A 72,089-nucleotide genomic window follows, 5' to 3' on the forward strand; every position below is an offset into this window, starting at 1 on the left:
AGAGGGGAAGCTAGCTCTCTCTCCACCATGGGAGGGTGTAAGGAGGAGTCAGCAACCAGCCCAGAGGAGGGCCCTCCCCCAACCTTGCCGGCAGCCTGATCTCAGGCCTCCAGCCTCCAGAGAGAGGTTTCTGTTACTTAACAGCCACCTAGCCTCCGGTACTGTGTTCTAACAGCCCAAACTGACTAAGATAAAGTCCAGAGTGCCAGCAAATTTGATTCCTGGTAAGAGCTCCCTTTCTGGCTTGCAGATAGATGCCTTCTTGCTGTGCGCTCTTCACATGGCCCATCCTCTGTGCATTCAGGCAGGGAAGGGCAGAAAGAAGGGGAAAAGGGAGAGAGTCCACAAGGACTCTGGTGTCTCTTTCTCTTTTTATAAGGACGGTGGTTTTATTGGATCAGGGCTCCACCCGTATGGCCTCATTTAACCTTAATCACGTCCCTATAAAAGTCCTATCTCCAAATACCATCACGCTGGGGGTTAGGGCCTCACCATATGAATTTTAGGGATCCACACCGCAGTCCCTAAGAGGACCCACGTCGAGGGTCCAAATGAACTGAGTCCCTTGTGGGCTCCAGCATTGATGTCTTCATGTCTCACCTGACTTAATCCACTCTGAGATTCATCTCCTGGACTTCTACAGTCGGTTCTAGCCACAAATCCACTTCAGCCCCTTACCTCTCTCCATCTTACACGCATTCTTCAGTAACCCCTCTTGGTTCCTGCCTCTGTGTCAGAGTTTCCTGCCATGGGCGTCTTGCTGCAGAGGAGGGTGCACTCATCCATATCAGTCATTTCTTCTTCTATCATATATGAGACACATCATCGGGATCTACATCAGACTCAACCTTGGAAGAAAACTCCATACAGAAATCCCCAGGGCCTGGAAATTAGCTTTGCCATTCGATAGCTATTACTGTGTGAGGTGCTCTGCTAGGACTGAGGAAGATGCAGTCTCTTTCTCATGATGGTTGGGATCCCTTTAAATACAGGATGACCTGTCAATCTAACAAGAAACCCCCAGACATAGGGATGCCTGGGTGGCTCAAAGGTTGAACATTTGCCTTTGGCTCAGGTTGTGATTCTGGGTCCTGGGATCGAGTCCCACATACTCTCTGCAGGGAGCCTGCTTCTCCCTCTGCCTGTGTCTCCATGTCTCTTGTGAATGAGTGAATAAAATCTTAAAAAAGAAAGAAAGAAAGAAAGAAAGAAAGAAAGAAAGAAAGAAACCTCTAGAGTGATTTAGTAAAAGGTAGACCTTGACAGCAAAATATTTGTGAACAAGCGTCACCCCTTTTGGAAACTACATACCGGCTCCTGCTTGTGATGATGTGTTTATCCATCCCTGTGTTCAAATTCAGCAGTCACATCTATTCATCACAGAGGGAGTGTGAGGTGCCAGTGGAGGACAGGGTAGGAGGACAGGACCAGAGCGGTAGACAGGATTTAGGTTATGAAGGCTTCGTGTCCCACACTAAAGACTGCTCTGCAGGTAATAGGAGAGGCAGAGGCTGAGAGGTTGGGTTCCTGTGACTCTGAAATTGTTGAGCCCACAGGACATGGACCATGGGGCAAGGGAGTGGTCCCTGGCTTCTGCTGGTGAGCTCGGGGGGCTTTTTTTGAGAAAGGGAATGCAGAAGTCAGGGTGGGCTTCTGATAGGGGTGATGGTTTTGCTCGTGGAGCAGGAAAGTTGGAGATGCCAAGGGGGCATCTAGGTGGGGGCTCTGAGAGTCTGTGTCTCCACTGAGCCAGGGTGCTCTGGAAAGAGACTTTTCTTCTCACTCTCTGCTTCTTTGGTACCAACTTCTTTGTTTAAAAGATTTTATTTATTCATGACACACACACACACACACACACACACACACACACACACAGAGGCAGAGAGGAGAAGCAGGCTCCATGCAGGGAACCCGACATAGGATTCGATTCCAGGACTCCAGGATCAAGCCCTGGGCTGAAGGCGGCGCTAAACCGCTGAGCCACCCAGGCTGCCCTGGTACCAACTTCTGTCTGAAAGCCATGCTTCCGACTGGCTCTTTCTCAGGACATCTCTGAACTCCTTCCACTGAGTGTGTTGGACGGCTCGCCCCCTGGAATATCACTTTATCCACCAGGTCCACGTCTGGCTTTAGCCGCTGTGATTATTTTGTCACATCTATTGTCCTGCCCAAACCCGGCCTTGGCCTTCCCTTTCTGTATGGTCTGGCAAGACTCAGCTTGCCCGTCCCCAGCTGGTTCTGCTTCAGGTTGGACAGCCAGCTGCACCTCATCACTCCCTAATTACCCCTTTACTAAACCGCTGTGGAGTCCTTAGCTCTTCCAGGGACAGACCCTTCGTGGGGACATTTAGAACTTGAGGAAGCAGAGGAAAACATCAGGACATTGCCGTCACAGAGCCTTTTTGGAAAGTAGACCCAATAATATAAATACATGCATGATAAAAAAAATATCAAAACATAAGAGCTCCAGGGACACCTGGGTGGCTCAGTGGTTAAAGTGCCTGCTTTTAGCTTGGGGTGTCCCAGGATCGAGTCCCGCATCGGGCTCCCTGCATTGAACCTGCTTCTCCCTCTGCCTGTGTCTCTGCCTCTCTCTGTCTCTGTCTCTCATGAATAAATAAATAAAATCTTAAAAAAAAAAAAAAAGGAAAAAAAAAAAAAACATAAGAGCTCCAGGGTCCTTCCCTGGAGGGGAGACAGTATAGAAACAAGGTTGGGTCTTGCGGGAAATGCATTTCATCCCTTCCTCATTTTGTCAAACTCAGACCCAAGAACCTCTTATTTGATGTTCTGATGGAAATACGTTCCTGAACTGCAGGAATAACCACGGTAGTCACAGCTCGTGTTTGTGCCGGGCACGGAGGGCCTCACATGTGTTATTACCTCATTCAGTCCTCACCATAATGCTATGAAGCTCTTCTCCTCCTCCTCCTCCTCCTCCTCCTCCTTCTTCTTCTTCTTCTTCTTCTTCTTCTTCTTCTTCTTCTTCCTCTTTACAAGATGAAGACATGGAGCTCAAGCAGGTTGCATGACTTGTGCATGGATCTCACAGCTTGGCAGTGGTGAACCTGGCTCAAACCCGGCTACCCATCATTGGTGTTGCCGTGTGTACCCTGGACTCAATAGCGTCTCCCCAAAACTCAGGTCTGCTGTGCGCCTCGGCACGTTGACCTTCTTAGGAAATAATGTTGCGGGTATGATTAGTTAAGATGAGGCCCGTACTGGGCCAGGGTGAGCTCTTGACTCCGTGACTGGTGTCCTAAGGGAAGGCCGTGTGAGGAAAGACACGCAGAGGAGAAGGCCAGGGGAAGAAGGCTGAGACCAGGACGGGAGGGATGTGTCCTCCAGCCGAGGAAGGCCAGGGACTGCTAGGAAAGGATCTGGGGACGGAATCTCCCTCGGAGCCCCGAGAAGGAACCAGCCCTGCTGCCTGTTGCTCTCGGCCATCTGGCCTCCACAGCGTGAACTGTGGTTCTGTGGTTTTAGGTCACTCGCCTGTGGAACGTTGTTGCAACACCTCCAGGGAACTGATAGACTCCCCTGTGGCTGAACCCATGTTTCAGATCACGTCCTAATAGTCAAATTGACAATGGTTTCCCAGGTCCTCTCTATTGGTCTCCATTTCATTTTTTTTTCAGATAAATTAGATTTTATTTTTATTCCATTTTTTAAATTGGAGTTCAATTTGCCAACATATAGCATGACACCCAGTGCTCATCCCATCAAGTGCCCCTCTCAGTGCCCGTCACCCAGTCACCCCCACCCCCTGCCCACTTCCCTTTCCACCACTCCTAGTTCGTTTTCCAGAGTTAGGAGTCTTTCATGTTCTGTCTCCCTTTCTGATATTTCCCACTCATTTTTTTTCTCCTTTCCCCTTTATTCCCTTTCACTATTTTTTATATTCTCCAAATGAATGAGACCATATAATGTTTATCCTTCTCTGATTGACTTATTTCACTCAGCATCATACCCTCCAGTTCCATCCACGTCGAAGCAAATGGTGGGTATTGGTCTCCATTTCAAATGTCATAGATGTGTTCATTCTCCACAAAGCGTCTTGTAACCCAGATTCTTATCCTCTTTTAAACCAATTTCCTGGTTTGGTTGGGTATCGTGTGCCATCTGGTGGCGTGGGGTGAGCAAGTGCATGTTGTTTTTAGAAACCGGCTCACTCTGATCTTCCTGTCTGGCCTGCTTGCTCCCTGAAGAATGTCAGAAAGAAAATCCTGCAGTAAATATGTGTCTGAGGGGCATGAGATCATTCAGATAATTTTACAAAATCATATCTAAGTTGTAAAAGACGGGTAACGTTAAAACATTCATTTTTAAGCCCGACTTAAGGCAAAACTGAACTTTTCCTTGGCAGTATCGTTACATGTCAGAGATTATGAGGAAGTTTGTGTTAAAAATATATGAATCCTTACAGAGGATCATAGGGGAAGAGAGGAAAAAAAAAATCAGATGAAATCAGAGAGGGAGACAAACCCCAAAGAAACTCTTCATCCTAAGGAACACACTGAGGGTCGCTGGAGGGGAGTGCGGTGGGGGGACGGGGTCACTGGGTGATGGACATTAAGGAGGGCACGTGGTGTATGAGCACTGGGTGTCAGGTAAGACTGATGACTCACTGACTTCTACCTCTGAAGTTAATAATATGTTAATTAATTGAATTTAAATGAAAAAAGTCTCTTAAAATATATGAATCTTGTGGGAATACTTCTAGTCTGATTGTGAATTAAACTAATTTTAGCAATTGAATCAGCTTTGTCTCTATCCACAGATCTATCCATCTACTCTCTCTCTATATGCCTGTTTTCTAAGATTTGATGTTCTTATAGGGTGGTCATGGCACGCACAGGATTAACAGGTTTGGCTGCAACCTAAGCAAATAGGATAATTTTGCCAACCAGAGACAGAATGACAGCAGATAGCGCTACCTTCAACGCTGCCTTTTTGTAATGATGCATGGAGTAGTTGTCAAAATGATCTGTGGGCCAGTCCTCCTGCCAGCTCCCCCGTCACCTCACACCCGAACCCCCCAATTCTCACCGTGCTCTCCTCCACCTCGCAGAGCGCTGCTCTCCTAAGCCTTGCAAGACTCCGCCTGCTTTCTCCCGCTGTGCTACTGGATCTGTTTTTTCTATTTCCTTTCCAAGTGTTCTCCAATAGGGCCCTGGACTAAGGGGATGATGGTGCCACCAGCCCTCATCTCTCATCTTAGATCGTTCAAAATAAGGCATCCCTTCTCCCTAAAAAGACATAGATTACATCTCCATAGAAATGCAAATAGCCCCTTCTTAGGATTTCGGTTTGCAAAATTCTCGATCCGCTTGGCAGAGTTCAAGAGGTCTCTGTAGTGGGGCCTCTGCTTTTGCTCAAGCCCTAGGCAAATAATTTGCTTCTTAGATCATGCACCCTCGCTGCCAAGTCGATTTTCTTCAGTACCTCATTCACAACCCTCTTCCTCCCTGCTCTCCTCCCCACTCAGCCTCATCCCACCCTGACCAGTATTCCTTCTGGTCTCCATGACAAACTTGTGTTTGACTCTCGCCTGACCTGGTACCACTTCTCTCCCATGAACTGAAAACCAGCAGTTTTCTAAAGCCCACACCAAATCATGCCTCCTCCGAGGGCAGGACCGTTGTTTTACCCCCTGCCAGGATCTACCTGTGCTCTCTTCTTCTTCATCAATAGCTGAAACTTTGGAAAACCTAGGTGGCTTTGCGTTACATCAAGATCTCTTTCTAGATAGTTCCTTTTAGACATCTTGTGATCTGAAAGTCATAATCATTGGAAACATTGCTTGGCAGAAACCCAATACAAAAATCCAGAAAGATTTTCTTTTACAATTCTCCCTAGACGGTGAACGGCTTGATTGAGCAATATTTTTTAGGTTGCTAGCACTTGGCAGAGCTTTCTGTGAGGAGTATTGTTGACTCATGTAACAATGAATAATTTTTATATTGAAATTCACTTCTAACTTACCTGATGTTTCTATTTGCCTCGAGACGTTAGCAAACATAAAAATGAAAAAAAATATTGGCATATAACAAGGGAATATTTTTAATCTAGCGTTTTTACTAGAAACACGTTATTGCTTTTTTTTAAAATGGAAACACCAATTATTTTATGTTCGCAACAGAATCATTCAAATCATAAAGCATCAAGAAAAAAAAAAGCATTTAAGAGAATAAGAATGATTGACTCATAGGACTCTGACTGCCCTGACACTATACATTCCAGCTTGGGAATTTTCTGATTTTGTAGAAAAGCCATTTTTTTATTTCATTACTTCTTTCCACAGACCTAGGACATTTTTGGTGGGGAGAGGACGGTTACTGATGCTTAGGAAATTTTGATGTGATATTCCTGCCCTTCTAGTAATGACTGGATTTTCAGTTTCTGCCATGGGCATGTTACGGGATGCCAGGAATTCATCATTAGTTGTTGCCGTGAAAAGGGAGAGAAAGGAAACAATAATAAATATATAACCTATCTATGTATTACATTTAATAAATAATAAATATTTAGTACATAAAAAATACAATGAGCTCTTGTTGTTGGTGCTTGTTATAGTGAAAATGGTAGGCCCTGAACCATTTGACACTGGACGTGCCAGTTAACTCATTGCCGTGTGCTACAAAAATCTCTAGTCTAATGTAGCTTCTGCAGACAATGTGAAAACAGCATGTCCTATTACCTCCAGCTTTAAATCTATGGACAGAGATGTGTCCACAGCACGGGGTAATCAGCCACTAGAAAGGGAAGCCGCGTACCCAACATGACCACCGTAAGCTTTATCATTTGTGTCTTGATCAAATCCAGGCGATGGTAATTAGACATTCAATTGGAATTAAAGGTCAGGGCTGTGTTATGGCCAAACGAGGGAGCTGTTGGGTACCTAATGCATGTGAGAACCGGGCTCTCCCTTGTAAGCAATGGGAGGCAGTCGGCGGCGTTTAAGGATCGGCTGAACCTGTTGCATGAGCAAGATTTAAAAACCGGAGGACGCCTGCAGTCTCTGTCCTTAGAGACAGAGTCCTAAGAGTCCTTAGAGGTGGCAACTGCTCAATCCCTAAGGGTCCTGCATCCCACTGGGGAGAGAGGATTCAGCTTACTTGGTGATGCCTAAAAATCTAACATAATGTTGCCTCTTTTGTGCTCGTGTGTCTGCCTCAAGTGACCTTGTCAGGAAACCTTAAAGGGATCCAGGGAGCTGGACCTCTCTGAGCTTACACATAGTTTATAAGGGCTGTCTTTGCTGCTTGCTAATGAATGTTTGGTCAACACCTACCTGCATGCATGTTACCCTGGCTTTTGTTATAACCTCATAGCAAGAGTGTGGGGCTGCAGCTCATGCTCCTCTAGAGGGTGCTCTATAGGCTACCGCTATGATCACGCCAGCTGAGGTTAGTGAGCCACAGTACGTAGACTTGTCCTTGTCAAATGCCTTCGCTGAGGGAACGCATGCCAACATCTCATCCGTCAGCACTGCTGGTTTGTTAGACTGGATTGCACTTTGGCAGAACCAAACCATATAGCATGCTAGAGGATGCAAGTCTTACGGGGGCAAAAAAAAAAAAAAAAAAAAAAAAGGAAAAGAAAAGAAAAAATAGAGCAAGATAAGAAGAAGCAGTGTGGGGGCAGGCAGTTGGGTCCTCTGGGGTCTTGGCCATTTTAAGCACCTTGAGTTTTCCTCTGAGAGAACTAGGGAGTCGTTGGAGGGTTCTGAGCAGGGGACTGACATAATTCTGACTGTTGGACTGAGAGTGGCGTTGGGGAGCTGGGTTGGAAGCTGGTTTTACTACTTAGGATGCTTCTCCGGGGAATCCAGGAGATGACAGGTCCTCGGGCGTCAAATACTGGAACCCCCTCCCCCCACAAAATGTAAAATTCACCATATCCAGCATCTAATCCAGATCACCAGGGGTATCTGTTTCCTGGGGCTGCTATAGCCACGGCGCGCCAACTGGGTGGCTCGAAACAACAGAAATGGGCCCCGTGACCATTCTGGGGGGCAGAGCAATGAAGGCGAGGTGTCCTTTCCCTCGGAGACTCTGGGTGGCCGCCTCCCTGCCTCACCTTGGCTTCCAGGGGCGACTGTCGGTCCCGGGGCCCCTGGGCCGTAGCCGAGTCACGCTAGCTTCTGCTCCTGTCATTGCGTGGCTTTCCCCCGTGTGCCTCTGTCCTTCCCTCTTCGTGTGACACCGGTCGTCCTGGGCGGAGGGTCTACCGCTCCGGGGCGACCTTATGCACGGCAACAACCCTGATCACGCCCGCCTGTCCCTGCAACACCAGCATCTCTCACTGAGGCAGCAGGGGAAGGACGTGGACCGGACTTGGCGGGTGTGGGCCGGGCGAGGGCACTCAGCCCCGGAGACCCGGCATGCGGGAGGCAAGAGACGGCGTCTGTAACCCGGCGACCAGTTCAGCGGTAGAAGCCGAGGACAATCTAGTGACACATGGAAGTCACTGCCACGGATGCTGCTGCCACTACGGTCAGGATTCTCCATAGGCTCCACTTTGGATAGTTTTCTTTTTCATTTTCTTTTTTAATCACTATGTGTTCTTCTGGATTAGTTATCTTTACATAATTCCACTTCATCCCACAGTAGCCGAGGGGACACAGGTAAGAACTGGAGCTCATAACGTGTCCCCTAAAAAATCCTTGGTGAGTGGGAGTCGTGGGGATTTTCAGAACTCCTTCCTCACCCCTCGACTTGGAATAATAATACGTCACACACAAGTTGTGATGAGCAAATGACATTTTTATAAACCACCTGGCATAGCACGGACCCTTAAGAAAGGGTAGCAAGGGGGATCCCTGGGGGGGGAGGGCTCAGCGGCGGAGCCCCTGCCTTCGGCCCAGGGTGTGACCCTGGGGTCCCAGGATCGAGTCCCACGTCGGGCTCCCTGCATGGAGCCTGCTTCTCCCTTGGCCTATGTCTCTGCCTCTCTCTCTCTCTCTCTCTCTCCTGAATAAATAAATAACATCTTAAAAAAAAAAAAAAAAGAGTAGCAAGGATTCCTGTGGATCACGGAGGAGGCGAGGAGCGAGGGCCTCACCGGTGGGTGACGAGGGAGCTGGCCGCACTCAGGGGATCCGATGGTTGGGACCTACTGCCCTTGGTGCGAACTCCCCGACGGCAGACACGTGGGGGGGCCCAAGTCAGGCTTGAGTGAGCAGTTCTCATCACAGGAGGTCTTTGAAGAAACGGTTTTTGATGACCGTCCGCTCCCTGCAGTAATTAGACCCGGGTCAGCCCCGCGTGTGTCCTCGGGGCCTGGCGTCAGCGGTCGCGTACCGTGCCCTCCCGGCAGCATGACAAGGCTCTCCGTTGTCCTAGACACTGTCTTTGCACAGGCCTTTGTTTCCTTCAGCAACAGCGGAAGTCCCACTGGGGTGACGTGACCCGCAGCGACCGCCCAACGGTTTCTTCTAGAGCCAGGCACCTGCCACAGGGCACCTGCTGGGGTTAGGGCGCCGGCCAGCACCTGCCCTCTGGGGAGCCCTCCCGGGAGCTCGCCTCTGGGCACCGTCCTTCCCGTTGTCCCTCCACCTGTGTTGGTGGCTGCTTCCTGCCATTAGAAACTTCCAGATAATTTCAGCCTGCAATTTTTTTTCCTCTTTCAGTGCTTCAACAGCCATATAAGTAAGTCCTGAATTAAATCCCTTCTGTTTTGGGGGCACCCAGAGGGGTTTAGTGAGCCCAGGGCGTGACCCTGGGGTCCCGGGATCGAGTCCCACATCGGGCTCCCTGCAGGGAGCCTGCTTCTCCCTCTGCCTGTGTCTCTGCCTCTCTCTCTCTCTCTGTCTCTCCCATGAATAAATAAATAAAATCTTAAAAAAAAATCCCTCTGTTTTAAATACCCAGGGTAACTATTGTCTTGACTAGACCCCAGCGGAGAGCATGTACCAGGGCAAACAGCTGGAGCCAACCAGAGAGATGACAACAGTGGAGCGGAGGGTGGGTAACAGGAAAAGTGCAGAGCTAAAAAAATAAATAAATAAAAAGATTAAAAAAAAAAAAAAAAAAAAAAGAGCAGGGCCGGGGGTGCCGGGGGCGCAGTATCCAGGAGGAGGACTTCTGGGGCAATCCCGCCCTACCAGCCACCGAGGGGACTCCAGGCAGGCGTGCTGTCCTAGCCACCCGCCCCTTCAGGCCCGGCGGCCTTGCCCAGGTGGCACCCCTGCTCCCCGCCCGGCTCCCAGTTTGCAGGCCGTGAGGACGAGCGCAGGGGGCCCCTGAGCCTCTCTCCATGTGTGGCTTCCCCTTGAGCGGTTCACAGGTTTGCCCAGGGCCAGCTTGGGGGGACTGACCACGCAGAGGAGGAAGGTGGGGGGGCCGGGAAGATTCTGTGCACCTGCTCAGGTGGGCCCGGTGGCCAGCAGGGGTCAGCCCAGGAGGGTGGCAGCCACATGACGTGGCGAGCAGAGCCGAGCGCGGCCGGGCCGGGGTGTAGGTGTCACGGGGGTCACCCAGCCAGGGTGCGGTGTCACAGGGGTCACCCAGCCACCGCACCAGCCCTGGGGGGAAGGGCCCCGTCTTTCCCGAGTGAGCTTTACCAGAACGGGTCCAGTCTGTTTACCACGTTTTAAAGAACCGGACCTCTTTTCATGTGTCGCCTACTGTCGCGAGGTCGCCTGGATCTGCACACGGTCAGCGTGGGCCCGTGAAGCTCCCAGGGAAGTGCACGTGCATCCTCGGCTTTCGGGCAAAACCTGCTTCGTATCGTGATGCCAAGTGAGTGGATGGCAGCGCCTTGTACCCTGGGCAGGTGGCCACGACCACCACGACACGGGAAACTGAAGAGACCTTTCGCAAGTAGTTTGAGGGTGATTCGGCTGCCTGGCCTTCGGGTTCAGCCAACATGAGAAAGTACCAGCTGGGCACGGAACACCTGGACAGGGATAGGATCCTGGGGACTGATCATCGGATAAATCAATCATTTCAGTGTGGCTCAGAGGCCGCCGGTGTCTGTCGTCCTTGGGCCGCACCGTGCATGGTCCCCACGTAAGCGCAGGCAGGCCTGGAACCCTTCTGTGTGGCCGCAGGAGGGCGGGGGCAACAGGCGCCGTCCGCTTTCAGCTGTGGTGTGGCCTGTGCAGCTGACCCTCCCCAGACCACAATTGGCCGCCCGGAAAAGGGTCCCCCGCACCCGGCTGGGACTCTGAGCTGAAGGAATGAGCTTGCTCCTGCTCGACCCCGGACACACTCTTTCCATCTTGTGATGAATTGCTGCGGGGCCCACGGACACTGGGACCGGGCGGGTCCGACGGGCCCAAGCTCATGCTGAACAGTCGTGGACGCTGGACAGCTGGGTGGCCCCATGACCAAGCCCTCGGTCTCACACGGAGCTCAGGAGCAATTGGGAAGGTGTTTTGCAAAAGGTGTGTAATTCCTTCCTGCGCAGGGCATGGCCTCGTCCCGACCCCAGGGCCCGCGTGGCCGTCCTCCACGGCGCTCACACTGCCCGCAGCGTCTCTTCCCCGCACCAGGATCTCTAACACTGCGGGGTCCGCGGGCCCAGAGACCCAGGCGGCCGGGCCCCGCGAGCTGCTGTGGTCAGACCTGCTGCAGACCTCTCCTTCCCCGGGCCCCTGTCAAGCCTGGTGGTCCTTGTGTCACCTGTACGGACACTGAGGGGCACGCCCAGGTGTGACGTAAGCTGCCTTTAGAACCTCGATGCATTGAGCAAACTTTTTCAAGGGAGAAGGTGTGAGATACAATAATTTGTCTTTATCTTTGGACGGGATCTACCGACAAGCCTCTTGCCATTGGACCCTAGAATTTTTTTTTTTTTTTTTTTTTTTATGTTTTAACGTAGTCCCTTGAATCTTTGTAAGGCTCATCTTCCACGTTCCAGAGAACATGGGTCTCCCCAGGCCTTCAGCACGCCAGACCTCTCCCTTCTCCAGCCCAGGCAGCGTAATGCCACACAAGGAACGAATCCGTGTGATTCTCTGTGGGCCTATCCAGATGGTCCACATGTCGGATTAGCAGGGGGAGGAGAGTTGACCTGGCTCTGGGGCAAATGATGACCGTGTAGTCCGGCCTGTTCCACACGAATGCAAACTGTTTTGGATCTTCTTTTCTGGCCACCTCCCCCATGGCCTCTGAGCCCCCAGCCCCCAGCCGGGACTTAGCTCTGACAGGCAGTAGCAGAAAATTAGCAAACGCTCAGAAGAGGAGCGATTGGTGTGGAGGAGAGCGGGGTGGGAATGGGCAGGAAGATTCTGAGTGGGTCATGGTTTCAGCTCAAGTGCCGCCTCCCCCCTGAAGTCCTCCGTGATGACAGCGCCACTCCCTCCTCACAACCCTCCCTCATTTGCACCTTTCACAGGAGCCACTTGTCACGTCCTGCTCCCTTGTCACATCCTGCCCACACGCAGATGACGAGGACTCCTCTAACAATCTAGGCGCAGCGAGGGGGCTGGGTGGTGGATTTCCAATTTTCAAAAAAAAAAAAAAGAATTCATCTTTGTTTCCCACCCCTCACAAAGGGCACCGTGGGACCTGCTTCTAGTAGGGTCACAGCAGATGCGAGCCCAGCCAACAGAAGCAGGAGGTGAGAGCTGGGTTTCAGCCTGGGGCTTGTAGCTCACAAAGATCAAATCCCAGTTTTCAGGAAATGAGAGTGTGTAGACGCGCTGGTTGGGACCTTCCTGGGTGGTGAAGGGACTTATCCTGTGGATGTGCCCAGAAAGGTCTCCATCAGCAGTAAAGCCCCCGTCGGAGAGCAGTGGGTTAAACATTTAGGAAGCGAGTGGGGTGCAAATTACCAATCAGGGCACACATTTAGACGCTCATTGATCTATCTGATGCATCCGATGAGGGTTTTCACAATAAACCGAAAGCCTTGGTGTCGGTGCAACAGGAGGCAGCCCGAAATGGCATAAAAGACCGACATCATCCAGTTTCTGAATAAATACCAGCTCTCGGGAGCTGGTCATGGGCCTTGCCGAGCCCCCAGCCTCCGGAACCGGCTGCAAGCGAGCTCTTGCTGCGGACCCAGGGGCAGGAGGTGCCCGAGGCAGGTGGGCCCCGCAGCCACCGCAGCCACCCCGCTGTCCCTGGGGCTGTGATGAGTCTGCAACTCCCGCCCAGTTGCCCGTGAGAGCGGGGCCGGGGAAGCCACGGATACACGTGGCCTGGCTTGGCCTGGACGGAAAGCGGCGGCGGGGCTCGGTCAGGGCCGCTGCTGGGCCCGGGGGACCCTCTGCCTGTAGGTGCAGCTGCACGCGGGAGCCACGCTTTGCCGGCTGCTCACTAGAGGGTGGTAGACGCTCAGAGCTGCCTGCGTGAGGCCCGAGCTCCGTGCAAGCTCCGTGCAAGCTCCATGCAAGCTGCGTGCAAACTCCGTGCAAGCTCTGTGCAAGCTCTGTGCAAGCTCAAGTGTGTCCCCGGACTGGGAGGCTGGAGGCCAGGCGTCCTGGGGCAGAACATCTCACCGGTTTTAAGGAAGAATTCTTTACCCGTGTAGTGAATGGATCAGAATAGCCTTCCGACTGGTTTTCTGATGTTACCACACGTGTCCACCGGCGGACGACGGAAGAGTGAGGGAGACACCCGAAGAGAGGAGGACGTTTTAATTACAAGGTCCACGTGGAGAACCAAACCCGGCGAACAACAGGTTCAAGGCACAGGCTTGCTGGGAGCTAAAGGTTCTTAAGCAACACAAGCCGCAGTTTCATATGGTTTAACTCCGTGTTTTGGGGTCGCCTTTGTGCGTGTGTGTGTGTGTGTGTGTGTGTGTGTGTGTGTTTCCCTGGGGACATAAGGTGTTACTAATTTGTTTTGTCACTTGATATTATGCAGAGACAGTTAACGTTCACGTGTGAATAGAGATTCCGTACAGCTTGAGCGCAGGCTTCGCATCCTGTGCGGATCAGAGACGGTTTGCTAAGTTTTGAAAGAGAATTTTTAAGGAACTGAATTATCGGTCCGAATTTTATCTGAAATCACTGTTTCCCTTAACTGTGTTTTTTTTTTTTTTTTTTTTTTAGCTACTCAAGAGCAATAAGAAAGGCAAGAGGGAGGGGCAGCCCAGGTGGCTCAGCGGTTTAGCGCCTGCCTTCAGCCCAGGTCGTGACCCCGGGTCCCGGGATCGAGTCCCACCCACATCGGGCTCCCTGCGTGGGGCCTGCTTTCCCTCTGAGGCCTGTGTCTCTGCCCCCCCCCCCCCCCCCGTGTCTCTCGTGAATAAATAAATAAAATCCTTAAAAAAGAAGAAAGGCAACAGGGAATCGGTGTCAACAGCACTGGTGCTTGATTGATGCCAAGGACGTGTAATCTAGTTGTGGAAATGACACTGATGGTGGCGCAGGGATGGAAGACAATGGGACAAGCATGCCGGCGCCAGTCCAATATTCCTATAGCGCTGAGGTATAGACCCTAACTGCTAAAGAAGCTCAGAGAAGGAATCAGGCTTAGGTGAAGGTTTCTAAGAGGCCTAAAGAGGGAGCATAATTTGGAATACAGGGGGTTTGTTTGTTTAGTTTTCTTTTTTTTTTTTAATGTCTCTTCCTTTTCTTCTTATTTATTTATTTATTTATTTATTTTTTAATTTTTTAATTTTTTTCTTTTCTTCTTATTTAAATTCGATTTGCCAGCATAGAACACCCAGTGCTCATCCCATCATGTCCCCTCCTCAGAGCTTGTCACCCAGTACCCCCGTCCCCCCACCCACCTCCCCTTCAGCGACCTTCCGACCTTCCGTATGTTTCCCAGGGTCAAGAGCCTCCCATGGTTTGTTTTCCTCTCTAATTTGTCCCCATTCATTTTCCCCTCCTTCCTGGAATAGTTTTGAGAAGGTAGGGACTGTGCCTAACTTCTCAGGACTGCATCCCCAGGGCCCTGGGGTGAGGCCTGGAATGCAGTTTTTTTTTTTTTAAATGTCAACACCTCTGCTCTTTTTATGTAAAAATGGTGATATTGGCCTCCAGGGGAGGATGTATCATTGACGATATTTTCCAGGAGTGTGAGGAGGCCATCCACGCATGCATGGATCGGGTTTTCCTAATATCTTTTATTAGAGAAGTAGGTAGGTTCTGGAATCCTGTCTAGGTCCACAAGTCAGAGAGCAGGTCATTAGCTCTTGTTGCAAGGGAACTTTCAACCTTGGCTTCATAGGCCTGGAATGAGCTAATTAATCTGCCACAGGGGATATGTAAAATACGCTCAGCAAAAATACATCATTTTTCTTTTCTTGAACGATCCAGAATAAAAGTGAAAAGCAGTAAGAGAAGTTTTAGGGTTTGGGAAGATATGTGGTTATGAGGTTTTTTTTTTTCTTCCCTTTTTCTCCCCCCTCTAGTCTCTTTAAAAATTCTAACACGAAATCCTGTTCTGAATAAATACGCAGGCTAGGACGAAAATGGCAATGCGGGGTTAGCCAGACGTGCAAAATGCCTTACAGATTTTGAGACTATATTCTGGTTTTAATTTTTTCATGCTATATGATCCATGCTGGCTTCAGGCCATGCGTCCGTCCTCTTAGGTTGGAAACCTCTTGCCAGGCGGAATGTGGCTGGAAGTTATTAGAGACGCCAGTTCCATCGACTCTGCTACTTTGCACGGGCCTAGGGCCTCGGTTAAAGAACTTAGAGTAGATGCATTTGAATTTTGTGAGTCACTAAACGCATTTCCCCCCTTTAAGGGCCATACAACAGCCATAACCAGGTTTATTCAAGGTACAAAATGTGGCTGCAGTTTCCTGTATTGTGCACAAAATGCTAACATAGCTTAAACATTTAAACATTGGGGTTACCTACAGGATAGGGAACCACAATCTCCTCACTAGATTAAATGTTAATGAATTGCAGTGAAGGTAGAAAATGAGAACACGCGGAAACTTCCTGAAATGTTAGTGGAGCTATTCCTGCAGGAGGGACACTGCTCTGAGACTGGGGTTCCCTGGCGTCGCTGGCTACTAATTAGCCGTGTGTCCTTTGGGGAGTGTCTTCCCAATTCTGGCCTCACTGTCCATATCTGTAAAGTGGCTAGCCGGAACCAGACAACCTAAGGTCCCTCCTTGCTCTGCGGCTGTACGCTTCACGTATAATAAATAGCTCACTCGATGTATTTTAGGTGTCGAACTGATTCCAGAACGATTTGCATGTATTCACCTTGAAAAAGGGATGGGCTTCTGGGTGAGAAAAAATGCAAGACAGACTTCATCAGTACTTCCATCCCCAAATTGTGCCACTAACACCAGGGCCAATTTTTGATATGCTGTACCTTCAGCTTAAAAATAATTAAAAATCGTCAACGATTTCCTGCTTTTCAGGGTGGTTTTCGTGTTTGTAACGGAGAGCCTCGCGTGTACTTGCCTGAATTATACTCTGTTATAAATGGAAAAGAATTACAGTGAATTTGGTGGGGAGGTTCGTATGAGCCTTTTAATTTTGAGATGCGGTGAAGACAGAGAAATAGAAAATCGGGGGTTGACATTTTGCGTTTTATTGGGATTAGATGTCTGGAACCAGAACTGGGTCCGCAGCCAAAGCCCTGCCACGGGGGAAGTAAGTGTCCCTGCTAAGTCAGTGTCCCCGTGCGCTCGTAGGCCTATGTGCGAGCACCTGCTTGAGCTCTGGTGTGCGTTTGCCGGGTGCTCCCCTCTACGGCCGCTCATCAGGGTGATGTCAGGCGGCTCTGACCAGGGGCTATCGCTAGACGGAAGGTTCCTGACTCCAGGATCGTGGTGCATCTGGCACATGCATGTGCGTGAGGGGGAGAGGATCGAAATACCCAGGATCCAACTTCAGCCGATGTCCCTCATCTCAGAAATCTCAGAAGTGCATCTTTTTTTTTTTTTTTTAAGATTTTATTTATTTATTCATGAGAAACACAGAAAGAAAGAGAGAGGCAGAGACAGGCAGAGGGAGAAACAGGCCCCATGCAGGGAGACTGATGGGGGACTCGATCCCAGGACCCCGGGGGTCACAACCTGAGCCGAAGGCGGCACTAAACTGCTGAGCCACCCAGGCTGCCCTCAGAAGTGCATCTTATCTATTTCTGTTCTTACCAAACTTACACTCTAGCTTTTATTATTTTATTTTATTTTATTATTTTATTTTTTATTTTATTTCATTTATTTTATTTTATTTTATTTCATTTCATTTCATTTCATTTTTATTTTATTTTATTTTATTTTATTATTTTTTATTTATTTTATTTCATTTATTTTATTTTATTTCATTTCATTTATTTCATTTAATTTTTATTTTATTTTATTTTATTTTATTTTATTTTATTTTATTTTATTTTATTTTATTTTATTTTATTTTTTGTCCCGGTGCCTTTTCTTCTTTGGATTTTCCCTGAGTAGACAAGCATGAAATGAATTTCTCATTGCATTTTACTAATGTCAGGAATTCCTGGAGCTCAATATGCCCCATTGGTAATGGTCGGCAGCCCGGGGATGGGGAGTGGCTGCTTTGTGTGATGCCTGGGACCCCCTCATCCCACCAGCTGCCCCCAGTGTTGCAGCCAGGCCCCTCCCCAGGCATTGCTCTTGGCCGAAGGAGGTGACCTTGCCCTGCTGCCATCTCGTCCCTGGGGTGCCCACATCCCCAAACTGGCCCGTGTGGAGGTCCTGAGGGAGTCCCCATGCTCAATCCTAGGAAGATAAACCCTTCTGGAAAAGTTAATAGGGCCTGTCTGGAATCTTAACACGTTGAAGTCAGTGCTTGTGTTGTTCACTTTAGTGTCCAGCATAAAATTTAAATTAAGTAAAATAAATGGATGCAATTTTATGATTCGGGAGTAAAAAAGACTCCTTTTTTTTACTGCAAATATTCTTAAAACTTCATTCCCTCTTTGGATATATTGGAGCATTTTTTTAAAAAATTGCCAGATACTGCTCAGTATGGTAATCATTATGTCTCTTACTGGTGTCTTTATAAGATTTATCCGCTAGCCTTTTTCATCTTCATTAGAATGAAAAATTAAAATGCTTCATGTTATTCATGAGAAATACTTAGTGGAGCTGAACACATATATAACTGGATTTTTTTTTCTTACGATTAATTATTTATTTCTTCACTGTTATGACTCAAATCACAAACATAAATGACAATGAAAATCTCAAAGAAACAGCCTAATCTGTTTTGCACCAGTTTATAGGTCCATGCCCTGTACTTTGTATGCAACATCTATTTTAATTTAATTTTAATTTTTAATTTTTAAAAAGATTTTATTTATTTATTTAGGAGACACACACACACACAGAGAGAGAGAGAGAGAGGGAGGGAGAGACACAGGCAGAGGGAGAAGCAGGCTCCCTGCAGGGAGCCTGATGTGGGATTTGATCCCAGAACCCTGGGATCGCAACCTGAGCCAAAGGCAGATGCTTGACCACCGAGCCACCCAGCTGCTCCTATTTTTATAAATATATAGGTTTTTTGGGAGGGGGAGTCATGACTGAACTTTGTAACTTTTGTCCACCTTTTAACCATGCCATATGAGATATTTAACGGAAATTGTTGGTATTTGCCTGTTAAAGAAAATGTTGGGCTTTTATTATGATGATCTCTTGCTAGATTTAGAAATGAACAGATGAAACAAAGTGCACTCTATATCAAAATGGCACGTAGAAATTTCAGTTGCTCTGTGTATCAAGAATATGGATAAACAGCATATAGAAATTTTATTTTTCTAGTAAATGGAGGAATTTATAACTTTGTAGTATCTTTTGTGAAACAAAATCAGGCCCTTCGGTAGTAAAATCAAGGTGCATTTAAAAATTTATCCTAGGCTGAAGCTCCCAAATATTTTGTGCGTGGAATGCAATATTGGGCATTTTTCAGCTTTGTTTAGTCCAAGCCCAAGGTGTTCATAGCCCAATACGGTTTACCTAATGGATGCTTTCCCTTATCAAATGACAGCTGTATGTATGGTTTGATATTATGAAAGTCATGGAGTTGTTCAGGCTGGGGCAGGGAATCTTGTATCGTTAGCATTCACTATGCAGGTTACATAAAGCATTTCCAGTTAAAGCCTGAAGCTGCCATCATGGAGCTAGCAGAGGCGTCAAGGCCATGGGCGTGGGGAACACGGCCTAATGTTCAAATAGCCTGTGAAAACACATGCTATTTACGGCGTTGAGAGAACAGTCTGGTAAAAGAATCACACTGGGCTTCCATAGCCTGGCTTGGAAGCCTGTTCTAATCCATCCATGTCTCTTCTTGGGTGTCAAAGAGAACTCTGGGTAGAAGTTTCAGAAAATAATTTCTATTTCTTATTTTAACTGGGTTGTTCAACCCTTTTCTCAGGGGCTATTTTTGGCTCTTCCAAATTTCACTTGTGTCTCCCAAAGCCAGTGTGTGTGTGGGGGGGGAAACAAATATAAAAACAAATTGCACAGATGCTGATATTTGAGGGAATAAAATGCCCTTTGAAAGATCTGGATAGGAATTAAATATGTAAATGGAGACTCATGTGTTTGTCAGACTTATGAGGCATAACAAATTCATTATTAGTATTTGGGGCAAGGGATGTGGCCTATGTCTCCCGTCCTGATAAAATCTGCTGTTTCCAAATTGTGTTGGTCATCGTTGTTTTGGCATCTTTTACCTTCTTTGCTTTGGGAAAGGCCACAAAAAAGGTGGTGATTGCTTACAGCTAAATTAATTTGGGAAATTCTTGGTTAAATCGATTTTTTCATTTCTTGGAGGCTTTTACATGAAAACATACTGAGTCTTTAGGAAAGGGTTATCATAGTGGCATTTAGCTACTTATTTGATGGCAAAATCTTTTTTTTATGTGTGCATCATTCATTAATAGAGTATGTGTTAGAAATTCTGGGATTTCTGGATCAGTTTTGGAAATGCTGACCTTGCTTATAATATTGTAGGAAGTTTTTTTTCTTAGCTTTGAAAGCTTTAGGTTTTCTCTCCCAACGCTTTCAAAGTCACTACAAAAATGCAATGATTTGTTCGTCTTTTAATTTCTTCTTGTGTAAGATGGGCCAGACAACAGAAGTCATCCCACATTTGAGGATCCATGAGAATTATTTTTTGAGCAGGACAACTTTATTTTTCTCTTTTTTGTTAAAACATAACTTTCTTAAGCAACATAACTTTTTTCTGTGTTGGACTTCTTAACCAGCAAATGAGCAACTGAAGGAATGAGAAGAGATGAAGATTAATGATGGTGTGAATAACTTGGACTTTTTGGACCCTCCCTTGTTCCTCATGAAGGCATGCTGAACTTTAGCGGTCTGAGCAGTGCATGTGAGGACGGGCATCTGTGAGGTTGGATTCTTCAGCTGACTGCCTGATATCACCTCTTCTGCTGGGGAAGTGTGGGTGTGTGTCTATCAGTTCTCAGGGACTTGTATTAAAAACATGCATTTCTATTTCATTTAAAGCATGTTACTCAGACCCATCTTCTGGATCCCAGATTAAAAAAGTAATTTAGTACCACTTTGCACCACCGAGGAATCTAACATTTACAAAATATTTTATAGATAACCTAGTTTTTAATTTTTTTTTTTTTTTTTTACTGTGCTGTTGTACCTACTCAAGTTTTAATAAAACAGGCTTGGCTGTGGTTTTACTACAATGTGGTTATTGATCTATGTTTTTTCCTACTTTGGGGTAAGTTTTGAAAACCCAATGCAGTTGAAATACATTTAGTCAAAATACGCCTGCTCAGAGTGCTACATCAGCAAACCCATTTTTCATGTTTCTGTAAATGTGCTACTTGACCAGAAACACAGTGTATCCCATCAGCCAATTCCCAAATACCGATTTCCTCATTCCTTGATCTTTCTAAATGAGGTCAGATACGCAGCGCCAGCCAGTCGTGCCCCGCTGCCCCGTTGCCATTTCTCATGATCTACAGCATTCCCTCTTGCCCAAAATCCCTCAGAAAGACTGTTCCGTTGCGTGTGAGACATTGTACTCCCCCAATCCGTGGATTGTTTTCCCTTGAAAAAAGAACATCAAGCTTGTTACTAACTTGTTTTGGTTTTGTCACTTGACCTTGCTTTGCAAAAAGTATGTATTTCACCATTTTTAAAAAATCCTACTTCTCAGCAGATCATGAGCAACAGATGTCATGTGTTTTCCATCTCTATCAACCCCGTGTCACTAGCACAGCGTTACGCAAGGTAGATATTCACAAAATGTGGTGAGATCATGTCTGCAGATCAGTGTTGTCATTCTTTATAGTAGTATCCTACACGTGTTTGTGTGAGATCCCCGTGTAATGAGAAATGTATATTTGGTCTTCACTGGTTCCTGGCACAGAGCTCCTAAAAATCCTTGGAATTTCCTGAATGATAGGGATGAAGGGAGCATCTTTTGTTACTCATAACAAGCCTCTTTTGACTAAACCAGAGTTGGTGCTAATGAGGTGACCATCGGAGGAAGGGGGCTGGTTGCCAGAGGAACCAACCGTGTGATTAGAGGTTTGGAACTTTCAGCTCTACCCTCTGATCTCCAGGAGGGGAGAGGGGCTGAAGATGGAGTTAGTCACCAACGGCCAATGCTTTAATCCATCATTCCTGCATAATGAAGTAATAAAGGCTCCATAAGAATCCTAAACAACCGAGTTCAGAGAGCTTCTGGGTTGGTGAATTCATGAATATGCTGAGAGAATGGCACATCCAGAGAGGCTTGGAAGCCCTCCGCGTTTCCTACATTTGGCTGTTCCTGGATTATATGCTTTAGAATAAACCAGTCATAGTAAGTAAACTATTTTCCTGAATTTTGTGAGCCATTCTAGAAAATGATTAAACCTGAGGAGGGGGTCATGCGAACCCTCCATTTATAGCCAGCAGGTCAGAAGTACAGGAAGGAAGCCTGGACCTGAAACTGATGTGTGAAAAGTGGGGCCAGTTTTGTGAGACTAAAACTCTTAACTCCGGGTGGACACTAATTTCGAGTAGTGTCAGACATGAATTGTAGGACATGAGGGTTGGAGAATGGGTTGGTGGTGTGGGATATCACCCCCCCCCCCCCACATAGTTAGTGTCAAAGGTATTCTGTGAGTTGAAACAGATCAGAGTGTTAGCTACTAATATCATTTATGGACTGTCAGATATTTTGCTAATGCTCACCATATATTTTTTCTGATTCAAACGATCTTTTAAGATAATATTCTTGGCACCATTTTGCCAGTGAGAAAACCAAGAGAATTACTCAGCCAAGTTTATATTTTGAATAAACTGAGTTTTCAGTTTTTCTCAACTGCCAACCCCCACCTACCCCCACCCCATACATGCCTCTATAACCATATAAAATTGACCAAACCCAATTTATTCAATGAATATATACTGAGTGCCTCCTGTGGGCCCAATATTCTGCAGGATGCTTTGTGTGAGAACATACAGAAGGAAAATAATAATAGGAGGAGAAAACACGTATTTAATTCTCAAAAAATAGATATTTTTCTTGTCTTCCTCTGTGAGAGGCAGTGAGGCACAGGATTGCTACGTAATTTGTCCAAGGTCACACAGCTAAGTATCAGAGCCATTACTGAAACACAGGACATCTGACCCCAAAGCCTAAATGCCTCTTCTAAATATACCAACCCTTATATCAATATGTTTTTAGCCTAATTTGAAAACAAAACAGATATACATGGTACAGCTATAGAACTATGATTTCATAGTGTCCATACAAATTTGTTTAGTACATGCGCTGCCGAAGCGAGCACGTGTCCGTACAAATTTGAAAGAACATGCTATAACCTTCAGTTCAAGATAGAAAAATACTTTCATGGATCTCACATGCAATTTTCATGAGCTGCTATATGATTCAATAATAGAGATCAGTTCAATTACTTGGTTTAATTACGAATTTTTGTTCGGTAAACTTTTTATGTAATCTTTTGACTGAAATTCTCTAAAAGAATCTCCCACCATGACTATTTCTGCCATTACTATTCTCAAAAAGACAAAGACCAAGAAGATCACATTTAAGCCTCTGAATAGAATATAATATCTTTGGTGAAATGCAGTTGGCTCATTTAGACATAGTTCTGCTCAAAATAACCTAGATGGGCTGGATGGAATTTATTGCATTACTAATGTTCTAAAGGCAGATTTCCCAGCAATAACTCACCCATAAAACTCCACTTTAACAAAAGGCTACTTGATAGCATAGAATAAACTGGAATGCTTTTTATAGCCAGGGATTTCCAAACCATAAATATTCCCAACCCTGTAAGCAAATGGGTCAGAAATATTTATGAGGCACCTTGCATTTTTATCACCCCTGCAATGGAATACAGCGAAATTTCATCATGACCACATTCTATCTTACTCTAGTCTGGTGATGGACTCCTTGGCATATCATAAGCAATCCATTAGTGAGAGGAACTTTGGCATTCAGAAAGGAATGAAGGGAAAAATAGAGAAGTTGTTGAAACTGGTTATTTTCGAGCAATATGCTATCAATTGCTAAACTAAGTCTAATAGTTAATTTCAGAACAATGTCAATGTAATTAAGCACACATGAACCAAGTATTTTGTTAGGCACAAAGATAAATAAGACAGGATGGTAGAGACTAGGTAGGTACTTGGACACACAACTAGACCACAGTTCTTAGCCTGCTTTCGTATTAGACTGTGACTGAATTCTGGCCAGTGGAACGTGGGTAGGTTGACACACACCTTCAAGGAGAGCTTAAAAGATCTCCCATGCATTTCTATAAAGGCCTTTAGTTTTTTGCCTCTCATAAAGATCTAGTGGAAGATTTTGAAGCCATAGGGGCTAATGGGTCCACTAGTTCCCTGAAAACCTAGAAGGAGCAGAGCCCTCTACCTCCAACCCACACTGGATTATGACAGGGGCCAGTAAACCTTTGGTGTGTTAAATCACACAGACGGTAGAGTTGTTGGTGTTTTACAGCTCTTTTCCTACCCTAATCCAAGGTTTCTTAATCTTGCACTATAGATTTATTGGGCTAGATAAACCTTTGTTGTGGAGGCTGTGCATTGTATTATATTTAGCAGCACACCTGGTCTCTACTCACTGCATGCCAGTGGCACCCCTCCTCCCCCAATCATGACAATCAAAAATGTCTTCAGACCTAACAAATGTCCCCTTGGAGGCAAAACTGCTCCTGATTGACGGCCACTGGCCTCATATAGTAATATTTCTTGTTTTTTAAAAGTTTTACAGAGTCCCCTCCTTTTTTATATGTTTCTGAACAATTTGTTTGAAGTCAAATGTCTGAAAGGTGAACAACACCTTTACAGGTTACGAAGAGCTTTGTTATACAAGATAACTAAAAAGAAGATTAGAATCGTAAATGACCATTGCATTTAGGAGCACGTTATAAAGATGTTGCAGCAATTTTTACATGTTTTTCAACTATGTAGTTTTCCTTCACAATCGAACCCACCCTCGCCCGGCTTAAATCCAGTGAACCGTAGATGGACACTAAAGCGTTATCACTTGAGGCCCATAGGATGTCTTTCATCTGTGTAACAATTTTATAAGATCTGGGCTTTTTGTTTCTATAAATAAGGTACAGGGCAGTTTTCTACTTTCCTCTCATTTTTATGAAATAGGAAAAATTGTTCAAATCGTTGAAAAATACCTCTGTCTGTATAGACAAAGATGGCAACATAGTCAAAATGGAACTGGTGACATCGAAGAGGCTTCACCATGGGAATTGAATGAGATCTATGGTTGTGTGGGAATGTACAAAAGTCTGATTTTACTTTGACACTTTTCAGTCTTAACCCACTTTCCCTATGCCTAATTTCTCCCCTGCCCTGTCCATTCCCACTTTCCCATCTCTACCTCTGGACTGGGCATAATGGGGTTTGGACTATTTATCTGGCTTCAACCTTGCTATCTTCAGGGCTCTGTACCCAGCCTCTGATCTTTCACACCAGCCAGCCCAGATGTGTAGGGCAGTTTGGTCTCACTCTCCGTCCCAGGAGAACATTTGCCTGGTACCCCTCCCTTGGCCCCTGCTTGTTACAGAGGAACATTACAGACAGCTGGATGCTTGGTAATAAAAAGGATAAAGAAGATAGAGTCCTTGCTCTCTTAGGAGCTTATAATCCAGCAGCAGAGGCAGAGGTAGACGCAAACAATACTTAGAAGGATTCCGTGGAAAGAAGGAGACACTGGAGTGACCCTAAGTTCAAAGTCAAAATACTGGGGTTGGAATGTTCTAATCCTAGTGCATTCCGGTGAGGATGGTTAAAAGAATATTTTGACCTGAGCCAGCAGCGTGTACCTGATGGAAGTCGTCTTTTAAAATCCAACTGTAGGGACGCCTGGGTGGCTCAGCAGTTTAGTGCCTGCCTTCAGCTCAGGGCGTGATGCTGGAGTCCCGGGATCGAGTCCCACATCGGGCTCCCTGCATGGAGCCTGCTTCTCCCCTGCCTGCGTCTCTGCCTCTCTCTCTTTCTGTGTCTCTCATGAATAAATGAATAAAATCTTTAAAAAAAATCCAACTGTAGGCATGGTCCCCCTTCATCATTCCTGCAACTGGGGCACAGGAGAATGTTGCAATTAAAATCTATTTGTCCTAACTGGTGGGAATGGTTAGTTTGCTGAATTGGTGGATGCAATAGCTTGTCTGTTAAATCATCTTCTGGTGTTAGTAGAGCAGAGTGATTAAAAACCAAAGACTATTGGGTCAGAACACCTGTGTTAGGATTCCAGCTGTACCACATACCCCATTGTGACTTTCACCATCTAACTTAACCTCCTTTGTGTCAGTTTTTTTATCTGTAAAACTGGAGTAAGAAACTGTTTGATAGTGTGTTGTGAGAATTAAATGAGTTAATACATATATCTATACCAATATCCGGCACCTAGTAAAGTTCTCTATAATTGTTATTTTTATTAATATTTATTTGTTATACCTTATAGAATTAATTTATTCAAGTAATGTACTATAGGCTTCAATGATTTTATCTTTATAAAAATTACTTTTTTAAAAAATATTTTATTTATTTATTCATGAGGAGGGGTGGGCAGAAGGAGAAGCAGGCTCCATGCAGGGAGCCTGATGTGGGACTCAATTCCGGGACTCCAGGATCACGCCCCAGGTCTAAGGCAGGTACTAAACCACTGAGCCACCCAGGTATCCCCCAAATTACTTTTCTAATTACAGTATTTTCTTTTGCACAGTAACTTGATCCCAACGAATCCCTCCATTTTTTTGTTCTGTAGTAAACATGTGACTAGATTTCTGCCATTATTCTATGATTTCTAGAGATGCCTGATATCATTCTGGAGCTCTGAAAAGGGAAGAGATTTGGTTGGATTATCTTTCTTTCCTTTACTAAAACGAAATTTACTCTGTTATTATAGACTCTAAGGGTTTATTTTATTTCCTTTCCATGCTATTAAATACATTTTCCTGATTTCTAAAAATAAAAATAAGTGCACTTCACACAAATCACTATAAAACTCAAATTTTTCTGCTGCTTACATACGTTTTTCATATTTTCCTTAGTCATTTGCAATTTTGATTTTCCTCAGCACCTCTGACGTGTGGGAGATAAGATGGCAAATGTCTTGCATTTTAGGACCTGGATTACAAAGCCTCAGGAGGCGTGAACAGACTTGTCGACACCATAAAACAACTGTATTGCAAAACAACTGTATTGACCCTCACCACCTCACTATGCAGTAGCTCCTGAGTGGTCAACACAACTTAACAACTTTATATGGGCCACACAAACATCGTCCTTCTCTGGCAAAAAAAATAACCGCTTTTTTAGAAAAATATTTTTGCAAAAAAAGTAGGATTTAGAGATTAGGATTATTAGTAATCATCTGGAGGATGATTACTATGGAAGGCCTCAAGTTCATGAGGAGTTACTATGTAGAGAAAAGGGACCAGGTGTTCTCTATCTCTAAAGAATCCTAAAGAAATAGCTAACCCTCAGCATGAAGTAGTTAGGTCGGGAATGAGAAAGGGTTGCCCATGGTAAGGGTGAAACATTGAAAGGCACCTCTTTGAGGAACACCTTAAAATCGGAAAGAACTCCAAAAGCAGAATAATTATCCTGGAGCACTCTCAACATTTGAAATCTAGAAAAGCTTTATACTTTCACAAAATGTGCAATTATTTATCTACGTTCCTCAATAGGCATCCCTAACATCCTCAGTGATTGCATGTTTATGGTCATGTGTTTGGTATATATTTCCTATAGATGGTAAATAATTTGTATTTTGTTTCCTCACATGGTCCTAGTGTGCAGTCCAGAGAGGTAGACTTAGGTCAGCTGTGGAATCAGCCAGACCTGGGCAGGTGTCCTGCTCTATTTTTTGGATTCCAAGATCTACTGGTGTTTGACAAATTGCTTAATCTCCCTGAGACTTCGTTTTCTATAGTAAAAGCAGAAAATTAAGGCATAAATCAATGTATTTGGGTCACAAATACAATGCTAACAGTTAAATATGCAGAGTAGTTAAAGATGTATTTAAGGACACATACTGTATATACATATGCGTACCTTAAATATGAGTATTTTGTAGAAAAATGTCCAACCTATAGGAAACAAAACTCTCTGAACAGATGCATAAATACCTAATATCTTATATTAAAATCTTTGTCCTACAAAAAGTGTCACTCAAATGATTCATTTCAAAAGCAAAATATTGCTTGGAAATTTAAAAATTCAATTCCTCGGTCAAAGAGAAAAAGTAAAACGTCAGAATATCTAGAAAATATTACTGGTTAAAACATGACACATTTGAACCCATGGGATACAGCTAAAATTATGCTCAGAGGAAAAATACACAACCTTACGTGTTTTTGCAGATGAGCAACAATCAATGATTTCAGCCTCATATTTTAAAAATTCAAGAGAAAAATTAAATCTCCTGGAATAATAAAAATAATTCTGAAAATAAGAACAATGAAGGGGGACAAGACATGCAGATTTTATTTTTTTTAATTTTTAAATTAAAAAAAAATTTTTTTTGACATGTAGATTTTAAAACATACTTTCAAGCTAGGATATTTAAAACTGATTGTTACTCGTATGTGAGTACACAGGTCATTGATAAAGCAGGTCAAGAACCAGACTCAGATCGGCATCTTGATAAGAGTCTGGGTTGCAGACGTGTATGCATTTGTCAAATACTGAATGTACAGTTAAGATCTGTACATTTCACTGTATGTAAAGTTTATTTATTTATTTTTTTGTAGATTTTTTGTTTTTTTTTTATATAAATTTATTTTTTATTGGTGTTCAATTTGCCAACATATAGAATAACACCCAGTGCTCATCCCATCAAGTGCCCCCCTCAGTGCCCGTCACCCAGTCACCCCCACCCCCTGCCCACCTCCCTTTCCCCCACCCTTAGTTCGTTTCCCAGAGTTAGGAGTCTCTCATGTGCTATCTCCCTCCCTGATACTTCCCACTCATTATGTAAAGTTTATTTTGAAAGAAAACTCTGCAAACATATATTGGACTCTTGTTCAATGACTTGCATACTAAAACATTCGGAGGGAAGTGAGCTGCTATCTGCCATTTATTTTGAAAAAAAAATCAGAAAATCAGATGGACTGCTGACAGAGGGTTGCATATTTGAGAAATTTGGTAATTACGTGAAACTGTCTCAAACAATTGCCATACGCTTTAAAATGTCATAAGAAAGTGTTGGAGCATAGATTTAAATGTTTAGAGATTTAGAATACAATACAGATGGAAGTGCGAATCTTCCGGTGATGACTTTAATTATAGAACGAAAGTCACAATTAAAGAAAGTTATGGAACGAAAGTTCTATAATTCAAGTCTCCTGCTGTAATAGTTTTAGGAACTGGACTGCTGGCTGGTGAGGAGGGCTGGGTCTGGGGAACAGTTGCTCCTGGGGTGACTCTCCCAGATCCTGTAGAGTTCCCTGGTGTCCTGGCGGGGGAGGCTGTGTGGAAGCTGGCACCACTTCCCACGAGGGGGGTCTGTGGGGCACAGGCTTTCCTGCTGGGAGCCCCGAGGCTAGTGAGGGGGACACCGGGTCCTTGGGGCCAGCAGCAGTCTTGCAAAGAGCTTGGAGGAAAATGCAGTCACTGCTCCAGAGCCAATGTGCAGGCCAAGGGCGGCTCTTTTCTTCAAGCTTGAGGATCATTCACTCCTTTGAGTTTTGTGCTAAGTTGCTCTTTGAGAGCTAAAAAAGCCTCAGGATTTAGAACAATTCATTCAGGAGTTCAGGGCAGTTCATAAAGTGCGGTTATCTGTCTCCTGTGGTTTTGTGCAGCTCAACCCTGTATTTACGGTTCTCAAGCCCGTGCAGGATGGGTGTTGGGAGACGAGCCCCCAGCACGGGTAACGTTGCCACCGCGTGGAGACAACCAGCCAGGCCTCTTCACCCTTAAAGATGCCCTTTGACTCTGATGGGTCCTTTCACTTGAGGCGTGGGTGTGGGAGAGGGTGTACACGTTTTGGTGGTAAAAGGGAACTATCAGAAAGTTGATTCCATAGTTTTCGGAGTCCTCAGGGAGGGGAGAGTGTTAAGGAAACAGTTTACAGAACATGTTTGCAACCGAATAGGCTTCCTCAGCAGATCCTTCACTGACCATGCCATCCTGATGCCACCCTTTTTTGGCCTTGAAGAATTTCCATTTGAAATATGGAAGGGCCAGTGCATAGTTTCTGAGAAAAACCTTCTTTGTCTTTTGGTTTAAATCGACTTGGTTGACACTATCTGGGCTTTGAAAACCCCACACCTGCCCGGGCGCTGTTGGAAACGAGCACTGGAAAGCTTTCAGTGATGAAGGTCACCCAGCTCTCACACAGAGTTCCCACTGGACAGTGTTTCCATGAGGTATGAAGTATATAATTAGCAAAGGGACAGCAAATAAGATTTTCAGGAATGTGATTATAGAAGCAGAAAATCATTTCAGGCAAGAATGTAAAATGTTTAGGAAAGGACCAGAAGCTGACCAGTGATGACCTGGTCCGCTTCCCCAGTTGCAGCTGCTTTATGTTCTCTTCACAAACTCACGTGCAACGCTCCAGTCGGTGCTAAGTGCCTCGTGTACCTTGCAACTTAGTTCTCATGATAACAAGAGGCATAAAGCAGGTCTGATTATCTCTGTTTTACAGATAACGAAACTGAGGCCAAGAGAGTAAAGTCAGGGTAAAGCACACTTTTCAAAAAGATACAATCAGAACTCTCAGACAAATACAGAAAGGACCTGTATATCAAATATTTCATTGAATTTATTCACTAAGGACGGGAAGAGCTGTTTTGATCATTTCAAGGAGCATTAAGAGTGTCTTTATCGGCAACCTAACAAAGAAATGCTAGGATGAGATTGCCGAGCTAGATAGAGAACCAGTGAAGGTCCAGCAGCCCGCCGAGATTTGGGGTTATCTGCTCCACTGGACAGAAATCATTTGCATCTCTCTGCTGGACAAAAATTTATACGTTAGCAAGTAAATTCCCTAAGGGTGGGAGCTTTAATCAATGGTAAAAATGAGACGAACAATGCACAGGTCTCGGCCTTTGTCCCTGAGTGATACTGAAAGGATCTACCCCCACCTGTCTTCCTCACTTCCAGGCCCGGAGAATATTTCGGACAGTCACCTGCTCCCAGGTCCCACAGACTATTCGTGGAGCAGAGAGTCAAAGCCCTAGCACCGTGACGGCACCGTCTGTGTATTCAACCCTTTGGCATGACCCAGCAATGAGGTTTTTTATTTTTATTTATTTTTATTTTTTAAGAATGTTGGACCCCATCGCATCTGTGCAGATAATTCCCTCTTACAGCCAATACATCTTTGAAACACGAAGATCCCTTGGGTGGTGACACTCTCCAACGTGGCCAAGGATAGCACCTTTTGTTCCTGTGTTAGTAGATATTGCTGAGGCCACAGACCCCAGGAACAGGAGTACGATTGTAAGAAGGACTCTGAAACAGCATTTTATTTTTACCTCTGTCTTTATCTATATCAAAACGTTCAAGAAATAGAAAGATCCAGGCTGAAAGCCTATTCCATACACTGCGTTGCAAGATGGAGGTACTGGTGGCAATGGCTTGAAGTTCAGGGAATATGTCTTGGAATAAGAAATGTACTCACATTTGGGTCTCCTTCGATCCCCCTTTTCCTTTAACTTCTTTTCCACTTTAAAGTAGGCCGATCGGGGGCTCTCATCTATGATCACTGAACACTCCATGTCAAGAATCATATAAAATCGCCAAACAGGTCATATCACCATGATGAGGCCATGGATACCGGGAAAGCAGCAGAGAGGTAAGAGGTTGGGAGTCAGAAGGCTGCCTCTATAGTTAGAAAAGTCTCTCCACCTTTCCATGCATGTCTGCAGCCCTCACGACCTCCATCCTGCGCAGCTCTCAGCCTGGCAGGAGACCTGGACCATTACGATGCGCACACACTGTCTCCAGTATCGCCTCTGCTCTTGTGCACACTCCATTGTCCTATCAACTCTGGTGAAACCCAAGTTCAAAGATAAAACCAGGCTTACTCGGTGGGGCGGGGGGCGGGTATGGGGATCATGATTCAAGGGTTCTGGGATAGAGCCCCATATCCCGCTCCCTGCTCAGCGGGGAGCCAGCTTCTCCCTCTCCTCCCTGCTGGTGCTTATTTCTCTCTCTCTCTCTCTCTCTCTCTCCCAAATAATTTAATGAAATAAATCTTTAAAAATGATAAAATGATTAAGAATTTCAAGACACCGACATCAGAGCATTAAATCAAGCATGGGGGCCTTCTTAGCAAGGAGTCCTCAATGACTGTGCAGGTTGCGTGCCAAGAAGCTGACCCTGGAAAGAAATCTCAGGGCTCTGGAAATGCACATGACTTAGTGATTTCACTTACTTGCTCTCTCCAAATCGTCTTCTCATATCGTGAAAGTTCTGTTCTGATATATTTACCGAGGAACAAATATTTAATGTTTAGGTAGATGAGGGTAAACCTACGAGACTAAGAATAAACCATTAAAAATGGGAAAAGTCAGGGGTGCCTGGATGACTTAGTGGGTTAAGTGACCCACTTTTGATTTCGGCTGATCTCAGGGTGGAGAGTTCAAGCTCTGGGCTGGCCATGGAGCCTACTTTAAAAATAAAAAATAAATTTTTTTTTTTTTTTTACATGGGAAAAGTCAAAAGACTCTGATGCCTTGGAAGGCAAGAGAAGAGAGACTTTCAAGAAGGATAAAGTCACCAATTGGAGTCAAGTGACACCAAGAGATCATCAGCAAGTAAGATTAGGACTGAAAAATTTCTATTGACTTCAGCAACATGGGATTCACATGACATTAGATCGTAGGAACAAGTTGTTTTAATGGAAAAATGCAGGCAGAAATGAAGTCAGAAGTGCACTGCAGAATGAACGGGGGCTGACAAATGGTGTCCTGCAACCCCACTTACATCGTGGCCCGAGGATTAGGATTGTGGCTGTATGTGGGCACACGTACCAGGGCACATCTAGTCCTTTCTCTCCCTGTCTCTCTCTCTCTCTCTCTTTTTTAAAGCTTTATTTATTTATTTGGGAGAGAGAGTACGAGATTGGGGAGGGTGAGAGGGAGAAGCAGACTTCCCACTGAGCGGGGAGACCGATGCGGGACTTGATCTGGGGACTCCGGGATCATGACCTGAGCCACCCAGGCTCCCGGACGTCTAGTTCTTTGTACATGTTGCTTCTCCTTCCGCTTTATCTCTGCTTATTGGGGTTTAATGATAGCAAATACCAGGTACTGGGGACCTACTATGTGTTAGGCTGATGCTAAGCATACGTACCTCTAAGTCTGCAATAGCCTCGCATTTTCCAAATGAAGAAATAGCCTCAGAGTACATGTGACTTGTTGGAGTTGACACAGCGATGACCAGGGCCGGCGCTCACACCGGATCCCAAGCCCCTCCGTCTCCACTCTCGTGGTGACCTTTCTGTGACATGCAAGGAGGCTCAGGGGAGAAGGTGATCTGTAATCCTTTGTTGCCTCTTAGTCATTAATCTCCATAGATTTTCCTATTTTGGAGGCCTCCGCTTGGATAAATCTTGCTCACTACATTCTATTGCAATTTGCTGAGCCTTTTGATTGGACTTTGAACACACACAATTGGGTGGGCCCAAGTATGGGGAAGTCCCGGCCAACCTCTCGAAGCCACATTAGACCTGCTGTAAATGCACCACCTCGAGGAGTTCTTCACACCACTCTGGTCTGAGGCTCTGTCATTTCTTGTCTTCTCTGCGGCTACCCTTGCTCCCATCCCAGCAGCCAGAATGATCCTTCAAAAAATATACATCGGATCATGTAGTTTTTCTCTTTAAAACCTTCCATGGGTTCCCTCTTTCACTCAGGGGGAGAAAACAGCATTCTAGCATAGCTGGTGAGGCCTCCTTCCCACCTGGCTGAACTCTCCCCTTCCTGCTGTCCCCTTGCTCCCTGTGCTGAAGCCACACTACCTCCCCCCGGTTCCTTCAGTCCCGTCAGGAAAAGCCAGGCTCACGATCAGCCTAATTATTGAGCTTAGTCAGCCTTACGTTTTCTTTTTTCACAGCGCTTACTGCCTTTCTGAATGTAACCCCCGTAGGGCAGGGACTTTGTTCCTTGGTGTATCCCATGTGCCTAGAAGGTTGTCCGGTACATAGCAGGTGTTCAGCAAATACTTCTTTTAAAAATGAAAAATTTCCACTTTGTTACTATTTTGCCACGTGTTTCTCCCAACCCTATTTCACTTCTCTCCTTCTCCTTCTTCTTCTTCTTCTTCTTCTTCTTCTTCTTCTTCTTCTTCTTCTTCTTCTTCTTCTTCTTCTTCTTCTTCTTCTTCTTCTTCTTCCCCTTCTCCTTCTTTCCTTCTTCCTTCTTCTTCCTTCTTCTTCCTTCTTCTCCTTCTTCTCCTTCTTCTCCTTCTTCTCCTTCTTCTTCTCCTTCTCCTCCTTCTCCTTCTCCTCCTTCTCCTTCTTCTCCTTCTCCTTCTCCTTCTCCTCCTTCTCCTTCTCCTCCTTCTCTTTCTTCTTCTCCTTCTCCTCCTTTCTCCTTCTCCTTTTTCGTCTTCATCTCCTCCTCCTTCTTTTTTTTTTTTTTTTTTTTTTTTGTGTTGGGGAGGTCTGAGGTTCTTGTCTAAAACTTTCTTGTTTTAAGAACTAATTTGAACTTTGAAAAAACTGAAGTATATTAATTCATGTGCCATAAAATTCCCTCTTTGAAAGTGTGCGATTCAGTGGTTTGAACATATTCACAAAGTTGTGCAACCAGTACGACTATGTAATTCCAGGACAAGAAAGTCCATGCCCTTTAGCAGTCACTCCCCATTCGATCTTCCCCCCAGGCCCGAGCAACCACTAATCTACTTTCTGTCTCTATGGTCTTGCCTGTGGTGGACACTTCATACAATTGAATCATACAATACAGTACGACTTCTTTTACACAGCATGATATTTTCAAGGTTCAACCATGTTGTAGGATGTGCCAAAACATTTTTTTAAATGGTTGAATAATATTACACTGTGTGGCTGTATCACATTTAGTTGATCTATTTATCAGTTTATGGGCATTTGGTTTGTTTCTACTTTTTGACTCTCATGAATTACTAATGCTGCTGTGAACAGCATTGTTTTAAAACCTGTTTTCAATTCTGTTCAGCGTATACCAAGGAATGGAATTGCTAGATCATAAGGGAGTTCTGTATTTAACATTTTGAGGAATTACAAAGCTATTTTTCAAAGCGGCCAAAACACTTTACATTTCCACCAACACTGTACAAGGATTCTAATTTCTCCACATCTTTGTCAACACTTGTTATTGTCTAGCTTTTTTATTTTAGTCATCTTAGTCAGGGTGAAGTGTTTTTTTTTTTTTAAAGATTTTATTTATTCATGAGAGACACACACACAAACAGAGGCAGAGACACAGGCAGAGGGAGAAGTAGGCTCCCTGCAGAGAGCCCAATGGGGGACTTGATCCCAGGACCCCGGATCACCACCTGAGCCGAAGGCAGATGCTCAACTGCTGAGTCACCCAGGCGTTCCTGTCATTGTGGTTTTGATTTGCATTTCTCTAATAATTAATGATTGAGTATATTTTCATGTGCTTATTGGCTATTTGTTTATTTCCTTTGGATAAAAATTTATTCAAAGCCATTGCCCATTTTTTAAAAATTGAGTTGTCTTTTTATTGTTGATTTGTAAAGTTTTTTTTTTAAAATATATTTTGGATAACCAACCATTTTCAGATATATCATTTGCAAATATTTTTCCATTCCACAGATTATCTTTCCCTTTCTTTTTTTTTTTATTTTATTATTTTTTTTTTATCTTTCCCTTTCTTTTTTTTTTTATTTTTTATTTTTTATTTTTTATTTTTTTTTTTATCTTTCCCTTTCTTGATGGTATTCTTTGATGTACAAAAGTTTTAAATTTTGAAGAAGAACACATCATCTATATTTTTGAATGCTTGTACTTAATGTGTTATATCTGTGAAAGTTGCCTGGTTTACCTCTATGATTTCTTCTGATTTATAGTTTTAACTCTTACATTTAACCTTTGATTCATTTTGACTTAATTTCATATATGGTATGAGGTAGGGGTTCACTTTCATTCTTTTGCAGGTGGAAAGCTAATTGTCCCAGAACCATTTGTTGAAAAGACTCTTCTTTGGCACTCCTATTGCAAATCAATTGACCATTAGTGTGTGGATTTATTTCTGGATGCTCAATTCTATTCCATTCATCTGTATGTTTGTCTTTATGCCTGTACCATATATTCTTGATTACTGTAGCTCTGTTGTATGTTTTGAAACCAGTAAGTATAAGTCCCTTGTATTTCCTCTTTGAGATTGTTTTGATTATTCAGGATCCCTTGCAATGCCATATGAATTTTAAGATTAGATTTTCCATTTCTGCAAAAAATGCCACTGTTATTTTCATAGGAATACTCTGGACCTGTAGATTGTTTTGAGTAGTATTGCCATCTTTAACAATATTGTTTCACTTTGTGAACACAGAATGTCTTTCCATTTATCCAGATCTTCTTTAATTTCCTTCAGCAATATTTTGTTAGTCTTTGTTAGTCAAGTTACAAGGCTTGTACATCTTTGATTAAATTTATCCCTAAGTATTTTATTCTTTTAATGCTGTTGTAAATGTCATTTTTTCTTAATTTATTTTTCAAACTGTTCATTGCTCCTGTGTAGAAATACAACTGATTTTTCCATGTTAATCATGTATCTTGCAACCTGGCTAAATTTGATTATTTGTTCTAGCAGGGTTTTTTTGTTTTGTTTTGTTTTTGCGTGTGGAGGGGGTTCCTTAGGATTTTTTTATATATATAAGATCATGTCATATTGCAAATAAAGATAGCTTAATTCTTCTTTCCTAATATGGATGACTTTTATGTTATCTTCTTTCCATTCTCCTGGCTACAACCTCCAGTACAATACTGAACCAAAGTATAAGAGTAAACGTTCTATTTTTTTCATGATGTTGTGGGGGAAACATTCACTCTTTTGCCATTGAGTATGATGCTAGCTGTGAGTTTTTTTGGAGATAAGCTTTATGAAATTGAGGGAGTTCCCTTTTATTCCCAATTTGTTGAGTGTTTTGTCTTGAATCAGTGTTGGATTTTGTCACATGCTTTTTCTGCACCCACTGAGGCGATCATGGGGTGTTTGGTTTTTAAAAATTTTATTGATATGGTGTGTTACATTGGTTGGTGTTTGAACAGTGTGCTGACATTTCATTCCTGGGTTAAATCAACTTGGTCGTGGTATGTAATTTTTGGTGTATATTGCTGGATTTGGTTTGTTAGTTTATTGTTGAGACTTTTTGCACCTATATTTATTAGAGAGATTGGTCTATAGTTTCTTTCTTATCATATCTTCGGTTTTGGTTTTGAGGTAATACTGGGCTCATAGAATGAGTTGGGAAGTCTTCCCTCCTCTTCTCTTTGTGGGAAGAGTTTTTGGAGTATTGGTGTTAACTCAAAATGTTCAGTAGAATTCGCCAGTGAAGCTACCTGTTCCAAAGCTTTCCTTTGTGAAACATTTTTGATTATGACTTCAACTGCTTTACTTGCTATAAGCATATTCAAATTTTCTATTTCTTTTTGAGTCAGTTAGGGTAAGTTTATATCTTAAGAGGAATTTGTCCATTTAATCTATTGTGTGCAGGTTTATCTACTATAATTCCAGACACTAATAGTTAAAAAAAAGAAAAATGAAGAATGCTGGTTTATGTTGAATAAAGAGCCAAATATTTGACTTTTTTAGTTTAAGTACCCTAAAAGAATCTAACATTGCTTTGATAATAAGGGATTTGAGAACTAACTCTTGAAGTAAGTATGCAAAGTAGAAGTATAAAATGTTCCTAAATGATATGCCCTAAAAGGAAAATTAACAATGCTGAAATATAAACCCTTGCATTTGTGAGTTCAAAGTGGATTCGTCTGTTAACGAATAAAGCATTTTTTCCTGAATAAATATCATATATATACATATATATATACATATATACATATATATATACATACACATATATATTTAATTTACTGAAGAGATACCAAAGAGATATTTTAGATTGAAGACTTTTCTAAGATCTAGGAATTCATATTCAATGAATTAATTTTTCTCCTTTTTTTCTCTTACTTTCTGTAGAAAACAAAGAAAAATAAATAATTTGTAAAGTAATTCCTCCTCAAAATTCAAATTGATAACAATTTATTGATCATTGATAACAATGATTTTAATAATAATCAATTTTATATAAAAATAAAGCTTAATATTGTAATATAGAGATGTTTTATACATTCTATTTTCACCCACTTTAGGCAATTGTTTTACACTAGTTTGTTCTTTAGAGGGTAGAACTGCTTCTGCCTTTTTTGCTTTTTTTTTCACTGCTTCTTTTTAATATCTTTTTTGTTTGTGTTTCTTAAGATAGGGTATTCATTTGTATCTATTTAGTTAAAAAAAATCAGTATTTAAGTGAGATCAATCAGTCATCATTTTTTCCCACTCTGTCTCTGTTTATCTTGCCTCAGTTAAACTTTTTTATAATGTATAATTATTTAGTGTTGAAAAAATACTGGACTTTAGCAATAATTTTGTTACACAGATAGAACATAGTCTCTCTTCTTATCTGGAACTGCCAGGCATTTAAAAAATATTAAATTGTATATATATAGAGAGATGGCAACTTGGTTTAAATGACATAACATAAACATATTGCATGATCATGCAGTAAACTTAGCAGAGGGTTGACCTCACAATCTAATCCGTAGGTATATGACTTGAGGTAGAAAATCACATGCTCTCCTTGCGCACGTGGGTAGTGGCATCCTAATTCATATGCTGCAAGGGATTCAGTGTGGCTGAGGCATCACTGCAAATGGGAAAGTAGAAAGATGAGGCGTTTTAGGTTTCTTAATGAGGAGTTCAGATTTTTATTTTCTAGGAAATGGAGAACCATTAGCGGATAATAATCATAATCAGTGATTATTAGCGGAACCATAATCAGTGATGAGATGTGGACATTTGCAGGGAAACATCCCTCCTGGAGCTCTGTGGAGATGGATTTGATCAGGAAAGTCTTGTCTTTTAGAAGAGGACACCTTTAATGTTGTGATGGACTTTTGAGGAAGTTGGTCACAGGGTCATTTTGCAAAAACTTTTCCATTCAGACCCCAAAATTAAAGTTATTCTAGTGAGAACTTAGAGCACAGTCTAGGTCATGTTATATAAACCAGGTTGGACTTTGAAAAATGGAATGTCCTATTTTTATACATTGCTAATAAAAACAAGCTTATGTCTGCTCTCTGAAAATTCTAGGCAATACCCCAGCCTTTTGTTGTTTTAGTTTCTAGTACATCTGTGTTAAAATGTTCTGTTTTTAGAATGGTTCAGAGCAAGGGGCACCACTTAATTTATTTTATCTTTTGCATCCTGTAATGTAATAAACATCTGTATTTCACACAGCCTTTTTATTTCATCTTTATGACACCTCTACTGGAAATAGAGATCATTATCCTCATTTTAAAGTTAAAGAGGCTGATGCCCAGGTTAAGCAACTTGGCCTTCATTACAGAAATAGCAGAGTTGGAATTTGAAGCCAGTCTCTCCAACTCCAAAATGTTTTTTTCCCCCAATAGATCACCCTCACTCTTGGATAGAACTTGTCTCATTGCAATGCCATTTTTCCTACCTTAAACATTTTCTCCATGTTGTCTGAAGGCATTGGGTAAATTCAAAATCTGCCCATCTCAGCTTTAGGATAGCTCAGCTTTTTCAATTGTTAAGCTTTATCTTCCATAATAGCAGGCTAAAGAAGAGCCAGAGGAGTTCTGTTCTCCAACGCCTTACATCACTCTGCAGACAATTGGCAGTCAGGAGAGGGGCAGCTGCCACACTCTTCAGATATCTCTCTATTTAAAGTTCAAAGAGACACTGGATGACAACAACAAAGAGGTGAGCGTGGCCCTGACCAACCCACCCAGCAACAGGAAGAATGGCTGAAAAAGGTAAGAGTTAAGGCATCAGACCCTCTTGGCAAAAAAAAAAAAAAAAAAAGGTTCAAGCTCCCTGGTGTATTTTACATTCCCCAGTATTTAGTATTTCTGTTATTCTGAAGAATGTGGTATCACTGCTAAAGGGGCATAAACCATATATGTTAGCATGGCTACAAAAAATGCATTTGATGTACAATTTATGGTCCATGTCTGTATGCTATGTATACTTTTACAAGGATCAAACAAAAGTGCTTAATTTGTTCATCATGCTTTTTTCAAAAGATGAGTTAGAAGCCAGTTATTCTCCAGTGTCGTACCAGGTTGGAGGTATTGTGGTGTGCTGGACCAGAATGAAGGACATTTGATTTCTTTGTCAGGTCTGCTACTAAACAGCTGTGTGAGTCGGGGGAAGTCCCTCTACCCCTCTGGACCTGTTTTCTGACTCTAAAATGAAAATAAATAAAATGGGCTTAGTCATCTCTAATATGCTTCACGTCTGAATTTCTTTTTTTTTTTTTCCTGGTTTTTAAATGTGTATTATAATGGACAATAATCCCATGAGACATACAGTTTTATTGTCATCATTTCCGTTTCACAGATAAGGAAACTGAGGCATAGCCAAGTATAGTCACTTGCCTGTGATCACATACCAGAAAGTGGTGGTGCCATGTTCTGAACACAGACACTCCTGTTTCAGAGCACAGTGCCCTTAAGGATACTTCTAGGTATAACCATTTGGGCATGCTCAGGATTAGAAAGAGAGAAGCATTTTGAATTCACTCTTCATATTTTAAAAGGAGTTTTGTGCTTGTTTGCACTATAATGTAAGTGCCCTATACAAAATGTGTTGTGTTCTTACATATTCTTGTTTCTGTTTTTTTAAAGATTTTTTATTTAAAATAAAAATATTTTATTTTATTTTATTTATTTGATATGTTAAAATAAATGTTTTATTTTATTTTATTTATTTGAGAGAAAGAGAGACAGCTAGCAAGGGGGGAGTGCAGAGAGGCCAGGAGAAGGAGAGGAAGGAATCTCAAGCAGACTCCACACTGGGGATGGAGCCCAAAGTGGGGTTCAATCTCACGACCTTGAGATCATGACCTGAGAGGACACCAAGAGTCGGATACTTAACCAACTGAGCCACTCAGGCACCCCATATATATCCATTTCAAAATGATGCTACAGATTCTGATAAAACTTAAAATATTTGTGTTGAAAGAACACAGATGCAGGTATACTTTGAGTGTTAAAATACACAGTCAATTGGGACACCTGGGTTGCTCAGTGGGTTAAGCATCAGACTCTTGATTTTAGCTCAGGTCATGGTCTCAGGATCATGATTTCAGAATCATGAGATTGAGCCTCAGGGGGAGCCCCTAGTTGAGACCTGAGTCCTATTCCACCCTGGGTGTGGACTCTGCTTAGGATTGTCTCTCTCTGTCTCCCTCTGCTCCCCTCCCTGGAATCTCTCTCTCTCTTAAAAAAAGAAAAAAAAATGCCCAATCAATTGTATTGTTTTACAAAGAGTAATAAATAATGAGGTGTATACTTTTAGGGCTTTATTATATATTAATTTTAGAATTGTATTAAAATATGCTTGTATAAGATATTTATAAATGCTCCATTAAAATATTGGTACTGATTTTTAGGTTTTTTGAAATTGGGAAAAATACTAAATTGTGTATATATGAATAGTTAAAAAAAATTAATGCTATGTACTTCCACTATAATGGCACCTTAATTCATTAAAAGTCTTTCATCCAAATGAGAGTAAAGGGCATTTCATAATGTTCATGTTATCTTTAAAGCAATACCACATGGCAGGTAAGGAGAAAGGTTTTTTCCATTTAGTGGTTAAAGCTTTGTGCAAGGTCACAGCGAGATGGAGAAGCAAAGAAAACCCATTGAATTTGCAAGAGTTAAGAGAGATTCCAACATTTTTGGAAACATAGATTTAAACCATTCAAATTCATTTTACCTGCACAAAGTTTGCTTTTATAAGAGTGTCTCCTAATTTTAGCAGTGTCTCTTTTCCTGATAGTTTTGTTTTAACAGCACTTAAAAAAAAACTTCACATTTTAAAGTGATGGAAATTGTAATAGGCATGCAATTGCTAAGAATACGCGTTCTCTTTGTGAGCTGATGGCATACAATCTAATTGTGCTTTTCAATTAAGAATATATCTGAGCCCTTAACACGGAGACCTTCATGCTATATGATGTCTTTCTGTGCACTTTTAAAATCTTTTTGCATGATGTGTGTGTGTGTGCAATGAATATTTTAAAAATGATAATTTTATGAATTGCTTTTCTCAGATACAGGTACAAATAGAAGACGCAGGAGGAACCGTTGTTCTAATGTCTTTTGTGTGTGTTGGATCAGTGTTGGTTGTTCTACTGAACATGTTAACAAAATAGTATCTCTTTTCTCTAGTTGAGAATGGTCATATAAGGTATAATGCTTTTCTCTTCCTATGATGCTGATGGTTAAAGTCAACTATCAAGAGTAAAAACATTTTTCTACACCTTTCCCTACGTTATGATTACTTAGTTCGGGAACACTTGCCTCAAGAGTCATTTTTGATTGTTTCTATGTAAACAGCCGCTCTCTGTGTTGTTGAACAAATGTAGGAGTGTGTTCTGTATATGCTAAACACACACACACACAGTTTAGTTTATAAAGCCCTTGCACACACGCAATATCATTTGATCCTCACCAACAGCTCAAGAAGGTCGATATCACAAGTTTCATTAGCTCTACAAATAGGGAAGACCAAGCTCAGAATTGCCCAAGGTCACATAACTGTAAAAGGAAGACCTACGGTTTGAACATAGGTCTTCCATTTCAAATAGCCAGCTGAGCCCCAAGTACCCTTTGTAGAACAGAAGATAATAATCATGTCGGGGAATGACGTGAGAGTGTATTTTTTTCTCTTGGTATTATCAGTTTCCTTTTATTCTCTTGATTCAAAAAAATATGATGCCAAAATGACCTACCTAATCTGGGGTGTTTTTTTCTTTTGTTGTTTATTTTTAAGCTGCTTTATCAAACCTTCTGGTCCCTATTCTTCTCTTGATTGCCTGGATTGTGGGCTGTATCATAATGGTTTATGTTGTCTTCTCCTAGAAAGGTAAAGTTTTTCAATAATTGAATATATTTATTCAGAAAGACCATACATTACTCCAGAAATAATCTTTTCTGTTTTACTAATGGAACATTTTATCATGCAGGCAAGAAGACTTCAGACTGACATCATTTAGAAGAACTAAGAAAAGCATGAACGTGACAGATTATTAAACGTTTCTCATGTAAATAACTGCAATGTTTGACATCACTTTGTAAGCCTTTATAAACTTGGATTTGTAAACTGGTATTTTAGTGTGCAGTAGACTCTCTTTCAGACTTTTAAAGATTCCATCTACAAATAAGAACTATAATGAACCTGGGAGGTAGGAAGAAAGTTCCAAATTATGACTAAAAATGCATAACCAATAGGGAAAAATTGGTAAATTAAATTACATTAAACAATTTTCAGGTGGGGCACTTGGGTGGCTCAGTGGTTGAGCATCTGCCTTTGGCTCAGGGCATGACCCCGGGGTCCTGGGATCGAGTCCCACGTCAGGCTTCCTGCATGGAGCCTGCTTCTCCCTCTGCCTGTGTCTCTGCCTCTCTCCCTGTCTCATGAATAAATAAATAAAATCTTTAAAAAATAATAAAAAAATTTTAGGCTACCCCCCAAAAAATAAACAAAAAAGGAGCTAGAGTTAAGAAGAGATAGTTCATAGAAAACAAGATGAAATATAAACTTGCCCTTCACCTCTTGCTCATAAGAGAAGAACTGTAATTAAAACTGCCCTAGAGAACCATTGCTCACCTCTCAGCTGGGAAAAAAGAAAGATATTTGGTTATATATATATGTATATATATATATATGTATATATATATATGTAAGCTGTGGGGAATAAAGCACGCTCATATACTGTCTTTAGAAATTAAAAAATGGTACAACCTTTTTAGGGGTGTTTGACAGTCAGTATCTATCAGAATTAAATATGTATTTGACTTGTGACCCAGCTATCCCTCCTCTAAGAATATTGCAATTTCCACAAATACGCACTAGTAAAAGTGCAAAATGGCACATGCGCAGGCCTACTCATTAAGGCGTAATGTATTATAGCAAAAGCCTGGAAACAAGCCAAGTGTCCATTAACAAGAGACTGATTGAATAAACTGAGTTCTAGCTACATAATGTGCTACTTGGGCAGCTCTGAAAAGAAAGGAAGGGGGTCTCTATATACTGATGTGATGTCATCTCTTGGTCGAAGTGTTGAGTGAGAAAAGCCAGGTACAGAACTGCGCGTGCTACCTTTGTGTAAGATGGAAGGCCTATATCAATATGTACTTTCTCGTTTCAAGGCAATATTCTTTTCTCCAGCACTTTGAAACAGAAGGTAATGTTTTTAAGCAGCAATAGAAATGAATTTTTCTGTAATAAGTATTTTATTTCCATGTTTCCGCAACCAACCCGGTCATTTTCTCAGAGAACAAAGAAAGCTTAGTGCAGTAAAGAGAACACAGTTTTTGGAAGTCAGATGGTTTTATCCTAACTTGGGGAGTCCTTTAAATAGTTAATCTCTATAACCTTAGTTTGTTCAACTGGAAGAGAGGGATAATAATACTCTCATGGGATTGTTGTGAGGACCGCAGTGTTTTCTAAAGCTGCTTGCTCTGAATCGATGGAGTCATTTATTAAAAATACAGATTCTTAAGCTCCTCCTCTAAGAGCTTATTTTGATAGGTCTGGAGAAAACCCATTAAAAAGAATCAATTCTCCAGGTTGTTTTTATGATCACAGAAGTTTGGAAAACACACTTATAACATATGTGTATGTAGGCATTGCTCCCTGATACATATAGACACTGACCCATAATAGCTTATACCGGTAAGTTCCAACCACTTTTCTGTTTATTGCTGCAGCAAAAAATTAGCACTTTATTATATAATATTACATTGTATTTTTAGTTACATGAAGTATAATGATACCTAATATTATTTGTACACTAGTGTTTTCATATATGTGAATTTTATTTTATCAGATTTAAGCCCTTTCTAGGTAAATCCAGTTCCTATCTTTCTGACTTACAGATTGTAGTTCAAAATAGACAACTAATAAATATGCATCAAATGGCTAATTAATTATTTTCCCCCTACAATATCCATGAATACACAATGTCGATGTTCTAAGTTGGAACTTTAAAGATGTTGCTGAAGCAATTGAAGCTGGATTGGAGTTCTCAAAGATGTGACTAGTGATCTGCGAGTAATAGGTTGAAGTAGGTGATTGCATGTAGATTTTACAAGGCATGGAATCTTATATGTTTCTAAATTTCCAAAGTCTTCTGTTTACAGTCTATCAAAGTGCAAATATAATTCTTTGAGAAGAAGAGCATAAGGAGTTAACTGTTCCTTAACATTGTTGATGGCATGAAAGCTCGGCCACATCCACACTCTATGCTTCCCCGACCCCAAGACCTATACTGATGTCAGAGCGAAGAAATACTGCTTTCCTAATACCTAGTAGGACATAAGATATAAAAACCTTTAATGAAAGCTGTTTATTACCCTCTGTGTCTGGGAAGAGTGATAAATTCCATTGAGTTTTGAAATGTCTAAGGAGACTCCTCCTGAGCTACCAAGCCTGGTAGGGCTGAGAATACTCCGAGGATAAATCCTAGAGGAGAGATGTCTGTGCTCAAACCGATATAACGTTTTCAAGTAATAGCCATCTATGAATCTTGTAATAAAATAAACTTTAATCTCTTTTTTTTGAGGAAATTATGTCCTAGTTTAATTATTTATTATATTTATTTATTTGCTTTATTTAATATCCTTCATTTTTGCCTATTGCAGTTTCTCGGACATCCCCTTCCACCTTTTCTTTCTTTCCTCTTCTTTTTTGGACAGGCAGGATAAGTCTCTTAAAACATAAATATACATTTGCCTAAGAGTCCCTTGGAGGAAAGAAATGAACACCAAAAACAGAAGAATAATATTTTGAGTTGGTAATTTCCCAGAGAATGAGATGGATGGATGTTTTACCTTTATTCCATTCTTCTTTGAAAGTGCTTTCTTGTTTTGCGCAGTGAGATGGGTATGCAATTTCTTATAAATCATCTGGACAAAACACGCATGGGTACAGAGTGGTGGTTTTTTGGGAAGGACAGAAATATTCTAGGGCTTTGGATTCTGGCCATTATCCGAGATTTAAGGCATTTTCAGTAATTTCCTTGGGCTGGGCATACATGCCCTTATAAATTCAAAATTTCAAGTGACACAAATATATATCTGATAAAGTTATTTTTAGAGCTTATGCCTATGAATGTTAAAGGAAATAGGATATTGATTAGAATCTTGATGCTGAATGAAATGGGGTCATGGAGAAATTGTTTTGAGTTATAGGTTATCTGCTCTGTAAAATTGGTCCAGAAATGGAGAATAAATGGAAACAGGCTTTTAAGTGGTTTGCATATTGATGTGCTCAAAGCCTCTAAACCGGTGCCTTATTTGCTTTCTCCCACTCTGCCGTGTGAGGTAGACTCAGGATGGGATGCATTCAGATTTAGTAAATTCAGGCGAATTACCCATTAGGTGAATAAACATGGTGATCTCATCAGATGTTACAGACATTAAGCATATTCCTTAATTTTGCTAAAGCTAGAAACTCGAGTTGGAGCCCGTTGGCAATAGATGGAGGGATTGCTCTGGAGTCAGAGTACGATCACCTCCTCACACATATGGCCACATTCATCCAATTTTGTTTTCCCGCTTGCTTTCTGCTCTCCCTCCCTTCCTATTCCCCCGCTGTATGTAACCAGCACCTCTTTCCTGGTCTCAGTAGCCTGTGCGCAGCAATGAGGTCACTTTAACATCACTAATTCCAACTCCTGGGATCCCTGGGTGGCGCAGCGGTTTGGCGCCTGCCTTTGGCCCAGGGCGCGATCCTGGAGACCCGGGATCGAATCCCACATCGGGCTCTCGGTGCATGGAGCCTGCTTCTCCCTCTGCCTATGTCTCTGCCTCTCTCTCTTTCTCTCTCTGTGACTATCATAAATAAATAAAAAAAAATTAAAAAAAAAAAAAAACTAATTCCAACTCCTTTGGCTCTTGCATCCTTCTGATGAGGAGGCTGGAGGGTCTCACGTGGGCTTATACATATGTCTGCCCTGCTAGTCATCACTTCTCCTCTGCAGGATCTAGCAGTTTCTCGCAGGCACTATGGGTGGTTTCCCATTCCCTCCATCTCTCCCATGGCAGCCCTCACTGGACCTGTATGTTGGTCTGTGGGCGAGTTGCTGTTTGTGGAGCCCTCAAGCAGTGCTGCCTATGTCACAACCTGCCTCGGAGCCTAATTAATTCATTCTTTTTCATTTTTATTTTCAACCTATCCTCTCACTTCCTAGGACCCCGGCATAGATCCAGGGCAGGGCCAGACAGACTCAAGTGGCACCTGCCACGCTGAATTCATAATCACTGTGTCAAGTTCCTTAAGTCTGGATTCTTCTTCGATAAAGAAGAGTTCTCCCAGGAGTCTCCTTAGGTTATGCAAGCAGGCCCTAGTTTATTTGCCACATCATGATGCCAAATGTGCCGAGAGCTGTTTGGCTCTCACAGACACTCAAGCAACGTGTCTGGATTCTCAGTCTTCTGACACAAATGAGTAGGGTCAGTGATAATTTAAAACAAAATACTGGTCTCAACTCACCAAACTGATTTTAAAACCAGTGGATTGAGCAACAGTGTGAAGAGCACTACTTTAGAATTGAGTGTTTTTAGACATTATCATCTTGGTAAGAATTTATTGGACCACCCATACCTCCAAACACACACACACACACACACACACACACACGCACATAGGGTTCTTTGTTCTTACTGACACCTTTTTCCCTTTGCATCCCCTACTAAGTGGTAAGCTCTCTCTCTTTTTTTTTTTTTTAAATTGATGTATAGTTGGCGTATAGTATTATATTAGGTTCAGGTGTACAACAAGGCGATTCAACATCTATATTGGTTATGAAATGTTCACCATAGGTGTAATAAACTCTTTCAATGTAGGATGTGTGACAATGTAGGATTCACTACATATGACAGGAGGATGTCCAATGGATGTATATCAAGTGAATAAATGAATAAATGAATGAATGCCAAACAACCTCATGAGATATATCAAGAGTGTGAAGCTCTTAGCACAGTGCCCGACACTTACTACATACTCAGCTAATGTAAGAAATTATTTTAGTCATTATTAATATCAAAATTTTCTTCATTACCTTTTACATACGCTCTTATTTATTACACTTGAGGATTCTGTGAAGTAGAAACTACCGTCAACTCCGTGCTGAAGATAAGCAAACTGGGGTACAGAGATGTTGAGACTCATTCATGATTATATAGCCAGTGACTGGTACAAACCTGAACCTGTATCTTCTCATTTCCAGTTATAAATTATTTTCAGCTCTACTATATGATCACTAAATCACTAGATTCCTTTTGAACTGTACTGTAAGATGTACCAAATTTCAGAGGAAAGAAATCTCTAAACTATGTTTAAAGAATTGACAACTACATTTGTCTTTTCTGGGTAACATTTTATTTTCATGTCTCTTGGTTCCCACATTTAAGTCCAGTGGCCTGACCTCTGTCATCTCCTTCAGTTTTCTATTATTTCAGTCCTTTTCTATGTAATGTCGTCAGGTTCTTAGATTTCTGTTGTCAGTCCCTTGACATAAAGGGATCTTTGTACCGTAGAACTTAAGGTCCTTAGCCAGATAGATCTGGGCTGCCTACTTTCACTTCTAGCTCTAAGCCAACTTTGCATACTCTGTTCTGGAAAGGAACTGCTCTTGGCCCTAGCATACTCCACCCCCTTTCTCAACACCTAATTTATATAACCACCTTCTTCTAGACTTTAAATTTTGGCTCAATGTGAGCCTCCTCCAAGAACCAAAAGTACACGGAACTTTAAAGCTTTCTCTATACCTACAGATGGAGAGAGTGACTTGAGGGTTTTCAGGTTGCACGTGCTGTAGCAAATATCACATAAGCACTTGTAAATAAACCTGTAATCCCTTGATGTCAAGGGTTTTTGATATTTGCCAGTTCTAGTAACAGTGACACATGAAGAAGACTATTATGAAAAGAGACATCTATGATAAATGACCTCTTCTTCCCCCAAACCTCAGACAACACAGAAGAAAGTAAAAAGCTCAGATTCCCTTCACCTACCTTCAGTGCTGCCTCCCTTCCTCAGAGGTAACTGCTATTAGCAATTTAATGGATATCCATCCAAAATCATTTCAATGTGTTCACAAAATGGTTTACACGATATGGTTGTAGGAGTGCTTTCTTATACATTGTTTCACTTGATTCTCATGAAAGGGAGGTATCCAGATGTGTGAAATGAGATAGATGAAGGCAAATCTGTTCACAGTTGCACAGCTGGTCACCAACTCAAGCAGAACTCGATCCAAGGCTGTTGTATAGTCTTTCTGCTGTAACAGATGTCAACTCACAGTATGGATTGACAGAAAGGGAGAGAGCATTGGCCTCCTACAGTAAATGACTCGGTCTTATTTAAGGTGTGGCATGTATGTATATTGTTTATATTTTTATATCCCATTAGCCTATATCTTCATGTAGTTAAAGCACTGAGCAGCTGTGCTTGTTGTGAGGTGCTCAAAAGTCTCTCCATCTCTTCCTTCTTCTTCACTAAGGCTGAGGCTGATGTATTCTTTTTCCTACCAACCTTGGTGGTATACAGTGAAGGCGATGTAGAGTGAAGATGATGTGGGAGCTCTGAAAGTCCAATTATCTGGTCGTCTGGTGCATGTCTCTAGATTTAAAATTTTTCAAGTTTATAGACTTTGCTTCATAGTCCTGGGACTTAGATATGATACAGAATACCCACAAAAGTAATCCTTAATGCACAAACATTAATAAAATACCTAGGAAAAAAACGTGACTAAAAAAGTGAAAAAGGCAACTCTGAAATATTGATGGAAGAAATTGGTGCAGCCACTGTGGAAAACAGTATGCAGTTTCTTCAGAAAGTTAAAAATAAAACTAACATATGATCCAGCAATCGCACTACTGGCTATTTGCCCAAAGAATGTAAAAACACTAAAACAAAGGGATACGTGCACCTCAATGTTGTTAGTAGCATTATCTACAATAGCCCAATTATGGAAGCAGCCCAAGTGTCCACTGATAGATGAATGGATAAAGAAGAGGTAGCGTATATGTACCATGGAGTATTATTCAGCCATAAAAAGCTAAGATCTTGCCATTTGCAATGTTGTGGATGGAGCTAGAGAGTATTATGCTAAGTGAAATAAGTCAGAGAAAGACAAATACCGTATGATTTCACTCATATGTGGAATCTAAAAAACAAAACAAATTAGCAAAGGAAAAAAGAGGCAAACTAAGAAACAGTTTCTTAACTACAGAGAGCAAATTGATGGTTACCGGAGGGGAGGTGGGTGGCAGGAAGGATGGATAGGTGATGAGGATTAAGGAGTGTACTTGTGATGAGCACTGAGTGTTGTATGGAAATGCTAAATCACTATATTTACACTTGAAATTAATATAACTTTGTTAACTATACTGAAATTAAAATAAAAAAATTAATAAAAAAGTAGTCCTTTAGAAGACTTTTTAAAAATATCTACGCTTACATAAATTCAATTTAGAGAAAAGAGAAAAAATAAATCGATGGCATTCTGGTGATGACTCCCATCGAGGAATCCAAAGAGTTTTAAAGACCAGCATCATCAGCTCATTACTCTTAGTACCTTATCTGTAGATCGTGACAAGGAAAACTTCTGAGAAGAAAAGGGCTTTGGTGTACAAACATGTCAGGTAAGAGAAGCCAAGTGGAGTCCAAGCAGAAAGTGAGGCTTTACGACACATTAGCTCGAGGAAAGCAGACCAGGGTCAAGCGTGGAGCAGAACGCAGTGTTATGTTTTCAAACCATGTCTGACTTCTCTTTGACGTCACATTAAACATTTAGCCACCAAGAAACATTTGAAATCCATTGCCTGAAATCATTTCGCCTAACAGTTGTTTTTTTTAGGAAAAGGTTCTATCCAGGGAGTGAAAGCATTGTGCCCTTCCGATTACTCATCTTAGTCTAAGAAAACAGTGAAGAGAAAGTCCAACTGAATACTGAGCCCTGGAAAGACTTGGAATTCCTCTGCCCTTGAGATCGATGGTGCATGCATTGGCGACTGTAGAAGAACTTGAAGAACAATGAAACCTTAAAGGCTCAGTAATCATCAATCATATTGCAATTAATTGGACGGATTTCCAACAAGACTACTTGATGTTGTGCTTTTTTTCTTTTTTTAATGTCTGGCCCATCCATTGTTTGATAAAAGATCATAACAGAGATTTGGTTTATTTTCTAGTAGATTAATACTTTTTTTTAAACTACCAGACCAAAGACCCGTAGGGTATGAATCATCTTGGCAAATAAGTGTCCAGAACCACATTGTCCTTCAGTGTTGTTGAGATAGAGATTTGTTTCTCTCAAGTCAACGTACACTGTATTTATAAAGTACACTCCTTCAAACTAGCTTTCCAACCCTTCTTACATCCTTCCAAAAATTATTTATTGCTTTCCAATAATTCACTACTATCATTATTAATCCCACTAAGTTCTATCTGAAGGAATTTTAACTATTTAGTAAAGAAAAATTTCTACGCCTACATAAATTCAATTTATTCAAGTCTATGTGGATATAGGTGTATGTGTAACCTGAAAATTAAATTTGATAAAGAAGTTTCCTTCCTCTAAAAACTATTTCAACTCTTTGGGTGTTTCTTATCCGGTAGTTCTCAAAATTTTGTCCTTGGACAAGTAACATCACCTGGAAACATGTTAGTAATGCACATACTTGGACTCCAGGGCTGTTCGATCAGGAACATTGGGAGTGGGGCCCAGCCATGGTGTTTTAAGTCCTCTAGCTGATTCTGATGCACACCTGCTCATGCTGGAAAACTGTCTGCAAGCTGTCTCTCTAACTTCTCCTAAAACATCATCTTAGCTTGGGCTTGTAACAACCTGACACAGTCTTTTTCTTGAAATGTATGAATTTCTTTTTAAAATAAATGTTACAGGGGTGCTTGGCTGGCTCTGACAGTAGAGCATGTGACTTTCAATCTCAGAGTCATGAGTTCAAGCCTCACATTAGGCATGGAGCCTACTTAAGAAAAATAAGTAAAGGGACGCCTGGGTGGCTCAGAGATTGGGAGCCTGCCTTTGGCCCAGGGCGTCATGATCCTGGAGACCCGGGATCGAGTCCCACATCGGGCTTCCTGCATGGAGCCTGCTTCTCCCTCTGCCTGTGTGTCTCTGTCTCTGTCTCTCTCTCTGTCATAAATAAATAAAATCTTAAAAAAAAGAGAGAGAGAGAAAATAAAAATAAGTAAAAGTTACAGAACAGAGTTTTTGCTCTGTTACTGAATCTGGCTCTGGGTTTACTTGCAGTGAATATTACATTAGTCTATTCATAGGTAATTCAGGGGTTACAAACTCACACGCTTTGGGGGACAGCAAGATAGCATAGATGAGAGACAAAAGTAATGCAAAATAGAGAATAGTGACAGCTGTGTGAGTGAATGGAGCATTCACTCCTTTCTGCTCACATCCACTGAAATTCGTATTTAAAATAATACTATCTGATAAAACAGACGACATCGTAGTCGGTAAGACTTTAAAAATCTGTTTTAAGTATATTGTCAAGAAAAGACACAAATAGTGGTTTTCATTCCAATTGCTGTTGAAATTATGTATATTTAGATATATATGAACCCCAGAGTAAACAAAAGAAAATAACAGTGTATAGTACAGGGAGATTCTCTGCTCTGTGTCAGGCTTTAGGAAATCAAAGTAGAGTCTACAAGTAGGCTTAAGGACTTGTGCAGACTTTGAGATCTTTTCACAATGACTTGATTTTATTTCCTCATCTGATTTCACTTAGCATTAAGTTAAGAAATATATGCAAGAGCAAATTCAAGACAGCTGCCACTTGAAAAGAAATCAAAGCATGGAGAAGCAGAGAAACTAACATAAAATATACTTTTTTGATCTAAGATCACTACTATACAGGACTCTCAGGCTTTTGGATAAAAAGTTAATGTAAGTGAAGCAAGTGTTACTGATTTCCTTTCATCTAATGAAGTTTTGGAAAAGGAAATGACATTTCTGTTTTTCCTCCCTTCCAAGAGAAGACATTAGCTTTCTAGTTAGCATATACTTCAACTCAAAACTTGAAGAATAGGTATTTATTCCCTTTTGGCATAATGAACGTATTTGTTTTGTTGGGCTTCTGGAAACTATATGATAAAAAGGAAATAAAATTTAAATACAGCCTTTCTTTCATTGTTTTCCTCCAAACAAGATCATCTCTGTGTTTTAAAACTCATTTTATGTCCTTTAAAAAAAACACTCATGTTTATGTTCTATTGACAGTGAGATTCTTTATATCCTGGTATTCCAAATATGAAGCAGAGAAAATTCTGAAAGTTTACTAAGAAATTGGCCACTTGTAGAGTTGAAATTTGAATCACTCGTTTCTGAAGCATGTGTTCTTTCTGCTGTTCCCCCTTTCAACAAAAGCATGGGTTGTAAACTGGAACTTCCGCAGGGACAAGGTGAAGGAAAGAGTCAAGTGAAGATTATGATGATTTGGAAACAAATGCCCCATCTGAAACACAAAGCTGCTACTAAACCAGAACAGGTTTTTTTGGCAACTAAGAACTTAGGAAATTACCAGATCTTCCCATTTTTCACAAGAAGCTAAAAATATCTACTTTTTAAATGTGACATCTCTGTATTTAAAATACTGTCTATTATTATTATTTTTTTTTAAATAGCATTTGGGTCAGACACAATGCTCTATAGTTATGTCCTCAGAGCCAACATTTAATCACTCCTTTCTCTAGTGGCTACACAGATGATGGGTGCAGGATGGGGCCTTTCTCTGAAGGATTGGTCCATGATATAGAGTTCCTAGGGATATTTTTTTTCTGGATTTACTGTCTAGATGCCCACTGTCAGAGGCTCTTGCACAGAAGACCTGGCTATTAATGGAAATATAAGCTGGTGCAGTCACCATAGAAAATGGTATGGAGCTCCCTCAAAACATTAGAAATAGAACTACCATATGATCTAGCAATCCCGCTTCTGGCTATTTATCCAAAGGAAATGAAATCACTATCCCCAAGAGATATCTGCACTCCCATAGCTAGCATCACAATAGCCAAGACACAGAAGCAACCTATATATCCAAGGACAGATGAATGGATAAAGAAGACGTGGTGTACACATACACTTGAGTATTATCCAGTCCTTAAAAAGAAGGAAATCTAGCCACTCATGACAGCACGGATGAACTAAAGGACATTATGCTGAAAGAAATGTCAGACATAGGACAAATACTATATAGAACACTTGGATGAAGAATCTAAAATAAACTCATAGAAGCAGAGAGTAGGATGATATTTGCCAGGGGCCAAGGGAAGGGGGAAACAGGGAAGTATTAATTTGGTCAAAGGGCACAAAGTTTCAGTTATGCAAGATGAATAAGTCCTAGAAACACACTGTACCACACAGTTCCTATAGTTAACAAAACTTTATTGCCTACTTAAAAATTTGCTAAGAGGGTACATCTTATGTTAAATGTTTTTATCACTCAGTAGTGATAATAAAGAGGACAAAAGAAGCGATGGATGTGTTTACGGCATAGATTGTGGCAAAGGTTTTATGGGTGTACGCTTATCACCAAACTCATCAAATTGTGTATGTTAAATATGTGCAGTTTTTTGGACGTCAACCATACCTCAATAAAGCCGTTTAAAAATCATTGGAATTGAGTTATAATTATTAGTAGTAAGCAGCTGATAAAAATCCTAGAATTATTAACTTAAATTACATGAAGTTGAAATGTTTGCTTATTTGACCTAGAAAAACGGCCATTTAATATGGTAACATATTATAAATTTTGAAAATAATTCTTAAACTTAAATAATAAAGTTTTATTTAATATATATACATTGACTTGAACAGAAAAAAAAATTATATGAAAGCTTCTAGGGATGCTGACACCATTTGAAGATCGATCCATACTCTAGAGATCTGAATACGTCATGTAGAATTCCATTTAACAGCAATTTATTGTGCCTCTACCATGTGCCAGATATTGTTCTAGGTACTTGGGATGCATCAGTGGATAAAATGTCTTTTTTTACTTTAAGATTCCTGCTGTCATGGAGGACAACTTATATTGTGATAGGGAGAAACAAACTGTTTGGATTTTATGGGTTTTTCTACTAGTATCTTTTTTTTCTGCTCCAGAATCCAATCCAAGAAACCACATGGAAACCAGCTGTCATGTCTCCTTGGTCTTCTCCGATCTGTGCTTTGTCTTTCATGACCTTGCCACTTTTGAGGAAGAGTGGTTGGGTAATTTTGTAGATTCTGTCTCAATTTGAGTTCATCTCTTTTCCGGAAACTGTGCTAAGAGTGTAGGTTTGGGGGACGACCAACACAGAGATGATGGCCTTTCTTGTTTTATCCCACCAGGGTACGTGATCTCAGAATGATTTATTACCCGTGATGTGACTGTGATCACTTGGGCGAGGGGAATATCTTCCAGGTTTCTTCTATCCCCTAGAAGTGAGACACTAGGTCCAGCCTACACTCCAGGGGTGGGAATTAAGCTTCCCCTCCTAGAAGGAGAAATATAAAATCACTATAGTCATTGATATATTTGGGGGGAGATACTTTGAGGCTATGCACATATTCTTTTTTTTTTTTTTTTAAGTTTAGCATTAATCATTGGATCTCGCCTGCAGATATTACTGCTGTGGAGTTCTGATGGTGATTTTCTGTTTCCCTCATTCCTTCCACATTCATTAATTGCAATTATTGTGAGGAGGATTTGTCTCTTCTCACCAATGTGTTTATATTTTATTATTTATCTATATTACCACGGATTATTTCTCCTTTGAGTTATAGTCCAATACTACTATTATTTTCTTGCTCAAATTGCTCCAACATTGGCCATTGGGAAGTCTTTCAGTTTTGTTCCTCTTTGAAGTATCCCCATTTTCTACAGAGCTTCCTTACTTTCTGGGTGCTATAAATTGCTCCAAACTTATCTTGCATTTTCTCTATCCCAGCCCTACAATCAGTCATTTCTCCAAGGAGCCCTGGTACCCTATGCTGGAGAATGATATTTAGAAACCAGGCTCTGGGCACTTGATGGACTCATTATTCCCGGAATGCCATTGCTCTTGACCCTCCTTGCAGATAGAGTTAGGAAATAGATATATATTACTAACCTAAGTTTCCTGTGCTGCTGTAACAAATTACTGCAAACTCAGTGACTTGAACAACACCATTTCATCCTATACTTCTGGAGGTCAAAGTCTAAAATTGATTTCAGTAGGCTAAAATCAAGACGTCGGCAGGCTCATGTTACTTCTGGAGGCAACAGGAGAGACCTTGTTCCCTCACCTTTTCCATCTTCTAACCCATCACCTTTCCATCTTCCAACAGGAGAGACCTTGTTCCCTCACCTTTTCCATCTTCTAAACCCATCTGCAGGAATGGGTTTCCTGCATTCCTTGGCTCATGGCCCTTTCTTCCATCTTCGAAGTCAGCATCATAGCATCTTCAAATCCACATTGCATCATTGTGACACTCTACTTTTGTTGTCACATCTCCTCTGACTCTTGTAAGGACTGTTGTGACTACACTGGACCCATCCAGGTAATCCAAAGTTACTCCCCCATCTCAGGATTCCAAATGTAATCACATCTGCGAATTCCCTTTTGCCATGGAAGGTAGCACAGTCACAGGTTCCAAGGATTAGGATGCGGATATCTTTGCAGAGGGGTCGTTCTTCTACCTACCACCTCATATACGAACAGGACTAGATGTATGTATGTATTTACCTGTCTGTACATATACAAAAATAAACATAAGTTCATACTGATGAACTGGATCTATTTTGATAATAGCAACAACTTGATTTCCAGTTAGGTTGATGTGAGGTATGAAAGAAAGAGAGGAGGGAGTCCAGGGTGACTTACTTAAGCTTTTGACCTGAGCAACAGGAAGAACAAAGCTGCTATCAACCAAGAAAAGAAAGGCTATGGGCAGAGCAGCTTTCGCAGGAAAGATCAAAAGTTTAGTTTTGGGAAGGATGTATTTTAGATTTTATTAAAAATGCAAGTGGAGCAGTTTGGATATAAGAGTTTAGAATTTTGGAGGAAGGTTTGAGCTGGAGAAAAAAATTTTGGAGCCATCAGGATATCGACTGCATTTCATGCATGGATGAGATCACCAAAGAAGTGAGTGTAGATAGAGAGAAGGCCCGAGGACTGAGCCTTGGCATTTCCCAACAGTAGGAGATTGTGGGGAAGGTAAAATAAAAGAGAGGGTAAGTTTAAAAAGGTAGATTTTAGCTGCCTTGGTAATAGGATAAACCAGAATAGTTCTGGCTTGGAAAGATTGTTTTATGATGGATATGTAATTTTAAAATACCGGTAGGAAGGATACTGGGTATTAAAAAAATATAGGGATAGCATCTTAAAATTGTTAGATCCAATAACATATTTTTCTCAATCTCAACAGAGATCAGTACTTCTATACTTGCCTCTTGTAGGAGAAAATTGAGTGAAAACGTCTCCCCAGACTTGTATTCATCATTTAGCCAGATAGCCAACCTCCTGGTTCTGCTGAGCTTCATCCTAATCCATTAGAACCGAAAGCATGAGTTATTGCTGAAGCACTAGACTTCGACCTGGCCTTAGCGTCACACATCATCTCGCTCTTTTGTTCGACTTTCTGGGTTGCAAGGAGCCTTAGAAAAACTAAGATACAAGGCAGCCAGTTCTTCAATTTACTAGACCTATAAAGCAATCAACGTTGATTTCGGCTATTGTATGAGGCAGATAGTTAGGGAGAAATCACTCTTCAAAGACAATTGCTTCAAGTTCTATAAATTCTTTGAAACTCAGCACATTTTCTGCACAACTGTAGAGATCTTAGTCCTTATTAACAATCTTATTATCCTCGGATTCTCACAGCGCCAATTATGCGTATGGAAACATACGAAAAAAGTATTAAGGGCAAGATTACAACAAATAATCCTTTCCACTCCAGACTAAAAATATCCATTCCAGGGTGGAGATCAGCAAAGTCAAAAGAATTGCTGATTACAAAATGAGTCATAACATCGGTCCATTGATTGGAGATGTGGATGCAATTGCCTCTTAAACTACTGCCGGATTGCAATCTAGCAGTACTCGATTATGACAATTGGGTGAGTTTACGTGAGTTTCTGTTTAGTTTAGCAGCTATTTCCAGAGGTACGGACTATGGGGAATCCACATAAATACAGATTGCAGCAGAGGAAGCTACGGTGGACTCTTGCAGGTAAGGCTCCTAAAATTACTAATTCAGATGCTGTTTGGCGGGTATATTTCAAGGCCAAGGCGATGTCAAATGCCTTCCAGGCCTTGGTGAGATGGGGCACGTGCCTGCGTGTGCATGTGTGTGCCTGCGTGTGCACGTAGTGTTTGCCTCTGTGTGTGAAACATGCTCATCCTAAGGGAACTCAGATGATTCCTTAATGTTGGCTGGTGTAGACGTGATTCGACCAGAGATTATTCCACCACGAGGGATGAAATGAGTGGCATCAGCGCACCTAACAGAGGTGCCACGCTCGGCAAAAGTGAATGCCGCCTTTCCAGGTCTCCAGGTCTTTTGGCCTTGAGCCAGAAGATTATATAAATACTTAAGATCATAAGGCTTTCTGTACCGCCTGACAGCGTAATAGTTCCAATTCACATCAGTGACATGACAAGGCTACAGGGATGGATGAGTAGGGTTTAAAATAAGATGAAGCTTTTATAAAGCTCTGTAAGGTATTAAGCTGCCTTTCCTTTCATTTAAAGACAGATTTGGGATCCCTGGGTGGCTCAGCAGTTTAGCGTCTGCCTTCGGCCCAGGGCCTGATCCTGGAGTCCCGGGATCGAGTCCCACGTCGGGCTCCCCGCATGGAGCCTGCTTCTCCCTCTGCCTGGGTCTCTGCCTCTCTCTCTCTCTCTGTCTCTTGTGAATAAATAAATAAAATATTTAAAAAAACAGATAAGACAAAGATTCGTGGCTTAAGCGACACGTACTCTTAACGAGCCATTAAAGGTCCACAGACATAGCTTTGCTGTGTGGGACACCAACTCTTTGTTTCATACCAAAAAATGCCTGTAAGTAAGTGCTGAAAACAGTTCTCTTCAAGGCAGTCCTTATACGTGCAATGCTATGGCTATCAGCCTCTGGAAAAAGTAGGCCGATGCTGTATTAGTTTGCAAATGTCTGAAAATGCAGAGGCCATGGTTGGTTCTGTGCCCTGCAGCACATCTGCCCAGAGGTAACCGGGGGATTTCATTGCTACTTTGAGGAGCTGGTTGAGGGAGTGAAACTGTGGGAGTTTTATTTAAGCACCTATTTTTATTTGTTGTCTATATTTCTAGCTTGAATCAACTAGAATAAAACACTGAACTAGTAGACAAAATAGAATAATTACAGGTCCAAATGAGGCTCTTATACAGAACTCCCATAATTTAGTTTCATGGATGTTAGTAATTGTTGCATGGCAAAAAAAAAGAAAAAAAAAAAAAAGGCTTCATGGTCAAATAAGTTTGGGAAAAGCTGAGCTTAGTAAAGTAGAATAGATTTCTTTACTGAAAGACTATGATATTTTATATGATAATGTACATTTTGAATCTCTAAGAAAGGGATGTATAACATATACCTATCTTTATCTACATACATAGATTTTTATAGATATGTGTGTGTTTTTAGACATATATTTATATCAATATATACATGCAAATAAATATACACAATACACACAAATAGATAAATTTTATATATAGTTTATATTATATAAAATCTATATATTTATGTATGTATATATGTGTGTATATATATACTTTATATATATATAAACTGTAGAGATATTAGTCCTTATTATCAATCTTATGGCGCTTGAATTCTCATAGCGCCAATTATGCGTATGGAAACATACGATAAAAGTATTAAGGGCAAGATTACAACAAATGATCCTTTTTAAAAAATAGCACCTGAAGAAAGCTGTGCACCCCACATCTGGCACTAAGTCATCAGCTGGCTGTGTGATTTTATTTGAGTCACTCAGCCTCTCTGGACCTTATTTTCTTCCTCTTTAGATTAAGAGAGTGAACGAGATGACCTTTCAGGTCTTTGGAAGCTCTAAGAGCTACGCCTCCGTTTTGGGGAAAGCTATCATTAACCGTGTCGATGTCAACCACAAAATCTATACTCAACATCATCAGCTTTTCTTGATGGTACATCATGGAGCCATGTATTTTTCTAAACCCTTCATTTAGCTGTGAATCAGCATTTTAAAATAACAGATGCTTACTAAGCTGACTTCTTCCACTCCTTGGCTCAAAACAATTGGTATGTGTGAACTGGCATTTCCTACTTCTTATTTCCAGCGTTTGGGGGAGGCCTGTGTCAAGAACCCCACTTTGTTTTCAGCTGCCCGGCAAAGCAGCCCTCTTCTAATATTGGAGCACCAGAGGGTGGGGGGGGGGGGGCTATCCTCGATTATCTGGAAGTCAGTTCTCTGAGGTCATCTGGAGCACTCAGTACCCAGAGCCATTTCCCAAAGTAGACGGACATCCTTGGTGGGTGTCTCCAAATTACCTTCCCAGGAATATCTGCTTCTAGGGCACAGACCACACAGTGTCATCTCTTCTGGGGCCCCAGGACAGCTTGGCACTGGATTCAGGTAGGTTTGGGCGGTGTGGACCAGTGGCTCCCATGACAACGGGAAGCTCCCCGTTTGGATGCAGACAGAGCCATGGGGTCTCTCCTTCAAGCAGGAGCCTGTGTCAAGGGCCCACACAGCAGTTAAAGGTTCTGCAGGAACTGCCTAGTGTTGCGGACCCGCTTCTGCTGACCGTCTAGACCTGAAGACGAGCAGAACCAGAGGAGGTAGGCCCGGTTCCCAAGGCCTATTAAATATTTTATTTGATTTATTTGGTTTTATTATTTTTTCTTCCTAAGAAGAGGTTTTTATTGCCCTTGGTCCATAGTGGACCCTGCACATTATCTCTTGGTCCCAGGGCTCCAGGATGGGGGCCAGTCCCGGGGAGGCCTCCGGGTGGGGACCTGAGCAGGACTTGGCCACCAAGGGGACAGGACAGGCAGGTGGGGGTGGGCAGCTGCCTCACCCGCTCAGAACTCTCTTGCCTGCCTGGGCCTCAGTTTCTCCACGACCCCTGGGGGGGGCCCCAGGTGGCAGCCTGAGGGAGCCAGGACATCGCCTTCCTCACCCGACCTCGGACACTTGGGACTGCGGCCGGCGTCTCCCAGGGGACCCCTCCTTCCTCCCCAGCATCCCCTTCCACCCCCCCCCCCCCCCACTGCCTTGAAAACCAATTTTTTTTTTCATTCAAACTGCCTGAAACGTGTGTGGGTACAGAAAGCCCACCTGGTCGGCAGGGAGAAGGGTGGAGGAGGGGAGGCAGCGGAAACTATTCAGGGCTGCCCCCCCCCCCACCCCGCCCCGGGTCCTCCCCCCACCCCGGCCCTGGATCCTTCCCTCGCCCTGCCCCACCCCTCTCCTTCCCGGGCCACCCCGCCCCAGGTCTTAACCCCTCTCCCCACCCCTTGCCCTGGGTCCTCCACCCACCCCTCCCCCCCGCCCCAGATCCTTTTCCCACCCCTCTCACCCCCACCCCACCCTGGGTCATTCCCCCTCCCCTCCCCGCCATGGCCCGGGTCCTTCCCCCTCCCCTCCCCACCCCCAGTGCCCTGGATCCTTCACCCACAGCTCTCACCCCCACCCTACCCTCTTGCCCCAGGTCCTTACCCCCGTCCCCCACCCCCCACCGGGCCCTCGCCCCCCCCCACCCCCCCCCCCCCCCCCGTGCCCCTGGTCCTTCCTCCACCGCTCTCACCCCCTCCCCACCCCAGGTCTTTCCCCCTTCCTCCCCCCCCCCCCCCCCCCCCCCCCCCGTGCCCCGGGTCCTTCCTCCACCCCTCTCACCCCCACCCCACCCCGGGTCATTCCCCCTGCCCCACTCCCACCCTGGGTCATTCCCCCTCCCCTCCCTGCCATGGCCCGGGTCCTTCCCCCTCCCCTCCCCATCCCCAGTGCCCCGGGTCCTTCCCCCACCCCTCTCACCCCCACCCCTACCCCGACCCCCTTGCCCCAGGTCCTTCCCCCGCCCCCCCACCCCAGGTCCTTCCCCCACCCCCACCACATCCCCACCCCACCCCCTTGCCCTGGGTCCTTTCCCCTCCCCCACCAGCCCCGGGCCTTTCCCCCACCCCTCTCACCCCCACCCCACCCCGGGCCCTTCCCCCTCCTCCCCCCCCCCCCCGTGCCCCCTCCCACGGCCCTAACAGGAGCCCTTGGGGACCCGCCTGGGGCTCACGGCTGGCTGGGGGGGCTCCTAGATCCCTTTAAAAGGGGGCATTTTTGCAGCAAGCGGTGCGACTCCTCAGGCCCGAGCGCCTGCCCCAGGACAGAGCCCGCCTCCCCGGCGGTTGGAGCTCAGCGTGCGGAGCCTCTGCGTCTGCGCGGGGCGGGGCGCGTGCTGCGGGATGGAGAGCAGGTGGCGGCGGTTCAGGGCTCCCGGGCAGCGAGGGCCCCTGGAGCTCCGGGTTTAGGGGCTTTACGAGCTCTTTTGAGGAACCATCTTAAGCGGTGGGGGGGCAAGTCCTTCCAATCAGAGCTGGGCGGGATGATCCCCAGGGCTCTGGGTGCAGGCCCAGTCGGGGCTGTGGTCCGGTACCTGCCCACCTCAGCTCAAGGTCCACGGCTGATGTTCTTTTCTGCTGACATCTGGGAGCTTAGGTCCTACCCGCCGCTTGCCCGTGATGCTGGCACATGCTCTGTGGTCATTTGCCTTGTTTCAGGGCGTCTGGCGGGAGTCATTTCTGCAGAGGCTACAGAGCAGCAAGCTTAGGCTGTCCTGACTCCGCGTGTTCTTGTTGGGGACCCCGGCCCTGACCACCTACCTGTGCAACTCAGTCCCAACCATGAGCCGTAGGTGCCCAGAGCTGACCCGAACCAGACCCAGGCCTTATCCCAACTGGGCGCCCACAGGCCGACTTCAAGTTGGGTTCGTTCACCTCCTACACCCTTGGGTCATCTTGCTTGTTGTGCGTTTGTCTTCTGTCCTGCTCTGTGCGCAGTGTCAGGAGCCAAGTTTAGTCACAGGGTGAGATGTCATGGATCTGGAATCCTGAACCTGCCTTATAATGGTGATTAACTTCATTTTGTGACCAGATACAGCTGACAACGTGCAAAGACACAACTTGTGCAAAGACACAACTTGTGTGTGCACCTTCACAGCGACAGCTCCCTTCTGGGGGCAGAAATGTGTGTTTTGTCGTTCTTCCATCAGTGCAGCCACCAGATGGCATTCTTTTTGTACGTTTCCCCCTTTTGCTTCCCCATTTCCTGGGACGGGAGTATCTTTGAGGTACTCTCCGGTCTTCACAGTTTCTGGAAACAACGAATCTAGATGAAACAGATGGATATTTCCTTGCCAATATCAAGTAAAATGGATGAGCTGTTTTAGTTGGGGGAACATTTATCCACAAAGCATAATGTTTTCATTTATTTACAGAAATTTCCTCAAAAACAAAGCTCAGAAGACTCTCGCAGTAAAAACCTCAGCTTCTCGAAGAAGAAAGAATAGGCAAGAGTTGAAAACGATTCTCCAAACTATTGTGTGTCTGGGGAAGCTTCACATTTTCAAGGAAACTGGCATGAATAAAACAATGGTATTGATTCACCTCTTTTGGAAAAACATGCGTATATTTAGGATTTGAAGAGTGCCAGTTTGTGGGAGACCAAGGAGCATGGATGTTTAGCAGATGACTGTGATATTGATCCAAACATTCTGCTTCCTTCAAAGTGAGAGCCAAGAATATGGTCTAGTTTACAACTTCTGGTCCTTTTTAAAAAACTATTCACCCCCACCCATCCCCAAGGAGCACAACAATACGTATAATCAAAAGAAAAAATATTTCTTCTTCTGTTCTTTGTTGGGCCAAGCCATGATGATGAGAAGAGAATTGCCAGTGGTATTCTTACAAAAAGAAAATTATGTTAATAAAATGCTTTCTTCCAGCATTGCCCGCACACTGATTAAATTGCCTGGGCCAATTTGTGGGGTAATCATGACTTTCTAGGGTTCTCAGAATAGCCCACGAATGTTCCCTTTTGTCCCAGAACAGTATCCTAATCTGCTGGCAGGCTGGCTTGCGATTTCATCAAGAAGGCATGCCTGGCTTTTTTTATAGGATTGACCACAACGATTCCCTTCCTGGGAGTAATGACCCCCAAATGCGTGCTGAACTGAATGGCGGGGCGTTTCTCGGAACCAATCCATCATTCTTTGTCCCTATATCATGTTCAGTCATCTGTGGTCTCCTGGTTTACTCCTCTCCCTGGATCTCCCCTGATTTGTCTGAGAGACGGCCATCCCGCCATCCGGGGTCTTCTGACCCGAGTGGAATGGAAGGAGTAGGTTTGTATGGAAGGAAACAAGCTGCAAGAGAGCCCGGGGGCAAAGCGGATTTGGGGCAAAGCTGTTTAGCTGAATGCGGGAAGAGGAGGAGGACAGCAGAAGGGGTTTTTAAAATTCTTTTCTAGAATTTCCTGCTGCCACTTCCTCCAACTTGCAAGAAACACACACACACACACACACACACACACACACACACACCAAACCCACTCCATTGCTTGCTCTCTTTTTGCCTCTCGGTGCTCTCTCCTGAATCTTCTTTTTTATCCTCTACGATCAATCCTTTTTAAGGTTTTATTGTTTTCCCTGTGACACCTACTGAGGACAACAGCAGTCGGTCAGAATTCTTCCCCTCAGTGTTATCTGCATCTTCTGCAGAACTAAATATCGGAAGTCTTAAGAACTCTGCAGAAGCCGAGGAAAAGGAGGTTAGTAGAATTATCAGTATCGGTGTCAGGGTTTGTGATGAGAGGCCCAGACTGGGTTAATAGGTCACTATTAAAAGTAAATCATTGTATACTGAAGTGACCATCAAACAAACTTGCTGCGACAAATTTTATCTCGCATTTTCTATCAATATTGCTTTTTGACCTGGAAATAGTAGGCGAATAATTTTATTAGGCAATGACCTAAATAGAAATGTCCACTTTCCTATCCTCTAATACTATATACATGCAAATACTTTCCTTTTTTAAAGATTTTATTTATTTATTCACAAGAGACACACACACACACACACACACACACACACAGAGGCAGAGACACAGGCAGAGGGAGAAGCAGGCTCCATGCAGGGAGCCCGATGTGGGACTCGATCCCAGGACCTCCGGGATCATGACCTGAGCCGAAGGCAGGCGCTCAACTGCTGAGCCACCCAGGCGCCCCACCACTGAGCCACCCAGGCGCCCCGTGGGGATGCTTTTTGCTTTGAAAATTCCTTTGGTGAATATCAGACTGCCTTCAAAATCAGCATCTTATTTTGGGGGCATTTAAAGATTTTATTTATTTGAGAGAGAAAGAGAGAGCACGTGGGGAGGGGGAGAGGGAGAAGGACAAGCAGACCCCCAGCTGAGCAGGGACTCGATCAGGGCTCGATCCCAGGACCCTGAGATGGTGACCTGGGCCTAAGGCTTCACCGACTGAGCCACGTGGGCACCACTGAGGGCATTTAGCTGAGGGGTGTGAAGAGTCCAAATCCGCGGTATTGAGAGACCAGTTGTGACTTTTCGGACTCTTAATTGCCTTCTAAGAACCATGACTTAGATGGTCTTAGATGGCTCAGACCTTTGCCTCATTGGCTAAGACTTGATGTTCCGTGAGGCCGAACGAGCTCTTTCCTTACCCAAACCTGTTGATAGGCCCGGTTCCCACAGGGCAGGGGCTGCGGCACCCTCTGCGGCACCCTCTGTCATTGCCGTGTGCCGGGCGCAGGAACAGCCAGTGCCTCAGTCCAGAGGACACTGTGCCTGTCTCCACAGAGAGGCTGGAAAGGGCCCAGGGAGAGGCAAACGCAAGATCAGGGCTTCGGGAGACTTTCATGGAAGGTGGAAGGTGGGCTAAGCATGAGGCCTGGAATGACCGAGCTCCAGGGCGTTGGAAGGAGCCTGTAGAGGTCACCAGGGCCAGAGAAGTTAGTGTATCGAATCCCTGAATGGAGGGAGGCCAGGGGGGCTGGACCTTGAAAAATTAAGGAAGTCACGTCCAGCTAAGTTAAAGAGAGAGAATGAGCCTTCATCCTCACTCGATCTGCCGCTGATCCCCTCGGAGTCCGGGGAGCGTCCGGAACACCTTGTGGCTGTCCTCCTTCGGAGCCGGTCGCCTTACGTTAAAAGTAGACACCAGGAGAGTGATTTAAGGCTGTGTGGCCTAAGAAAAGAATTCAGACCCCCGCAGTGAAGACTCCACGCTGGTTCCAGGGAGGAATATTAGTTTTCTAGTTGAGAAACATGGCCTTTTGGCAGCCGAAGCCAGTGCTCATGAGCTGATAAAAATGACCCCAGTGCATGCTCGGTCGCCTCCCCAGGTGACATGAACAGCTGTTGCAAAATCCCAGACCCTGATTCCTGCCAGACCACAGGCTCCTGAGCCCAGAAAACAAAACCATGACTCATGGTGAACATTCCCGGGCCCTGAGGTGGACGTGGTCACACACACGCACAGCCCAGGCTCACGCACGCACACGCACGGTGCCAGGGGAACTTGGACTCCGTTACCTGGCCGTCATGTCCTGGTGAGGACTCCAGCTTTCTCTATTCTTGACGGAATCCAAAGACCTTTCGGGAGCCCCTCCCTCCTCCCGACACCGGGACAAGGAGGATGCGTCGTCTCATAAGGAAAGCACACGCTCTGAGGGGACCTGTTTTAGCCTCCTTTGGTTTTCTCTTTCCTCAGGGCTCCTGGGACTCCCCGTCTGGGGGAAGAGACATGGTAGGGGTCTGGTTCTTTCCCCGAGAGCAAGGCAGGCAGTCTCGGGGCTCTTTCTGTCCCTGGGGTTGTGTGGCAGCCTTCAGGATGCGGTGGCCGTTCGTTGTCAGAAAAGTACGTCCGCCCCAGCTCCAGGGGTCTCTGCTCCAGGACCTGGGCAGAGAAAGGTGCCATTTTTGGATCTAATACTAGTATCCTGAGATTTAAAAAAAAGAAAATTGGAAGTTAGTGTCACATGTTGGAAAATGACACAAATGGTTCCATGTCAGCCGGAGCTGGAGACATAGGTTCAAATACTCACCAGGCCCAGGCGGTCACCGTGGACAAGAGAAGCAGGCCGCAGCCCGGCTGGCGGGGGGTATGGGAAGTGGGGAGGACCAGGGCAGGCCGTGGGGACGGGGGCAGGCCATGGGGATGGGGCAGGCCATGGGGATGGGGCAGGCCATGGGGATGGGGGCAGGCCATGGGGACAGGGCAGGCCGTGGGGACTGGGGCAGGCCGTGGGGACTGTGGCAGGCCATCGGGACCAGTGCAGGCTATAAGGATGGGGCAGGCCGTGGGGATGGGACAGACCGTGGGGACAGGGGCAGGCCATGGGGACGGAGCAGGCCGTGGGGGTGAGGGCAGGCTGTAGGGATGAGGCAGGCCGTGGGGACGGGACAGGCTGTGGGGACAGGGACAGGCCATGGGGACAGGGGCAGGCCTTGGGGACGGGGTAGGCCGTGGGGGTGAGGGCAGGCCATAGGGATGAGGCAGGCCGTGGGGACGGGGCAGGCCAGGGGGACAGGGCAGGCCGTCGGGACCAGGGCAGGCTGTAGGGATGGGGCAGGCCGTGGGGACGGGACAGACCGTGGGGACAGGGGCACGCTGTGGGACGGGGCAGGCCGTGGGGACGGGGCAGGCCGTGGGGACGGAGCAGGCCGTGGGGACGGGGCAGGCCATGGGAATGAGGACAGGCTATGGGGACGGGGCAGGCCATGGGGACGGGTCCTGTCTGAGGCCGGGGAAGCTGAAGCTCCGTGTGGCTGACCGCTTGCTCTCAGGTGCTTTCAGGAGAAGCCCGCGGTCCCACGTACTCCGTGACGCCCCTGAGACTGAAACATCAGCTGCCAATTCAAGCTGTAAAAAACCCCAAATTGCTTTGCTGTTCAGATACGACAAATGCAGATTAGTTATGAGCCATCAATTTTTGACCTGTGGTTGCAGGAAGACTTTACCATATGAACATTTTTATTAACGTTTTCCGTAGGATTTTCTGAAACTCTGAGCTCCTACCAACCGGGAAGAGGGAGCACCTACACCCTCCTCTGGGGCCCTGGGGCTCTGGACCGATGCCAGGGCCAGCGTGAATAGTCTTTGAGGGAATCATTCTTTTTTCCTTAAAAACCCAGGCTAATTGCGCGTTTTTCCCCGTAATACATTTGCGTTGACCTTAATCCACGATTTTGGTTTTAATTGCTTACCTTGGCGCCTAGACTCTAGTCTTCAATAAATATCTGTAACGTGAGTGGCTGGAGTCCAGTTGGGAGTTCTGGTAGCTACCGCCTGTTGGTTCTGTTGCTTCCTGCACTCCTGTGTGAGCGACGCGTCCTAGGATAGGAAGTGACAGGGTTACTCAGTTGGTAGGTGACAGAGTTGGTGGCATTGCGTCTTCAGGCAGCGTTACACGACTTGGAACTCTTCACCAAATTCAGCCCCTGAAAGATTTTAGTGGGGTCCTGAGGTTCGAGCTCCCATCATTTGGGCTCGTTTCCCAGACTCCGCATCCCCCCACTCCCTTTCCCCGCCACGCCCCCCACTTTGATGAAGCACCTACTACTATCTTCCAGATAGGGAGGTGGAAAAATAGACACGTTATAATTCAACATAGAAAGTGAAATCAGAGGTGCAGGGGTGGAATCCGAGGCTCTGGACATGCGAAGGGATGCGTCTGACTTACATATTCCTTCTTTTTCCCTTTTCACAGATTCCTGTAGATGTTACCCTTGTGTTGCTCATCTATCGGTCATAGACTCTTTTTTTTTTTAAAGATTTTATTTTTAAGTAAGCTCTACATCCAACGTGGGGCTCGAACCTGCAACCCCAAGATCGGGAGTCACTTGCTCCACCGACTGAGCCAGCCGGGCGCCCCTATTGGTATATAGTGAACAATAACCATAACCTGTTATTATTATGTCTCTTGATTCTGGGAGCCGACCAGCCACAGCGGCTCGAGGGCTCTGCTCTTGCGGTCGGACAGTGCGTGGGTCTAGGCTTCTCTCTCCGTTTTCCTCTCCCTGATGACTCCTTCTAGAGGACTTTAAGTTCTTCTGGCCTTCTGACTCTCCCACCAAGCAAACGTTTTGGTGCCATTCCAGGGGAAGTCCTCTCCCGCACACTAAAATCAGAGAGTGCCCTGAAAACCCAAACTACTTCCCCTGCCAGTCTTACTTGTCCTGATCACAAGGAAGCATGTGAAAAAGTCGCTAGTATTTTTAAAATCTCAGACTCCTGGCTTTTAGTTAGAAATCTTCACTCTGGATTTCAAGAGAGTTATCTCAGAGGCTTCCCCAGCGATGCCCGTGGTGTAGACATCTCAAAGCCCGTCTCACGTAGGTGTCTGGCAATGGACAGCGGCTGTGGCAAGAGTCTTAGTGGAGGCTGTTGGCCTGAATATCTACAGGCTTGGGCTTCCTCACACCCTGGAGCTGGGGTGCTGAGGTCAGACATCCTGGGAGGGAGGGAGCAGGTTTCTATCTGCCTCTTTGCCTTTTCCTACTTGACCTCAGAAGCCCAATGGTTTCACCTCCTCTGCCTTCCTAGCCAATGCGGGGCGGCCACAAAGGCCTTGTTTCAAGGCAACAGGACACGGAATCCGCCTCTTGATGGGAGGACTGTCAAGAAGTTTACAGATATGCTTTAAAATCACTGAAACTGAAAAAAAAAATCACTGAAACTTCAGTTCTTCCTCTGTGTGGCTCTCAAGGGTCATCCAAAGGGAAGGCAGCCGCCTCTTGATCGCATAGTTAAGCTCTCAGCAGGGTTGACATTGCCCTCCTCCTAGCTCAGGTCTCAGGCGACAGACGATGAGGACAGAGGAGCTATGGTGACTGCCTTAGAACTGGGTGTCCGGAGGCATCCTGGACCTAGTCCCACAAGTGGGCTACATGTGTTATGTGAATCATTGGAATCATGGACTACTTGAAGCCAAAGTAAAAATGGCAGAACTTCCTGGAGCATCCAGGAACTCAACCACTTGAGAAGAAAAAAAAAAAAAAAATAATTTCATTCACAGGACTTGTAAAAGAATCAGCTTTATATTAAAGCCAACCACCTGAATTTTAAATAATGAAAACGACACTCAAGGAAGCGTTCCCTCGCATGGGGTCCCCTGTGAAGTCCTCAGTGGGCACGTTCACTCTCCTCTTCTGTAGCGTTCGGCATTCTTTCTGGAAGAGTTGAGGAAGCACCACGAGCTCTCTCACCTTCCTGTTGAAAGCCCAGGTGAGACTGTCGGTTCTCAGCAGAGGATTGGAGCTGAGGTCTCACTGATTCTAAGATGTGCTTTATTCTTCTTAATTCTGTCTTCCAGGACATTGGAGCAGGAACACCCTACCTGTTGCTGCTGCGGAGTCTTGATTATCGGGGCCCGAAGTCGAGTCCTACACATCCTGGGCTCCGCAGGCTCCTTCTCCCTGCCCACCTCTCAGCATTTCCACGGGTGCAAATGGTGGCGGCTGCTGTTTACCGTGTTGTTTGCTTGTTAACTGGATTTTTCAAGCCTTCTTTTCTATGTCCTCATATCGCAAAGGAATTTTCCTTTGGGGGCAGTATTGCCGGCTTTCGTGTGCTCTTGGCTGTGCCATCAGGCACGCGCCCGCCTCCTGGCTCTCGCTTGGTCAACTCCGACCCCTTCCTTGACCACAGACCCAAACATGTCAACTAAACGGACCCAAATCAGGAGACCACTTGCATCAATTTCTTTCACTGCTGTAACAAATTAGCACAAACCCAGTGGCTTAAAACAACAGAAATGCATTCTCACAGTCCAAAACTGGCATTGGCACAGCTGGTTCCATCTGGAGGCTCCAGGGGACAATCTGCTTCTCGCCTTTTCCAGCTTCTGTAGACCACCTGTGTCCCTTGTCCGGGGCTCCTTCCATCTTCAAATCACATCCATCCACTCTCTGCTTCCAGAATCGCAGCGCCTTCTCTCGGACTCTGATTCTTTCTGCCTCCTTCTTCTGCGTGTCCTTGTGATGACATTGGGACCCCCTGGGTAATCCAGGGTAACCTCCCCCGGGGCAGGGCCCTTAATTTAATCACATTTACAACATCCTTCTGCCTCATAAAGTAACATATTCACAGGCCACAGAGTTTAGAATGTGGAAATCTTTTGGGAGGGGCATTTTTTTATTATTTTTAAAATTTTTTTTGCTTTTTTTTTTTTTTTTTTTTGCATACTACACTGCTCTTCTGGGAAAGCAATCCGTTCAAAGGTGGACATATAACTGAAACAGGAAAATTAAATCTTTCCCTGGGATTATTATTAGGATGGGAGGAGAAGTTATTTTTCCTGGGAGTGGCCAATCTTGAAGACAATTATGGTGGGGCTGCTGGAAACTCTCTTTCCAGTTACTGGATGAAGCTCATCTGCAGGAGGGAATGAAGCCAAGTGATTGAGAATTGTAGCCAAGGGCAGTGATGATAATATTTGAGCACCTGTATCCAGCTATACGTGACACCAGACCTACCCATGATTTCCTAGGCTTAGGAACCAATACATTCTTTTGGCTTTGAACTGAATTTCTATACTAATAAATCTATATTTTTCTCAAACAATGAGAAGGAAAAGGAGGTGAGAGTCAATTCAATTATTTTTCTGTTCTTTTTCAGGGATATGATAACTGTGGTTGAATATAAATGAAGTTGAAGCTGTCAAAATAAGTCTTTATAAACATCATTGGGTTTTGTTTTCTTAGGTCTTTCCCAAACTACAACAGAGAATTAGAAGCCAACTCTATTAAAAAATATGGATGTGACTGCAACTGGTAAGTTATTGGTATAATAAATTTCTTGACTTTTTGCCGCTTCCTCATTTCCAAAAGGAAAGAATGTCTCTCTTTAACAAGAAGCTAATTCTTATAGGCTCCCTTGTCTAGAGGGAGGCAGGTGGATAGTGTTAGCAACTTGTCATCTTTCAGGCCTGGGAATGTTTGTTCTGAACAGTTTGGTCCACTAAGAAATTATTCTTGGCCTGTTCCAACAGGATATAGTCGCAGAAGCTGATGTGTGAAGAAAGAGTGGCCCATCCTCAAAGGGAGGGCATGGAATGGTGGGCTACTCTTGCCACATTCCGTCAGGAGGTGAAGGTTCTTTCCCTTCCCTTGAAGCTGGGCTGGACTTCCGGCTTGTGTTGACCACCAGAATGTGGAGGAAGTGATGCCTTGCTAGCGTCAGTGCCAGCTCCTTAGAGGTCAGCTTCTCCTTACTCCTTCTTGAAATACTGCCTCTTAGGATCCAGACACCAGGGAATAAGCGTGGACTAGACCACTAAGTGATAAGAGGCCACAAGGAAAGACCCTGGGGGGAGAGAGAGGACCGGTTTGGACCTTCCACTGC

At 43.7% G+C, this 72,089-nt stretch overlaps 1 protein-coding gene and 1 long non-coding RNA gene across 8 annotated transcripts in view; both read left to right on the top strand.

Moving 5' to 3' along the window:
• The first annotated feature begins 21,428 nt into the window (after positions 1-21,428).
• Positions 21,429-42,773, top strand: STRIT1 (small transmembrane regulator of ion transport 1). 5 transcript variants are annotated; one of them, XR_013360877.1, is made up of 6 exons: positions 21,429-21,694; positions 31,072-31,192; positions 32,058-32,156; positions 39,207-39,409; positions 42,438-42,530; positions 42,631-42,773. XR_013360877.1 is itself a non-coding variant. In XM_077864634.1 (3 exons), the coding sequence occupies exons 1-2, from the start codon at positions 39,397-39,399 to the stop codon at positions 42,524-42,526; spliced, it is 102 nt and encodes a 33-aa protein (XP_077720760.1). In that variant the 5' UTR covers positions 39,228-39,396; the 3' UTR covers positions 42,527-42,530; positions 42,631-42,773. The 5 variants fall into 5 exon arrangements, 1 of the variants encoding a protein (XP_077720760.1); XR_013360879.1 differs by having other exon boundaries at positions 31,075-31,192; XR_013360878.1 differs by having other exon boundaries at positions 21,430-21,694; positions 39,210-39,409.
• Positions 42,774-66,135: 23,362 nt separating this feature from the next.
• Positions 66,136-72,089, top strand: part of LOC144293665 (uncharacterized) — an 8,670-nt gene continuing 2,716 nt past the window's right edge. Inside the window, exons 1-4 of one of the 3 annotated variants that reach the window (XR_013360884.1) lie at positions 67,518-69,971; positions 70,060-71,325; positions 71,450-71,518; positions 71,737-71,943. This is a non-coding gene — a long non-coding RNA (uncharacterized LOC144293665). Of the gene's footprint in view, positions 66,295-67,517; positions 69,972-70,059; positions 71,326-71,449; positions 71,519-71,736; positions 71,944-72,089 lie in introns of those variants that run through there. The other 2 variants (XR_013360883.1, XR_013360882.1) reach the window with 2 other exon arrangements.

The sequence above is a fragment of the Canis aureus genome, chromosome 22 (assembly GCF_053574225.1).
Source record: "Canis aureus isolate CA01 chromosome 22, VMU_Caureus_v.1.0, whole genome shotgun sequence".
NCBI lineage: Eukaryota > Metazoa > Chordata > Mammalia > Carnivora > Canidae > Canis > Canis aureus.